The sequence below is a fragment of the Natrix helvetica genome (assembly GCF_964273705.1).
Source record: "Natrix helvetica genome assembly, chromosome: 6".
NCBI classification, from domain to species: domain Eukaryota; kingdom Metazoa; phylum Chordata; class Lepidosauria; order Squamata; family Natricidae; genus Natrix; species Natrix helvetica.
This window is the reverse complement of record NC_138553.1, coordinates 45,231,406-45,303,494: the sequence shown is the minus strand read 5'-3', so window position 1 is coordinate 45,303,494 and position 72,089 is coordinate 45,231,406.

The window sequence follows — 72,089 nt, the reverse complement described above, 5'->3', positions numbered from 1 at the left end:
CGAGTATGTATCCCTCTCCACCATCATGCCTGCTTTTGTTCATCAGAAGAGGCTGGACTGCCAATTTGGGGACAGTGGGAATGATGGTGGTGGCAATATTTCCATCAGTAAGGAACTTTGGTTTTATAAGAAAGCAAAAGAGTACTCCCAGGGCTGAGATGACCCCAGGGCATGTAACCTCTGTCACTGAGAGGAAAAAGCTGCCAGTATTTCCACTCCAGGGTATACCATTCTTATTGCTCAATTGGGACTGTGAATAAAGAAGGAGAATCCTCCAGGCTGAAGCTTTGGATGAGGCTATGAAATGAAAGCCAGGAACAGACATATATCTTGCTGCTTGGGAACAATATATGAGGAGCTGTGATTTAAAAGTTCACAAACTTTATTAAAGCATTGCTTCTCGGCAATCAGATTAATCTTCCAAGCCCTTTCAAGATATAAGATACATATGAAACTGTGGCAGGGAGCAAATTACCATGGAACAGAAAGTAAATACTGGATTCTCCAAAGATATAGAGAATCTGGTGAAGTTATTTTCTCACTCCCCTGAGTAAGGTTTTAAAAACAAAAAAAAAAAAAACCCAGACATTTTCAAGCATAAGCAGTCCAGAGAAGTCATAGTAGAATTCAAACTAAAACACTTAACTGGTTGATTGAATGCTGATCTGGCAGCAGCAATTTTAGGTTGATTCTCCTGCTCTTTCTCCAGCAGCCTGGATAAGCCTCAGTTGTGGGTATGCAGCAGCTCCTTATTGTGTAGTATCTATCCCCCTTTCTTTCCTTCTGACTTTCTGAAAAAAACTAGCTCTCTTTTCTGCCTGAGCTATAACTTTGTAAACCACCCAGAATCATTCTGAAAGTGAGGTGAGTAATACTTAAATTTAACAAAATGAACTTGTCTCAGAAACAGAAAGTAAGAGTCGACAGGAAGTTGATAGCTGGACAGCTGGACAGATGTGGGAGCTCGGAAGAGCCTCACATGAACCGTGTCTGACAAATCAACTCTGGGGATCCTTTTTTGGATCAGAACCCTCTTGAACGGAGGACAAAGAAGGACAGTGTCTCATCAGATTCAGAGGGAGGCAACAGGTCCCTTGTAGGTCAGAGATTTGCCCTAAGAATTGGAGTCAGGGTGGCAGCCCGCAATATGGCTGACAAGATGCTGACTTCCAGTCAAAGCAAATGAACAGGAGGATGAGGAAGAGATGAAATACTGGCAAGAAAATTTATATAACCCACAGCCATAAATCAAACCTGGAAAAGGCAAAGAAATCTTGAGAGGATAAATAATATTGATAGTCACATCAGGATTTTTTCAAAAAGAAAGAAAGAAAGAAAAGGAAATGGAGGGTTGAAACACCCCCCCCCCAAAGCTATTTGTTTGAAACAATTTCAGACAGAAAGGGAGAAACAAACCTACTCAAATATAAACTCTAAAGTTGGTTTTGGATTTGAAATAGAAACCAAATATTTTGAAGGATTTACTTTGTTTGAACTTTTTCCAACTAATATATCTTTTTTTTTTTTGGTAATAAAATTTTATTGGTTTTTCAAGATTTATAGGGAAAAGGGTAAATGGACAGGTATACAAATTTTGGCAGTTGCAAAATGTGTGAGGCCCCCCTCCCTCCATACCCATAGTATACATTTATATATAATGCATTAGTATATAATTGATTACAATCAGCATATTAGTTCTATTATTAAATTCAATCAAATTAAACATTACAGTATAAAATCCAAATATAATTCCATTTTCACTTTCGGTCAATTTATAATAATATGATTTTCTTGTTTATTTTTGTGATCTGAGTCTTCTTGCTATTGCCCCATCTCCCTCCACTGGCAGAGCTCTGGCCCCTCCCGTGTCCTGCGTGTCCGTTGTAGTGTCTGGTGGTTTCTCTAGGAGTGTTTTATTTTTTTCCATAAAGGCCTGCGCCTCTATGGGTGAATTAATTCTAATTCTTGTCTCCTCCCAGAATATCAGCATACCTTCAGGCATCAACCATCTAAACCACACCCCTTTCTGGTATAATTTATTCGCTAATTGCGAATAATTTTTTCTTTTTTCTCTAATCTTCTTAGGGATCTGCTTCAGAATGGTTATCTCCATATCATGATATGTCAATGCTTGCCCCCTTTGTACACCCAGAATTTCATCTCTTGTGCTTTTTCTAAGGAATTTAATGTGAACCTCCCTGGGTACATTGTGTGTTCTAGCATAAGCTGAGTTCACTCTATAAACCAGGTCTATATCCCACCCCATCTGTTGTTTTTCTTTGTGTGTGTAGTCAGCCAGAATGTTTGTCATGATGTCCCTTATATTTTCCCCATCTTCTTCTATAACATTTTGAAATCTAAGATAATAGGACATTCTCTCAAATTCCAATTTCATCTGTTGGATGTCAAGATCTTTGTTCCCTTTCTGCACAGCTTCCACCCCCCCCCCTCACCTCCTCCACCCCCCCTTCCACAAGATCCAGTCTCTGTGAGTTCTTATAAATTTGGGCTTGATTTTCTTTAATTTCATCTTTCATTTCCCTTAGCTGTTTCTTGATTTCCTCCTGGCCCTGTAAAATTTGTTGAAGCATTTGTTGAAAGTCCATCTCTATAGTCTTAGGTTGCATCAGTTCTGTTATCTTTGACTGTGTGGCTGGACTGGATGTTACAGATGTTGGAGCAGACGTGGCAAAGCCAGGTTTCCCAGGAGGTGGTCTTTTGGATGCCATCCTTTATAACATTAGAAGTTCAGTCCATATATAAGATAAACAGTTAGAAAAGAAGGGTAGCCAGGTGAGGTCCGGGAGCAGAAGAACCAGGCAGAAGAGAATCTCTCTAATAAGTCTGGCAATAGATGAAAGGTTTCCCCTAGAAAGTTCAAAAAATACCAATCCACAAGAGATTCCTCTGGGAGACACGGAGACAAAGACCGGAAGCCTGAATTTTAAAGGTGGAGTCAGGTTTCACAATTCATAAAGACAACGGAAGTGTGCCATCTTGCCCTGCCAGTTTTGGGCACAGAGGCATAACAAAGTTTTAAAAAAGTTCCAAAAGTCCACAAATCACAGTAGAAAGTAAAATTAAGTTGAAAAGAAAATCATCTCAGCCTGGGTGAGGCTTCATTCGTTGGCTCTCCCCCCTCCTCCTTCCCCGGGGGCTGAGAGCAAAATTATTCCTAGCCGCTTGTCCAAGGGGGGGGGGAAACCCCCCTCCCTCCAGCCGCGCCTCCAGAATACTCCGAAAGTTATTTTAAAGTTATTTTATAACTAATTCTTCGTGCAAAATAGGGCATGAAGAGAGAAGCAACCTCACCGCACCGCAGCTGCTTCCTTCAATTGCTTCATTCTCCAGACGGCTTTAGCGAGGCGCGAGGCGCAGAAACGCGAGGCGCCCTCCGAGCTAGCTCCCCGGTGCCTTGGGCGCACGAGAGACCTCCCGCCGGCCGCCGCCGCTGCAGGAGCTCCCCGCGATGCCGCCCCTCCGGCAGGACCCCTCTGTGGGGTGTCCTGTGCCCCCCAAGGAGTGGGGAAGCCCACCGGAGAGCCGGAGCGGGCAAAGAGCTGCCCGTCGCCGCTGCCGCCGGAACCGGAACTTCAACTAATATATCTTAAGCAACTCCAAAAAATCAAGAAAAAAAGCACTTCTTCTCACTGATAACTGATAATCTAACCTTGACGGTGCAGGAAGTTTTAATTAACCAACTGCCATAAATCAGAACTTGTAAAAGCAGGATGCAAAAGAGAAATGTATCTGAATCTGGCTCTTTGCAAGTTTGTTCCAATTGATATATTTTGAGCAGCTATTTGAGCAGCTATTCATCTGGAGGTGGAAGATGGCAAGGGAAAGAATAATAACAGACTCAGGAACTGGGAAATACGAAGGTTTTTTTCCCCCCTTTTCTTCCTTTTTTTCTCTCTGCAAAAGATTAAGGTGTCCCCAGCTTCTCTTCCGGTTTCATAGTAGTTGAATTAACTAAATTTAAGGTGGACAGGAACCTCGAAATAAGACTTATATAACTAACTGCAATTTTGGAACTGGATATTAAGGAAAAACAAAAGACCAAGATGACTCCCATTGCTCTTCCCTACAGCAGCTGAAGTAGATAAATTTAAGGTGGATCAGAACTCTGAAATAAGAACTATATAACTAATTGTAACTTTGGAACTGGACATAATGGAAAATGGGAATTTGAAGAACTATGTGAAATTATAAAAACTATGCATAAACATTAAAATCATTAAAATCAAGCCTAAATAGAATTCTGAACCCAGAGAAGCAGATATCTAAAGAAGAATTCAAAGAAAAAGGGGTAGAAATGGAGGGAAATAAAAAGCAGACAAAAACGTCATTGGTCTTGGCAGTGGTATATGGAAAACTGTAAAAGGGGGAAGTGTCCCAATAAAAGGGAATAAAAAACAGACAAAAGTGCTGTTGGAGGTTGTTAGTGGCATAAGTAAAATTGAAATAGGAGATTATACCCCAACAAAGAGAAATATAAAATATCCTTTTGATGGTGGCCTGGGGAAAATTGAAGAGAGTGTCAAAACAAAGAAAAGGGAGAAGACAGGAACAGAGAAGTGGGACAAAAGACTTACCAGGAAAAAATTAGACAACTAGAAACTGTTATATGGGAAAATATAAAGCTAAGACAAGGGTTTTATTCCTAAATATGACAATAAAATGGAGTTGCTAACTGGTTGAATATAATAATGGAAAGATAACTAAATAAAGGTTAAAATATATGGAATATGGATAAATATGAAAATGATATGGGGAGGTTGTAAAGCAGAGGTTTGTGATTCACTTTTATATATGATAATTAAACTGAGTTGCGAATTGATTGACTATGACAATAGAAGGACAACTAAGCATGGGTTAAATATATGAAACATGGACATATATAGAGCTTTTAAGATGATGAATAAAGTGAGATGTTTGCCACTTGTATTCTATATAATAGGTTAAGGGAATTTTAATGAACATTAAACAGCAAGGATTGCCATTTATAGACAATTAAGGGTAATCTAATCCAAGATATGGAAAAATGGAGAATGAAATATATTTACAATGGAAAACTTAAAGATTTAGAGATTTAAAGACAGAATCACAAATTGGGGGCATGTAAGGATGTATAATTATATAAAGATAATGATGAGAATAGCTGGGAATTGTAACCAGGTCTACATCTCGGCCAAAATTAGGCTGGGGTGTGATGGTGTTTAAAAGTACAATGACTATATATGTATACTTTTTTGTTCTATTTTTTTAAAAAAATGAGAATACATATTAGAATTAAATATGTATATTGTAAAGGAATTATAAATATCATCAACATAAAATGGAGCTTGCTCAGAAGCTGAAATACATCAGGTAAATGAGATGAAGAGTGGGAAGTAGAGGAGAGAGATAAGGGGAGAAGAGAGGCATAGGAGAGAGGGCAAGGGGGGAAAGAGGAGGAGAGAAACGAGGAGTGGAAAGGGGAGAGAGGAGGAGGAGAGAGGAAGCGGAAGTAGAGAAGGGAAGGATGACAAAGTAGGTAGGGAGGGGGAGGAGAGAGGGAGAATAAAGTGATGGATAAGGTACAAATATGGTGCATGGAAAGCAGAAGAGCCCATAATTGTTTTGGGGAGTTGATGGTAAGGTGAATTGATGTAAACATTTAATAATACAATATGATGTTGGCTATGTAATAGTATACATGTGATTATATGTTATGAAAATGAAAAAATAAAAAACTATTAAAAAAAGAACCAGAAAGTATAAAAAGATGGAGCTTATTTATACAAGTCTGATATAAACAGAGTAGCAGTCGTAATTTTCTCCTTCTATCTCTACACCTGCTCCTTCACTAAAGTAGCTTTTTTGCTCACAAAACAGTGAGTCTGCAAACACATTCCTTGTTCATAGGGCTTTACTCACAAAGGGGCTCAGGTTTTTCCCTTCACCAAAGAGCAGAAGTCAAAAGGAAAACCACTGGAGAACTTAACAGTCATCAGCATTCTAACTTGCATCCTATATCTATCCACAATGCATCTGCTAGTAAAACTGGGGTAAACATTTGTCTTTCACAATATAAATGGAAGCACCTAAGACAGTTTTGTCAGAATTGCCAAAGAGGATAAGAAGAGTTGGCCATTCCTTAATATTCTATATACTGGAAAGATCAATCTCATGATTTAACAGGTTAAAGGCTTTTCTACAATGAAGCATGGAACAAGCCAGACTCTCAATGGGCATTAATGGACACTGATCAGAATCTTATAGTCAATTCATTTATACAAAAAGCTCTAATTTACTTTTTTTTTAAAAAGTAGTTTGGCTGAGTTATCTTGGTCTCAGGTGCTGTGTCTCCTTATAGTACAAAAATTGACTGATTATTCATTTTTATTATTGTATGTTTTCACCTGCTATATGCAGATGGAGGATGGTTCTTTTTCACAGCAGGAAAGGGGCAAGTAACCTTAACCATAGTTGCAATAAATTTGAAATCTAGCCAGGTTTCTTCTAGAGATCCATATTAATAGCTTTGTACATTTGTTTTATTATTTTTCCCAATGTGAAGGCTTTGTTTTCTTTTGTACATGACTGCTCCAAATATTAACAAACTATGCATTGTATTCATTTTTTATTCTTCATTGTTGAAATTGCACTCCCTGAGAAACTACTTTATGACATATTATTCCATCCATTTTACATAAAGAAAATGAATAACTTTTTCCAAATAACAGAGCTGTCATATTTATGATTCCAAGTGGACATACACATATATATGCATTTATTGCTTTTTTATGATTTTGACAGACCTTACTTTGTATATTGTTAACTGTATACCAATTTTCTTACAAACAGTTTCGATTTATAGAATCATTTTTATCAGCATGTAAAAGTAGTTTTGAAATCTAAAATAAATCTGGATAAACATTTATACAGAATAAAGGGGGGGAAAGGTCACAAAGAAAGTGAAATGATAACATTGGTGGAAACTAATGGAAACTAATCAAGGAGAGAAGCAACTTAGAACTAAGGGAAAAAATCCTGACAGTTAGAACAATTAATCAGTGGAACAGCTTGCCTCCAGAGGTTGTGAATGCTCCAACACTGGAAGTTTTTAAGAAGATGTTGGATAACCATTTGTCTGAAGTGGTGTAGGGTTTCCTGCCTAAGCAGGGGGTTGGACTAGAAGAGCTCCAAGGTCCCTTCCAACTCTGTTATTCTATTCCAAAAACATCAAAAACCTTCACCATAAACATAACAAACTCTTAACAAAATGGTAAATAAGTATCAAAGTCTGGGGCCGTGATGACGAACCTATTGCATGAGTGCCACCGGTGGCATGATGAACCATATCTGCAGGCATGCGATCCATTGCCCTAGCTCAGCTCCAGCCTGCATGTGCATGCTAGTCAGCTGATTTTTGTCTGGCCCGCCCATGCTGCCCCTCCCCTCCCAGGAGTCTCAACGCGGCCCATTTTGGATGGCAGTTAGGGTACAGGGCTTGTGTGGAGGCTTTGTGAGGGCATTTTCAGCCTCCAGAGGGTTTGGGGGGCAGAGAGGCCATTTTCACCCTCCCCAGGCTCCAGGAAAGCCTCTGGACCCTGGGGAGGGCAAAAAACGTACCCACCAGAAGTCGGGAAATGGGCCATTTCCAGCCTCTGGAGGACCTCGGGGGGTGGAGGCTGTTTTTGCCCTCCCCAATCTCCAAAAAAGCTATGCATACATGCACGGGGCAGCACAGAAAGTGGTGGTCATGCATGCATGCACAGGGGGCATGGCCCAGGGGGGCATTAAATTATGGATGTAGGCTTTTGCCACCCGAGGGAAAAAAGATTCATCATCACTAGTCTAGGAATCATTTCTATGTTGGTAAAATGGTGATATTTGCCTGAAAATAGTTTATTCATGCTTGATAAAGGAGCTACAGATCAAGTTATTTACAATTGGGGGGGGTTATATATGAATATTTGAACCCTTGAGTCTGCCAAGGGAGAATGAAAGAATTCTACTTCAAAAGTGATAAGCTGCAGTGGTAGTTTTGTTATAACTACTTTGTAATAACTACTTTGCCAGAGGAAGATTTTGAATTGTAAGACTGTCAAACAAAACCCACATCATATGATAGCCAAAAATAGCTATCAGTTATATTGAATTATCAGAAAGAAAAGTGACCAAAAAAACCCATCCATAATACTTTTGTTAAAACCATCCAAAATGTCAAAACATGAACCGTTCTTTATGCTTGCACAAATATTCTTCGGGCTAGATTGTAAGCAAGCAAATAAAGTTAGCAAGAGGAGAGAGATAGTGTTTCAGACTGACAGACAGACAATAAATTCTGGCAAAACAAGAAGGATCCACTTCAAATGTTTGTAAGTCTTAAAAGAAATTCAGAAGGTTTTCTATAGATGTTATGCATACATACATACATACATACATACATACATACATACATACATACGCAGGTCTTGGTGTATTCGGGTTTTTTCCCGTGTAAGATTGAGAGTATCTTGGCGACGTTTCGATTAGGTCCCACTCGTCATCTTCAGGCTGGTGCCTTCGACTTCGTGCTTGTGTGAGCAAAGCGTGATCGGAGCTGCCATCTTTCTTTCTATTGGTGGGGGTGTGTGGAGTCCTGGCTTTGTTGCTGTAAGCGTGTTGGTTGGCTGTGTTGTTACATCTTGATTAGTTGATGGAATTGATGTATGCAGATTATTCGGCTGTTTCGTAACATCCTGTGTGGCTCAGGTACTAGCTGTGTGCCCATTAGTCTTTTGTGTTGTAACGGGCTGTATGATGACATCCTGAGCTCTACTGTAGTTATATTCTGAATCCTGTGCTGCAACATCCTGGGAGGTTGGCTGCATTGTAACATCCTGAGCCTTTGTGTTGTAACCTCTTGAGTTCTGTGATGTAATGTCCTGAGCAGATGGCTGTGATGTAACATCCTGGGCTTTGGTTTGGCTCCGAGTTTGAGGTCTGGCCATATGTTCATGGCGTGTGTCAGTTTGCTTTGTGTGGGGGTTGGTTTCCAACAGTGCTGACAGTGCATGCTGAAGCACCACAAGGATTTTGTACTAACCTTGGGCCGGTAGCAGGATGTCTGTTCTGTATTAATGGAGGGTGGGATCTTTAGCTAGGAAAGATGGGAATGTTTTGAACTGATGTCATGTTCTGGACCTCTATACTCAGAGCCAGTCTCTGATCAGCAAACTTACAGAGGGTGGGACTTTAGACTACTGTTGTTTAATGTCAGGTTGATTAATAATAAAGCCCCCCTTATTTCTGATCTTATTATGGAGGAGCAGATGGATCTGGTATGTATTAACAAGACCTGGCAGGAGCCTGAAAGGAGAAGTTTTCTTTTCTGAAATTGTGACTTGGCTTAGGGTATGACATAGCTGAGACTTCAGATCAGGGATGGGGGAATAAAACTTGTGATTTGCAAGTCCCTATTGGTTTCAGGGGCACTGCTCCCAAGTTACCAATTTTGAGATCCTGTTTTTGAAAACAGGGTTGTGAGATCAGTTGAGATTGTTGGTAATGTACCAGCTTCCCTGTTACAAAGCAATCTTCCTATCTGAACTTTGGACGGTTAGCTGTGGAGTTCCCCAACTTTATGGTCTTGAAAGACTTGAATTTGCCATCCCTTGAGTTGGCCTCAGAAGCGACTGGGGAGTTCATGGTCACTCTTGTGGCCGTGAACTGATCCCAGGTTAATCATGACCCAACTCAAACAGGTAGCCACACATTGGACGTGCCTTTCTTGTTGGACCAATGGCAAGATGATCTGAGGGAGGAGTTATCATTGTCCCTTTTGCCATGGTCAGTGTTGTGGTCCACTCGCAGCCTATGAAGCTGGCAGCAATGTTGGGGAGGAACATGGGCCAGTCTTGGAGTCTGGGGAAGGCTCAGACAAGGGCTCTGCGTCAGAGGCAGAGAGTGGGCCAAGGCCATCTGGTAGTTATTTGCTGCCTCCGGAGCCTTTGGAGTCTGACATCAGTGAGGCAGAAAAATAGTGGGAGCCTGTTCCCAGTGTGCGCATGCGCAAAACTGTCAGAAGGCAAGAACAATTAAGAAAACAGGGTGGACTCCGGAGTAAGGCTTGGAGATGATTGGCCCCTCCCATAAGACATAAAAGAGGAGTGAATGGGACATGAGCCTTTGTAGGAAGCAATTAGTTCATCTGGTTGGTTCAAGCTTTGAAAAGTTCTGTTTGTGCTAAGTTTGGCCTTGCTCTGCATTTGACAATTAGGTCTCTGGCAGCATTTCAAGGGAGATAAGGTGGGTGTTTATCAACATTCCCCTGAAAGACTGTGACAACTCGAGGAGACATCTGTCAGAATCTTCATAGACTGTTTGTGAAGCATTGCGGACTGGGAATGACCATAATTCACAGCCATATAAATAATACAATAATACAATAATACAATAGTAGAGTTGGAAGGGACCTTGGAGGTCTTCTAGTCCAACCCCCTGCCTAGGCAGGAAACGCCATACCGTTTCAGACAGATGGCTACATGTCTGAAATAAAGGAGGGTTTTTGGGACTAAGATTGTGATTTATACTTTCTCAGGAAGCCTAGGTCAGAACAGTTTGCTTCCTGCCCAAATTACAAATAAATCTCTATTAAGATGGAGCAGCTTCGCGCAGAGAATGCTCAGCTTAATCAAAAGTAGCTCTGCTGGCAGCCCAGGTGGCTCAGCTCCAAGTGCATGCTGTTCCACCTCCCTGGAGGAAATGCCCGGTGGCTGTGCTGGATAAGTTTAATGGCAACCAAGCCATGTTTCCTGCTTTTTTGGGACAATGCCAGCTGTTTGTCAGTCTGAGAGCTGTAAACTTCCCCACTGACCTGTAAAGTGGGGTTTATGATTAGCCTTCTCTCCAGCTCTGTGGCTCACTGGGCTATGCTCCTGCTGGTTCAGGCTAGCCCTTTGTTGGATGATTTTAGGGGATTTTATGACCACCTCAAACTGATGTATGAGGACCAATTAAGACACAGACTGCTACCCGATGTCTGAAGACTCTGAAGCAGGGCCGGCAATCTCTGCAGGAATATATCAGTGAGTTTGCTTGTCCAGGATTCAGCCTGGAATGAGGCTGCCCTCATGGATGTGTTCCAGGATGGGTTGTCAGAGGAATTGCAGGACGAGCTGCTCCAGGTCAATATTCCTCTGAATCTCAACATGCTGGTTCACTTTTGCTCAAGGATCGATGCTCAGCTGCAGAGACGGACCAGTTGCCATGCCTCCCAGGAGACCCAGATGGTCCCTGTCATGCACAAGACCCTGGCTCCACAGAAGGAACCCATGAAAATAGGTGCAGACAGACCCTGCCTGTCAGTGACTGAGAAAAACAGACAGCGCTCAGGGGGATTATGTGGGAAACCTGGGCACATGACTGCTTCTTGCCCCAAGAAGTGATGAGGCGAATCGGCTCCTGGGCCTGCCTGCCCCACAGCCACAGATAATCTTGTCAGGAAACAGCCTGAGGGGGTGTTCTAGAGGAGACCCTGTGTCGGCACACACTAACACCAAGTCATGCCCAGTGGACATGGGTCCCGGACCCCGCTGGCACTTGATCCTGGCAGCACAAGTATTCCTGCCCAGTAGTCCACAGGGGATTCCAGCACATGCTCTGGTGAAGCAATGGCCATTGCCTGGAATAGGGAGGTGACCAAGACCTTAGAAAAGTCATGATAACTGTGGCCCATCACTCTCAGCATTCTCTGTGGTTTGTGGAGAAGTTAGTGGAGCAGAAATGGATCAGGAGCACCACTGGAGGAAGACAAAGGATGAATCAAATTGAATAAGAGTTATATCCACTATTAAGGCCTACCTCATGGTGATACCAGTGGTAAAATATCAATATTTTCCACTCAAATTGCATCTGCAGAGACCTACCTGGCAGCCCTATTAAGTTCACTCAGCTCTCTTGGGTAAGAGAAGCTTGGAGGTCTACTCATTTGTTTAGTATGCTTTATGTAATTTGCTATATAAATATAGAGATAGATTATATAGAGATAGATATGTATAAAATGTACAGTTGTGTTTTGTGGAAACTGGGAGAACAAGACCACAGAGGTTTGCCTCATGTATCTGCTCCAATAGCTTTGATTAGAACAGTCATCCACAAATATATACCTCAAGAAGCAATTATAACACACTTCTGTGGTCACAGCCACCATCTGGATATGTTTTCTTCTTCAGGCAGTTTTTAAAGCATTTGAATGTTTTCCTTTTTTTCAAGGAATTTTTCTTTCTGAGCATACTTTTCAGTTCATCAGCTAACAACTGATAACAGGGTTATTCATAAATGATACATTTATGAAATCGACAATCCATATAAAATGAATGAAGGATTTCTGCACCAGCCTGAAAACTGAAGAAAAAGCTACTGCAATTTGCTTTGTCTATACTGACTTTATATAGGCATTGTTGAACTTGAGCTACTCCAGGCCCAGCTGCTTTCCAGCCTTGACCATATGTAGAGAACGTGTGCATGGAAAGATTATAGAGAACATTAATGATGCACTGCTTTTTCCCAACTTTTTTTTAGCTTCTGCAGATAAATTAATTTTATGTTTATATACTAATTTACTTTTTAAATAAATGTTTATTGTGTAGGCCATTTCACCTAACCTTAAGTTGAGAGTTTATCCTGATTCAGCAATGAGATCTTGGGTTTTATAAATGGATACAAATGCAAGCAGTTAATATACAAAGCAAAGGGTGGGGGAAGTGTGATTCAAGTAATAAAAAATTTCTTCTACCCATTTTATTTCTTTCCATTTATATACAGTTTATTTCTTCAACCACTTGCTGTTTAATTGGGTTCTTATGATCATTGGTTTAGGTTGGTTGTGGCCCATTAATATTTACAAGATGAGATGAGATTTTCAGCTTATGTAAGCTATCTATTTTCTACAAGATAAAAAATGATAATAGCCCATTCAGAACAACAAATCTTTCTTGTCGGTATTACATCAAGTTTATTACTGCCTATTTATCTCTATTCTTATTTCATTGTTGCTTATTGTGAAAACCATGTCAATTATGCTCCATAGAAAAGATAGCATTTTCCTATATCATCTCAGAAGACTAGACCTCTGGAAGAAAGAAAGAAAGAAAGAAAGAAAGAAAGAAAGAAAGAAAGAAAGAAAGAAAGAAAGAAAGAAAGAAAGAAAGAAAGAAAGAAAATATGGACTGCATGAATTTATAAATCTGTCTGAATGTTTAAGCTGTTAGCAGCAATACAGCATTGTTTCAAAGGAAACAGACTGTAATTAGATGAAAGAATATGAAAGTCAAGGTAAGAGGAAACATTTATTAGTCTTGTTAAAGATTAAAAACCGTTCTTTTTTGTTTTAATCATAGTAACCCATTTATGGAATTTCTTCCCAAGAAAGAAAATACTCATTAATACTTCATCCAAACCATTATTTACCCATGAAGCTAACAGACGGTGATTAAAATTTGTAGCAATTTGATAAGTTAATTTTATTATTGATCAGGAGTGTCAAATCCAGCCCATGGGGTGCTCAGATCTGGCCCACACACTGGAAACAGTGAAGGACCAGTCCGTGGTGCCTCTACCAGTGAAAACGGATCTCATGAGGGCTGTGTGCGGCCCTCCTGAGCTCTGTTTTCGCTGGGAGAGGGCTGCAGGAGGCCGTCCCAGCTGAAAACGGAGCTCAGGATGATGCGTCCCTCAATGAAATAGAGTTTGACACCCCTGTTATGGATACTAGGAGAGCTCTAATTTTACAACAAAAACTCCAATCTGAATCTCTCTCTCCCCACCCTCTCGCTCTCCTGTCTCTCTCTCCTTTGTTTCCCACCTCTGTGTGCAATGGAGTGACTGCTGGTGGCAATTTCTCTGTTGAAGAGACAGTTGCAATCTGAGTATTGTTATCAGAAGTATCTGCAAGGTGAAAGAAAAATGGCCGTGTTTTGATTGTGGTCACTATCTTGCTTTTAAAACAAAACAAAAGAAAAGAAAACAATATCTTATCCTGCAGCTGCCTCTTTGTTATTGTAAACAACCTGTCTGATTTCAGGCTCATGTTGACTGACCATAGTCAATTACATTTCTTTCTTTAACAACATTTATATGGAACTCTTCAGTCCTGACTATTTTAAAAATAAACATGTAGTTTCAATAGCAAAGCTGTATCAAGTAATTTCTGTTCAGGCTATACATTCAAGGTATATAAGAACAAACTATTAAAGGAACTAAAAGATATGTAGCGAACACTTGAGTAGGATAATTCCTCTAAATCATTGAGAGAGAGCTAGACAAATGTGTTTCACTAATTCACAAATTCTAATAATTTCAATAAATAATTATTTAATTATTTCAATTAATGTTTTAATTCATTTTATTCTTTTAAAATACAAATTTTGTAGTTTTATAAAAAAATAAGCCAAACAAATTTATAATAATTAAACTCAATAGGTGGTCTTTCTAATATAAAAAAAACAGCAACCACATTTCTGTTTAGGATAAAGAACTTTAGTTTTATTTTCCATGACTCTAAGGATTTTTTATCTATTGTCATTCCTACACAAGATGGTTGAAAATTAAATAAATGAACATTGAACAGTTCAAACTAGCCATGTCTTAATCCACACTAGGGTCACAGAGAACTTCTTATTAAATATATCCTTCCATCCAAAAGCAATGTGAAAAAAAACCTGTTTTATATTCCAAGTACATTTTGTTGGAAAAAAACTGTATGAATTAGAGGATAAACTCATTTGTGCATAAAGCAATCTTTGGGATATTTGTCATAAAGCCCAGCATAATGCTTCAGTAACCAGATTTGTTCTGCAAACAAAATTCCCAATTATTGTTTTGCAATGAAATTGTCCAAAAGATCTTCCAGTGTTTTGAGTTGTTTTATATAATTAAGAAAAATAAGGTACTTTGCGACTCCTTATTCTAACATATTAATCTTATCCATCGTTTGCACACAGTGACATATCTATAGAGATATATATGAGACCATCAAAGAGGGTATAAAACACAGAGCCCTATTGTTTGCTATCTAGATGCAAGGAGTTAATAACCGGAAAGCCTGAAGCAACAATTTTCTTGCAAGTTGACATGTGCATTCAATGTCTTAAATAATTTTCTCTCTCTTACTTTGCTCAGCAGGGCTGCAGCAAAAAAATGATACGCAATGAAAACTATTTTTTAAGTCTATTTTGTTTGGGGAGGGGAAGGCACTGATACATTCCACTTTAAATATAATACTTTGAGGAGTCCTTGGTGCTCTCTGAGCCTAGTTGTTTTCTTGCAGACATTTCATTATCCAAACTTGGTAACATCATCATTGCCAGTCAGAAAGCACCAAGAACCCCACATTTCAACCTGAGCTACAAATATTATCCTCTATTGGTACCATATTTTTACTTTTTCTTTCTCTATGTTAGGATGACTATGATATTGGTGCTATGCTGACTTTGAATTTTGAAAGACTGGATCCTTGGAAAATTGCATTGTAGAACAGTAGAGATCTCTTCAGTAAAGACCCCAAGAGAAATTGAATGGGGTGAAATTAAGTGGAAACAGACATCCAGGAAACTCTCCCAGCCATTGAATGCAGGTTCACCTCTTGGATATACTGCCAAAAAGCTTTGCCCAGTGGGTACCAGAAGGGAGAAGCAGGTGAGGCTGAAGAAACTCCCGGTAAGGGTGTTCTGCTTTGCCTTCTTGCATTTCTCCAGAAGTGGTTGGCCAAAGGTGAGGAGGAGAGATAGGATGTGCTGCTTGCTGGAAGATTTCATCCGAGAGAGCTGGATAAAGATGAGCAAACAAGACACCCTGGTCATGAACATACTTGCCTGCCTAATGGATTTCTACTGGCTTTTGCCCTTGAGGTAAATTACATGGTGCTTTGGCCAGTGATGTCAGAAGAAGTGAGCAGGCAGCTTTTCTGGAAAGTAGTTCTGCCCATCTACTCTCACTAGCACCCACTGCTAAATCTATCAGCCAGGGGTTTGCTTGACATTTGCCCATTGATCTTCTTGTCCCAGATGCACTGGTCAGGTGCTTTGGCCATCCAGTGCTGGAGGCAAAAGAAAATAAAATCAGCTGATATGAAAGTAAAACAAAATAAGATGACCAAGGGATTTTTAAATACAGTATGTAATAACATAAAGAACTCTATTTAAGTTAACTTTTTATCATGAGAATATCATTATGATCATGTCTTTATCTATGAAAGATTTAGAACATAATTTAATAGAATGTCATACTAATTATTTTGCATCCAATCATAAACTATCTCATTCTGCTATTGGCACCTCATATAAAAAAGTCAATGTCCGACAATAAACCTCCCTTGACTTTAACTGTACCTTGAGACTGTGTAGAAGACAATGTGGGAAAAGCATGCATAGCATGACTTCTGAAACTTTCCAATTCCTTTATGAGCAATGGCCGTAGGATTTTATGTAGTTTCATCTCTGTCATAAAGTAACATATTGTTTCTGTCTATGTGAATCTCCTCTCTAGGAATTAATCAGCCAATGCATCTGTGTGTGCATCTGGCTGAATGTCTGTTTTTGTTAGGGTCTGATTAGTACTTATATAACTGAGTTGCCTTCTGCATGTTTGCTTCTGCCCACCTTGTGTTGACTTTGTTGGTCCACATGACTGGAAAGAAGGAGAGAGTGGAGCAGTTGATAGCATTTCAAGCTGCTGCCCAGCAGCAACTATCATAAGGATGGACTGAGGGAATTGTTCTGAGCCAGCCTTAGCAGAAGCAATAAACAGACTCCTTGTTATGAAAAAACCCTCTTTATTTACTGCTTGTGAATTAATTGCATTCACCCATCCGAAAAGTCCAGGCAATAGTCCTTTAAGGATTTAAATGCAATAACAGACCTTATCAATTCCTTGGGATAATTGCAAGGCCATGAGCTCCCAGCCCAGGCTGGGAGTCCAGAAAGGCTGCAAATTAAGTTCTGGCAAGCAGTCTTTGTGGCATGAAACACAATGAGCAAAATCTTCAGAAATACAAACTGTTGTCTCCTACGACAACCACTCCCCTTACCTTCCATTTATTCCCCAGCCAGGGAGGGGCCATTCAGTGTCCACTTGTGCTTTGCTTCCCAAGTCGACACCTTGTCTTCCGTTGTTCACCTCTCCTAACTGCTCTATACATACATGCATCTGGAACAGGCCCCAGCTGTTCTTCCTCTTCATTCATATCAGCTTCCAAAGGCAGCTGCCTCTTTGGTGGCCTGGAAATGCCGTGGCTCTATCTCTGCATCCAACACAGAGCATCCATCCAGATTCCAGAACTGGCCCAGATTCCCCCCCCCCCCAAACTTCCTCATCATCCAAGTCTGGCACCAGCTCTGCTGGCAGCTGGCAGGCCATAACAGGAATCTGTTTCAAATGGGTTTTTTTCCTCCATAGATCCCATTTGGATCTGCCCATTTTTGAACTACATTTTTTTTTGCCTTCTTCGCTCACCACACACTTGATCATCTTCCATTCTGGTTTTAAAATTTGTTGATGGACAGACTTGTAGGAAGACAGATTTCCAATTGTAGTTACATACTTTCTTCCCAACTTTAGTTTAGTTTGGAAAAATAAAACTTGCATTCAAATGCAAAATTTGCCCTGGGTTTCTTTAGATTGAAAATGGAATGCTATGTTGGTATCAATTTAAGTTTGAGACATTATAAAGAATATCCCACTACTAAAATTATTATTGTTTTAAGGATATCATCACACTAATAATACTATTGTTGTTAGAAAATTTAGGCTCCTTAGTCCAATACCCTGATTACTCTCCTCCAATTACTATGTTCAAATAGCAGCAATAATCAAATGAAATAATTGTTAATAATGGCTGCCCAACTTGTCAGTGTTTTAGCCAAATTACTTGTTTTAGAAGGAATACTTAGTTCCCTATATTCATTCTGCAGCTTTGTGCAAATTTATCATGTTAATTTGGTTCATTGAAACTCTGATCAATGACTAATGATACTGAGGAAATTGAAGATATGGCTTTAGCATCCAAAGTATAGAAATAATTGATGTAATTAATCCAGGCCTAGCATAGAACAGCTTTTAAATCAATAGGATTTCATGTCTTTCAATCTTTCTTCTATAGGATTAAAACTTAAGAAAACATTATAGGGTCATTATTTTGTATAGCATTATTTTTTAATGAGACTTGCTGATTATGCTGTGCAATATTTCCTGCTTTGTCGCCTAACTAAATTTCATTGAAATAGCATTTCCTTTGAAGTAATATAACCTCTCTCTCTCCACCCCAGCTTAAAATTCTTGTATTTTTCAGAAGGAGCATCACATTTTGCCTTTGAATAGCATGTGAAGAGGCATATTGCAAAACATAAGCAGAGATTCAACGAAGGACAGGAAAAAATACATTTGATAGAACTTGATTACTATTTGAATAACATTTAAGATTATTGTTTCCCACATATGTAAAAAATGTTCCCTTTCTATTACATAAAATATCACAAGTAAATTGCAACTGTTAGAAACTGACAGCTGTACAATATTTGGGGAAGGAGGTCACACAAAGCACTGACATGTCACCTATGCACTTCTGACTGCCACCCTTGCATATTGGATTTCAGTAAATGATAAAGGATTGTTTTCTGAGGTATTGGTGTTATGGCCTCCAAACACCTCAGTAACATGTAGGTATCAAAGTAGCCCTCCAGACACCACAGAGCTAAAGTTCATAGCATTCCTTACCACTGGAAATAACTAGCACACAGGTTCTCCACCATTGGTCCAAAATCTAAAAGAAATATAAGCTGTTCACCTAAGTCCTTTAAAGGCACATACTATAAATTCATGATTTATAATTAAATTTCATAATTCAAATTAAACTTGATATTTCTGAGATTGTGGTACTATGTGGTACAAATAGCCATTTGTCTGAAACAGTATAGGGTTTCCTGCCTAGGCAGGGGGTTGGACCAGAAGACCTTCAAGGTCCCTTCCAACTCTGCTATTGTATTGTAAATATATGTAGGTCATTAGAGTTTAGCCATGACATGAAATAACAGAATGCAATCATAGCAATAAGTGCTAACTTCATAGTATCACGATCTCAAAGATATCAAGTTTAATCTAGATTATGAAACATTGTTGGCAGACATTAAAATCTCCAGGAATAAGGACAGCATAACTTTCCTAGCTAATTTATGCCATTTTGCCACCACTCTCACCAATAAGGTGACTCTGAGTGGCTTACAAACAGCGAAAAGATAAATATTTGTTAGTTGTGAAGTCATGTCCGACCCATCACAACCCCATGGACAACGTTCCTCCAGGCTTTCCTGTCCTCTACCATCCTCTGGAGTCCATCTAATCTCATGTCGACTGCTTCAGTGACTCCATCCAGCCACCTCATTCTCTGTCGTCCCCTTCTTCTTTTGCCCTCAATCTTTCCCAGCATTAGGCTCTTCAAGATAAATATAAAAACAATTAAAAAGTTAATAAGTACATACAAAACTAGAACCAAGGAGAGTGATGGCATGAGTATGAGATCTTCTTTCCCTGTGCAAGATTGTCTTGCTTTCTCCAAAGGGGTGTGTGTGTGTGTGTGTGTGTGTGTGTGTGTAAACTAAGCCTAATCTTTCCTGATTTTCTCTTCCATGAAACAAAAGGGTCCATGAATTGGGAGGGGTCATTAGTAGTGGATAACATTCAGTTATTGATATTTATTTAGAAAAATTGAAATTGGCAGCAGTGCATTTTTAATGTAGAAGAAATTTAATGTTGCTTCTGAAGTAATATATAATTTATAACTGTAAATTAATAGAAAGTTGTGACTGTGATGGAAAATTTTCAAGTATTATACAGTAAATAATGATCTATGCAATATAGCCTTTAGTAAAAGCTTTAGTGATAAAAATGTCACATAAACTAGTAAATAGTACTCAGAATTTATTAAATATAACTGTTTTATGTGGGTAAGACAACCTATATTATTTCAATTTGAGGTTCAATTGGTTCATTTGCTCTTATTAGTATTTTTTGCAGAATGTTAGTCTAGGAATGCCATTCTTACTAATTTCTCTTTTTTTAACTGAAAGGTTTCTACTACTGTAATTCTACCATTCCAAAAGTCCATGTATAGTGCTACACTTGTTTCATTGGAGAGTAATTAAGTAATTGTCATGTGAAAAAAATAACATTGAAAAAACGTTATTCAATATTCTTGAATAATAAGAGTAAGAATAAGAATAATAAGAATAATGTTTAAACTTCTGCAGTATTGACTAATGTGCTCATGTCAGAACGACTCTAAATGAATATGCATTTCATTTCAGAATACGGAAATAATGCCACAGGGAGAGCTCCATTTATGTCAAATGCCATTTTTGTTATTGTGAACAATGCAGAGTCTTTGCATGCTATGCTGAAATAGCAAGAACTGATATGTGAGTTTTGATTATTGGGGGGGGGGGGGAAGAATGTAGTGAAGTCAAAGGTCAATAAACCAAGTCAAAGTCCGGCTCATAGCAAGCAGAAAGTATTGAGACTCCAAGCCTTATCTGGAATCTCTATGACTAGAGTATCAAACTCACAGGATAAGTCTCTAAGTCATATTCTGTAGCTCACAGAAATCATCTGTGGGTTCTAAGGACTGGCACGGTGACAGCAGTCTAATGGCTTACCTGTCCTTACCTCAGCAGATCTTTTGGGAACAGTAATACCAGGTACTCTAAGCCAAGCAGTGCTGCTCCCCAGGAAACTCTGCTTGTTATTAAAAGTTCTGAGGTGACCCCAGGCTTTTCAGGCAGGGGCAATGGAGAGGGGAGGCTTGGCTAGAGAAAGGAAAATGTGGTGAGAGTGTTTGGTATTAGGGAGCAGTGAGAAGAAATCAAAAGATTAAGCTTTAGTTATCCCACCATGAGGGTATTCAGTGGTAGGTTCCGGCTTCTTCTTCTGCTCGTTTGCTCAGGGACGGGCTTCAGAAGCGTGAACTTTGGGAGGGCACATGCTTGATGTGTGCTACATGTGCATGCACAGTAGGTAAAAAAGCCAAGATACCGGTGCCTATGGTGCTGCCCATAGAACTGGTTCAGGGGCATGGCCAGCCGAGTTACTACCTTCTCGGCCAAATTGGGCCCAACCGGTAGGAACCCACCTCTGAGGGTATTTCTACTAAAGCAAAAACATCAAGCATGAAAGGAAATGAGATCACTCCACTGGTAAAATAATGGAAAGTGGGATTGGGGTGGCTATTATTGGGATGTCTTCCTAGACTATATCATTTAATTATCATTTAATATATATATATATATATATATTATAAAAAAGTTTTTTTGGTTTTTTCAAATATTTTGGGGAAAAGGGTACATAAATGTGGAGGAAATAGTTGACAGCTACATCATACGGAAGCTGGTACCTTCCCGGAGTCTTATATCTCTCTCTTATTTTTTATATATCAAAATATCATTATTACATACATATTAGCAGTTTAACTTCAAATTCTTTGACATTTTCAACCATACTTTATATCACTTCTAACCATTTCATTATATTAACAATTGCAATGTGTTTTTAAATCATTTCTGTGCTGTCTCTTCTCCCCTGTCTGTTGGCTGAGCCATGGCTCCTTCCCCCTTCCTGTGTTGTGCAGTGTCTCTTGTTTCATCTAGGAGGTTCTTATGTTTTTCCATGAAGGCTTCTGCCTCCATTACCCCCCTCCCAGAAAATCAACAAGCCTTCTGGGATTAGCCACCTAAACCAGATATTTTTTTCATATAGTTAAAAAGAAGAATTTCTTCCTCTTATCTCTTATTCTTTTTGGTATCTGTTTCACAATGGTTATTTCTTTGTCCTTATATCTTAAAGGTTTGCCCCTTTGAACTCCTAGAACATGAACTTCCCTTGGAACATTGTGTGTTCTAGCATATGCTGAATTGATTCTGTATATCAAATTCATATCCCACCCTAGCTGTTGCTTATCTCTTTTAATATAATCGGCTAGCATTGTTATCATAATCTCCCTTAAGTCTTCACCCTTCATTTCATAATTCTAAATTCCAACATTTTTTTTTTGGTAAAGCCTTCATTTCTTCTCCCACCCCCACAGCCCTCTCCTCCAGAGCCTCTATCTTCTGGCTATTTTGTAAAGTCTGTTGTTTATTCTCTCTGAGTTCTTCCCTTAAGTCAGCCAGCTGTTTTTTTATTTCATCCTGTCCTTTTAAGATTGACTGGAACATTTTTTGGAACATTTCTTGAGATTGCTGTTCCCACTCAGGGGCCCTTGGTTGTAAAAAGGAAGATAGCTGTGTTTGTTGTGGAACAGGACTTGAGTCAGAAGAAGATGGAGCCAATGCTGGTTTAGAGATAGGAGCCTTTTTCGCAGGCATTGTGAAGTTCAGAGAAAGTTTATAAGTCTGGACAGAAAAGATGGCATCTACATGAGGGCACTGTCGGACGGGGTCTAAAGGCACACAAAATACAGCGTGGGATATCAGCCTTCAATACAGCTCCCCTCTAGTTGTCGGAGGACAATCATTCAAAAAGTTCCCATTCATAGTTTATTAGGTCAGTTCACTTTCTTTCTTTTGCAATTGTTCAGGAAAGCCATTAGCCCATTGCTTGAAAGAAGTGAATATCAAAGAGTTTTTTCCCAGTTTTCTCTCTCTCCTGAGAGAGAGTGAGAAATCATTTAAAGCCGCTTTTCCGAGAGGGGGGGGAGAGAAAAAAAAACCCTCTCCAATCTCAACACTTTACCAAGATCAAAGAGTCTTAAGAGAGCTGCTAATCCTTGTTTACTCAATTGTTCAAAGGGGTTGGAAAAAGACCCCGGGGGAATCCCCAGCTCACCGCATTTCTGCTGTTGCCTTCACATGGAGCATTTTCTTCCGATCTCCTCAGGACGAAGGTGCACATGGCACCCCCCAAAAGCCTCCCGATGCCTAGGGCAAAGCTGGCAGCCCCCCTGTGGCTGCCGCCGCTCCAGGGGGCTCCAGCAAGGCACCCCCTCAGCAGGACGCCCCTACAAGGCTTCCTGTGCCCCCCTCCCGTGAGTCAGGGGGGGCCCACCAGGCCGTCGTCCACAGAACATGTCCGTCGTCCACAGAAACCGGAAGTAGAATGAATAATAAAACCAAATATTGATGTTTGTGATAGTGGAAAAAACCCACCTTCAATTAAATCACAAAAGTTAAATACACATAGTCCTTGACTTATGATCACAATTGAGTCCAAAATTTCTATTAAGTGAACATTTGTTAGATCAGTTTTGCACCATTTTATGACTTTCTTGCCATAGTTATTAAGTGAATTCCCATTAAGTTGTTAAGTTAGTAGCCCAGTTGTTAAGTGAATCTGGCATCCCCATTGACTCAGCTTGTCAGAAAGTGCAAAAAGTGCAAAAAGTGATCACATGTCCCCAGGATACTGCAACCATCATAAATATGAGCCAGTTGCCAAATGGCTGAATTTTGAACATGTGACCATGGGATTTAAAAATGGGTCTTAAATCACTTTCTCACTGCTGTTGTAAGTTTGAACATTCACTAAATGAACTGTTGTTACGTTGAGGACTACCTGTAGGTTTACACCACAGATACACTTATTTTGCTGTGAAGTTGTTATACATTCATCGCATTGTCAGCCATATGCTTAAACTGTATTTGGCATTTTAATCCACCCATCGAACCCTTCCCCAGGGCCAAGGATAGACAGATGTGGATGTTTGATAGCATTATAGATATTGTCGCAGGAGGAATGTTTTTCTAAGTAAAGCTGCCTTTTGCAATTGACTGATGGTGAATTTGTCAAACAAAATAGGCAAACAAAAATGCCAAATCCAGTCTGAACATCTGACTGTGCAACAAACCGAAATATATTAGAGCCTACTCTTTTGTATGTGAAAAATGTACTTGAAATTTCTTCTTTGCTGCATTTTTTTTCAATAGATGCTAAAATGTATCTAGTTCTAGGGAATATATTCAAATTTATTAGTCAGGAATAGCAATTTTAACCAATGGAGCAAGCAAAGTGACAATATATGATCCAGTGGAGCCTTGAGGATCCAACAAATTTTCTCCATATACTATCAACTGGGTGATAATGAAGAGATAATTATTCCAGTGATCCTAAGAGAACCATTAGGATAGCAATCTAAAGATAAATTTCTAATAAAGAAACTCCATCTCCATCCCGAGACTATTTCTTCCAATTACCACTGGAGAATAACATTACATGGGATTTTATAGGGGGAAACAGTTCAACCTCTGTTCAGTGAGAATCTTGTTTCTTATTTGATTTACATCATTTGCTTTTAATCACAGTTATATACTGAGATGTTGTATACTTTTTTGGTGCAACTGAACTGCTGATTGGAGTTGCGCTTAAACCAAATAAAAAAAATTAACTTGTAGGAATTAATAATAAAATTAACTATGCTGTTAATAATGCAAGTGAACAGTTGGATTATTATATAAACCTACTCCTGGTTAACACTGGAAACTTCTTCTCCTGGGACAGCTTGGAATCAGCATACTTAGCTCTCTGCAAATTGGTTATTATCTTGATAAGCAAGGGATTCCTCTCCCACCATACATTACCAATAGAGTGATAATGACATAGTGAGATGGTGGCTACCAAAGTAGGCAGCAGTGCTTTCACAACAGAAATACAGTTCCAAAACTTCCATACTGAGTGTTGAAGACTTCATTCCTGATGGCCATTAACCGTCAAGAACCTGGTAGAAGACAATTTTCGTCTGGAGACTGTTCTGAAAAGGGTGAGCTAGGGAATTAAATCTTCAAGATTTGCATTTCTCTATAGAAACACATGTTGTATTGCAGCCAATCATATGTTTAGATTTTTAAATTTAAATTGTAATGCCTATGGAATCTTCTCTGTATCTGGAATGCCATTTCTGTGTCAGAATTTTACAGATCTCTCTCTCTCTTTCTCTCTCTCCCTTCCTCCCCTCTCCTCCATTTTATCTATCTGATTACAATTGTATATACATAGACATATATGCATACTTTCAGGAACCAACTGCTGGATTCATCAACTTGTTGACAGAGATGTGAGGCTCAAAAGGCAAGATAAGCTCATAGGATGTTGTCATCTACTCTATTGGTTACCATTCACATGGGCATTATTCTCCATATTAATTTTGTCCTGGAAATTTTCTGTCAGTGACCTCAGAAATTAACTTCTTTTTTATGTAATTGAGCAATAATTTTGTCATGTTTTATCATACTTAGAGTTATGAAGTATGCTAATAAGATATGTCTCAATTCATATTGAAGATTGAAGAATCAAAGATGTCCTAATTAAATTCAGTAATACCAGAAGTGGTAATTCTTGGAAGGAATTTAATCCTGCCCAATTTTTAGTCAGATTCAATGGTCATAATGCAAAAAATATTAGTATTTTTGCTTGCTGTTAATATATTATGTGAATTAGCTAAAGCAGTAGGAGCAGATTGTCAAAGTAGGACACAAAATGATAGAGGTAATAAAAAACAAGAGAAAAGAACATTTATAATTTGCCTTCTTCCCCCTCCAAACCTGCAGGTTTGAAAAGCTGCTAATGTGAAAGCAGCCTGATAGTGAAAGCTTGGTACACATTTAACCATTGCAATAGTGAAAGACTTGTCCTAATGCAATTGGGAGAGACTGTCCTAATAATGTCATAGGAAAAGTAACAGGAACATCCCACCCACCCACTCTAGCTCACATGATTTCATCTGCTCGGAGTCTTGAGGACAGGCCTAAATGTCTACTGGTATTGGCAGGACCAACAGAGAAGTGAAACACAAGAGATACAAAAAGTTTAAAAGTATTTGAGAGTCTAGGAAAGTGAGTGAAACCCAAATCAACTTCAGCTTTGCTGCCATACCACTTCTAGGCTAGCCTTGTTTAGCAATACACTTTTGGAGAAACAACTAAGAAGTTGGCCACTAACCAATACAACAATTAGCAAATTGCTTGTGGTTTAGCAAATGCTCAGCAATTCCTACCCATTCACAGATATGATTGTGTCTTTGCCCATTTAGTTCTTGTTGGTTGAGATTTAAAAGTACCCCAAGCCAATCCTGAACTGGCACTCTAAAATTAATGGCTTGGATGAGCAGGCTGGTAATGCTTTAAATGGCTCATTGGGAAGATTCAATTGTCAGAGTTCCCCAAATCAAGATTTATAAGATAAAATGAGTATTCTCCATCATTCTTTGGGAATTTATTTTTGGGGATGCCACAATGGGCATGCTTGCTTCAAGCTTGACAAGCATAGCTCTTTATTGTAGTGTAATTTAAACTTCAACTCAGTGATTGTGCCTTGCCGGCAGTATTCAGCATTGAAGGGTTGCCCTGAGAGAACCTATCCACCTAGTAACAATATTGGCAAAATGCAGATAAATGCCAGCTGTTCTAACAGACTGGCAGACTTTGGTTCTTGGCCACAATGACATAGGGAGTAGTAGTTTATCAGAGTTGAAATAAGGTGCCCAGCTGGAGAACACTTGGCAGGCAGCAACATTGGCAAGGTGGCATTTGAAGAGCAGGTGGCACTGTGGGCACAGAGAAAGGCAGTTAGGAGAAGCTGGCAGAAAGAAGTTGGAAAAGAAGAAAGTTGCACCAGCCTATCAGAGTTGAAATAATATGACCCTGATAGAGAAGGATTGGGCAGGCTGATATTTGAGGAGCAGAAATTATAATTATAATATGCACTTACTTACTGGACTACTGCAGCCAATAGCCTTCTGAGTCACAGTGGCACTGTATACACAAAGAAAGGCAGACTAGAGGAGGAGGAGGATAGAAGGGACTGGCAAGTGGAGATAACTATGACTTCTTGTTCTAAGCAGTAGCAATAGCACTTAGACTTATATGCCACTTCACAGTGCTTTACAGAGTTTACAGAGTCAGCATATTGAGCCCAACAATCTGGGCCCTCATTTTACCAACCTTGGCAGGATGGAAGGTTGAGTCCACCTTGAGCCGGTACAACTCAAACTGCCAAATTTCTGGCAGACGGCAGTCAGCAGAAGTATCCTATGTGCTGCATTCTAACCACTGCGCTACCATGGCTCATAGTAAAGTAACTTTAGTCAAGCCATTCCCAAGCAAATGGGTTTGGCTTCAAAAGCAACATTCTTGACAAAATCCTAACCTAACTTTAGCAGATTTGTAGATATGAGAACCATTGCTCTAATCCTAGTAAAACACAGTAAATTGTTTACATCAGCAATTAAGAGGCATTCACAGTTCACACACCATATTCCACTTCTTGTTTATCAGCAATAATATATATTTGGGACTGACCAACCATTCACAGTGATAAGAATTTTATCCCTTCTCCAGAGAAAGAATACTCTTTCTTTGCTATCTTTGACATTTTAAAAAACAAATTGAGTATCGTTTAATGAACACAATCAGTCAGCAATTTAAACGGAGGTCCCAAAGCTGAAAACAATGTACAGTAATATAAGCAATTCAGATTCCAGGGAATAATAGATTATTGCAACATTGCTACTCTGTGGAATTCACTCCCCCTCCCCCTCTCTTTTGGCTACCCAACACTCTGAATAATCAATGGATGCAACCTCCATTCTTGTAATAGATAAGTGCAACTGAGGCTTACCTTCTTTGTTTGGATTCCAAATTCTAGTGAGGGATGCCTCAACTCTCCTTCAATCTGGGGTTGGTAGTGTTTGTAAATTGCTGCTGCAAAATAACTTTACTTGCCCTTGACAATTTCTGAGAGTGTGGTTTGAATAGTCTGCGTCTGTGGCCTTATTAAAATGGGGCTGCCGTGTTTCCCCGAAATAAGACAGGGTCTTATTTTCTTTTGACCCCCGAAATAAGCACTTGGCCTTATTTTCAGGGAGGTCTTATTATTTTTGAGGTTCAGGAGGCAGCGAGCATGGTCACCTCATGGCTGCTGCTGTGTTGCAATGATTAAGGGAAGGCCTTATTTTCGGGGAGGTCTTATTTTAGTGCGTGTGCTCAAAAGCTCGATTGGGCTTATTATCTGGGGAGGTCTTATTTTCAGGGAAACAGGGTAGTTTTTTCTCTTTTGCCTATCAACAGTCCTGTACTTTTCATGTAATCCTGACTATTTCATCTTCCTATTGCTTCAGAGACCTTCAGAGCCTCAGAGAAGCACTTACACAAATTCCATTTCAAATGAGGTCATTAATGTTAATATATACAAAACTTTCCCTGAAACATTGACTGCAGTTGTCTCCTAATTCCATCTTTCAGTCACTAAAGGTTAGTGCCTTTTCCATAAGGTAGCTCTCCATAAATCACTGGAAGGCTTCACAAGAAACATGTGGCTGAGGAAGACAGTGCAAGTGTTATAACAATGGTAGCCTCGTGAAGTGAGGCACTGTGGAGTGCCTCACTCATACCAATCACTTCAATCAAAGCCACTCATGGATTTCTAATCTAGCCACTTGAGCTCAGATACATGGAGTTTTACTAAATCATCAAATCCTTGAAAAGTCAGTGTAGTCAGTGTCCCATCACTTCCTGTTTTCTCAACAGCTGTAAGCTGATAATCAATCATGCTGTAATGTTGATTCGTGTTTTAAAAATAAGTGGTCTAAAGTGTTAGATAGGCATGAAGGCAACTGGTTACTTTGGACCTGTCACTCTGTCCCACCCCTAGGAAGGACAAACAATGGCAAACAATGCCCAAAACAATTGCCAAAAATGCAGAAACTGGTCCAGGGTGTCACTAGGAATCACTCGCATGCATAAAAACAAATAGTGCTAGATGCTACAGTTAGTATACTTGTCCCTCAAAAGCATCTCAAAACAATCAGATCAGGTGAGTTAGAAAACCAGCTGTAACAAATATTAAGGTCATTGTTTGCTACCATAGAATCATGGAAAGCTTCTCCAGCCTTGGAAACTACTTCTCTATAATATGGTTTACAGCATGCTTCAGCTCACATGTGGTATTGGGCCCATCTATCATTTTGGCATATAGAAGTGGCCATTGATGGCTTGTCTTCTGCATCCCAATATTTTGCTCACCAAAATCCTGAGGGAAATATGACCTCCACTTCTGCTGCTCCAAATCTCAAGCATGAAATACAAGGATGTGCATAGCTTTACTAGCAGCAATATCTTGCTTAATCACTCCCTGCTTACAGTGAACAAGGGGACCAACGTTGTTTGACTAAAGATAGTGCAAGAGAACATAGTACACTCAGGAGCAATTATCTCCATTAGATGAGAAATACTTTTATCAGCTTATGCCAGCATCCCTCCTAACCTTTGTTAAGGGGATTTCTCACATTATGCTTTCCTCTTTTTATTTAAAGTACAAGGCTCAGGATGAATAGAAGAACATTGGTCCTTGTTGAGGCATAACTCAGAAGGGAATGGTTTGTTTGTTTTTTGTTTACTATGGAATATATAAAGTACCCAACCCAACCCAAATCAAACATGAACTACAGCAGAATGGACTACATTACCAACCAGAGCCAATACACGGGAGAAAAGGCAGGTCTATAAATGACTAATAGGGTTGGGGCCAGCCAAATCTTAGGGGAGAAATTGCTATGATATCACCTCATTATGTTACCCCCTTCTGTCAATTGCTCTTTCTTTATCATTGATATGATCTTCCCAATGGAAAGCTCTTCTTTCCTATAAACAGACAAATAGCAGAAAACAGACCAATGTTTTTTTTAATTTGTTGTAGGATATGAATGCAAAGACTTAGAGGAGAGAGAAATAAAAAGAATTGAATAAAGTAAATAGAAGGCAGAAGTAGTGTCACACAGAGGCAAATCATATATTATGTGATAAACAAATAGGGTTTTAGTAATAAATGGAAGAGATAAGAGAGCAGTGATAAAATGTCAGTATTAAAATCCATGCTTTAGGGCATAGTGAATAGCTCAACAAGCCTATTTCTGAGACATCAATTGAAAGAATAATAAAACATATAAATACAAATCTCGGGGAAAGAATTGAAATCACTGGGAAATTTTATAACTATTTTATGGATACCTCCTTATCCTTACATGCTAAAATTATTTTAAAATGTCTTAAAAGGAAATACTATCCCAGATTACTAGAAACAATCTTGAATAGTTCTTCTTTTGACTATAATCCCCCTTAAGACCATTTGTAGTAATTAAGAATCTCACTAGCATTCTTGCAAGGAAAATAAGATGTATATCTTCATATTGCATATCTTCAGACTAATCTTGGCAAATAGCAAATCCTATTGGGAGAGCATTTAATTGCATGAAAGATGAAATATCCTCTAGTCTGATACCATTGGATGATGATACTAAAGGCTTTGATGTGCTGGTATGGAGCTATTGAAAGAATTAGTGACAGCTCATCAGATGTTGAAGGAATTTATCCATGTATTACATTAATTATATATCCATAATTAAAATTATGGATATACAAAAAGGGGTTCCAATGCAAACAGAGCCACGCAGCGGGATATCATCTTTACTGTTTAGGTTTGCAATTGAACCCTTGGTAAACAAAATTTGGTTGAGTTATAATATCCAGGAAATTAAGCAGTATAAAATTGTCTTATTTGCTGATAACATGCTTCCTAACTCCCCTTACTAAAACAGAAAAAAGTATGTAAATTATGTTTTATATATAAGTGATTATTGGTTCTCATTTGGGTCTTTAGATATGTTTTCAAATAATCTGTTCAATAACAAAAAAAATACAGATCTTTATCATTGATGACTCATAGAATGTGTATATACAGAATATACTATTTATATATGTGTGCAAAAATTCTTAAAGCTATCAATAAGACTTTTAAGATTAAATAAATATCTAAAGATATTAACAGATTGAGAGAATAAGCTTAATAATTCAGTTAAAATTATGGCTATCATTGTAATGAACACTCTCCCAAAACTCATATATCAATAATATAATTACATAATATAATATCAATACTTGAGAAAATGGTGTTAGTGATCTTTATAAACAAGGATAAGGATAAACAACAAACAATAATTGGTTTAAATATTTTGATGTGGCCTAAAAAGGAATCTATTCAGTTATCCCCATTCTCATTACACTAATCAGTAAAAAAAAAAAAACCACTATTCATTGTTCAATAATTCTAATTTATTTTTAGTTTTGCTGGAAAAGGTACTAGTAATTACAATGAATACAACAAAAATTCAGCAGTTTACTTGGAAGTAAACTTATTATGCAGACTATCTTGGTTTAATTTCTTGCCCTGTTTTTAATGGATTATTATTATCTTTCATTCTAATACCATAGTATAAAAAGCATGCATTTTGATCAAAATAATTATTACTTAATATGATTGAGAAAGAGATTGATATAAATTCTTCTGCATCCTGAGCTATTAGATAGCTTACTATAAGAGGATAATTTATTGATGGCATACATTAAATAGCATCAAATACAAGTCATTTGATGCAGAAAAGCAAATGCTTAAAAACCAAAGAAGAGTCATAAACATTCTCATAAAGCACATATATGAGAATTGTAAAGGAGTATATATAGAGACATAAATTGATAGTGTTATGCTACTTCCCGGAGAATTAAAATGACCAAATCTCTTGTAGGATGAGCAATCTCAGTAATGTAGTTCAGCATAACTCCTACAGTACAATCAACTTTATATAAGGACAATGGCAGATTTATTTAATTGTTACAAGATGCTACAATAAGAGGAGGATTTGGTCTGCCTAACTGGGTATTATTCTATCAGGCAACAAGCTTAATATAGGTCAAGGAGTGGATAACATTAAGAAATTCTAGATTACTGACTGTAGAAGGACATGATTTGTTTTTGGGATTGCACGCTTTCTTATGGTGCAAGGGGTATTACAGAAGACACTATATATGGGAGGCTTTGCTTTTAAATTGGGAGAAGATTAAAAGGCAACATTACTTAAAAATTCCAGTCTGGTTATCAACTATTGAAGCATTTTCATATCAAATAATATATTAAAAGGAACAAACAGTTAGATATGGTGAAATATTGAATGCAGAGGGCGAACTTAAATCTATGCAAGAATTGGAACAGGAAGGAATAAAGATGAACTGGTTTTCATATGTGCAAATTCAGTCTAGACACGATAAAGATCTTAAAACAGAAGGTTTCCATGATAAAATGACTGAGTTGGATAAAATTTGACAGGCACTGATGAAAAGGTAATTAAAAAACTATATGGATATTTGTTAGAGGTTAAGCTAGAAGAAGAACAAGTTAAAGAACCTATGATAGCTTGGGGGAAAAACTTTGGACATGGGATTGAATTAGAGAAGTGGCAGAAATTGTGGTCTCAAAATTATAAAACGACAATGTCAACAGCATATAAAGAAAATTTGTATAAGATGTTTTACAGGTGGCATCTACCCCTGACGAGAATAGCAAGAATGTTCAATAACAAATCAGAAAAGTGTTGGAAATGTCATCAGATACCGGGTTCCTCCGGGGAGAGGGGGTGGTCTAGAAATTTAATAAATTATTAATTATTATTATTATTCATATTACCATATGTGGTGGACTTGCATAGAAGCTAAAAGATATTGGACTATAATCCACACTTGGTTGGAGAAAATGATTCAAAAACACATAGACTTTAAACCAGAGTTCTTTTTATTGGGAATCGTACCAGAAACATACAATAGACAACTGAAATATTTGATTGTAAATGTGCTAACAGCAGCTATAATTGCATCTGCTAAAAATTGGAGAAATGAGAAAATACCCATGCAGGAGGAAGTTATTCATAACTTAATGGAATATGCTGAAATGAGTAAATTGACATTTGAAATTAGAGAACAAGAGGATAAACAATTTTATAGAATGATTTATACCACTGATTTATTTTATCAGTGGTTAGAAAAAAAACATGGAAACGAAAACTACCAGAAAATGTTGTTAATATAAGAATAATTGAATGACATAGAATATAACAAAAATATTTTACTACTGGAGATATTTGAGATTATGTAATGAACTGCTATGGTGTAAATGATACAAATACTTAATATATCTCGTGGAAAATGAAGAATAATGATGATAGTCAAATAAATGAGGTATAATAATAGTAATGTATATAAATATATTTGATTTGATAATATGTGATTTTATATGAATTGTAAGTGATGACTATGGAAGGGATGCACAGAAACCCTGTAACCAATCGACACACTGTTTGTAATGGAAGATGGTTTTATGTTTTTTGTTTCTTTAAAAAAAAGAATTTTTTTTTGCTGGCTCATGGAAGTTTAAAGTTCTCACTTGGCCTCTTGCAAGTAATCGCCTTTCTAATATTTTTGCTCTTACTATATTTAATGTTGAGAAAGGGCTGTATTTTAATCCAAAATTTTAACATGTGAAAGCTTAAAATAAGAAAAGCCAAATACAACAGTGAGGGGCTCTCTTCGTATCACTTGGGCCTTAGTCAGCAGTTGCTTAATAGCAATAATAGCGCTTAGACTTATATCCACTTCATAGTGCTTTACAGCCCTCTCCAAGTGGTTTACAGAGTCAGCATATTGACCCCAACAATCTGGGTCCTCATTTTACCGACTTTGGAAGGATGAAAGACTGAGTCAATCTTGAGCTAAGTCAGGATCGAACCAATGGCAGTTGGCAGAGTTAGCCTGCAATACTGCTTCCCAACCTCTGCGTCATCACAGCTCAGTATGCTTAAGCCATTGCAATTGCTTTATACGTTGGAGCTTAAATAGTTATGAATACATTTTGATTTGACTGGATTATATCACTATTTTAAGAGTTTTTATGATCACCAGTAGTTTCAGGGTACACTTCAAGGAGCTGTTACCTTTTAAAGCCTACATGTTATCTTTAAAAATTTACATGTCCCACAGTCCTGACTTTCTGCAAGACTACTTTATACTTTCAATAGTGTCTACCCATACAATAACGGACAGCTCTCTCTCTAGAGGCTTGCTCAGAGAGAATTACCTGTAGGAATCCCCTATATGGAGTTTTTTTCCCCCAGGAAGGCTATTACAACTCCTGCAGGCCTTGGTATTTGGGATATTGCAATGTTTTTCCCTATGGGTTTTATGTTGTGGTATTTCACACACACACACACACACACACAAACACACACACACACATTGTTTTGATTTTATTTTTGCTTTCTTACGATCCAACCTGATTTACAAAAGTTGGATACATATGCTGCTTATTGTCATTAGCAACTAAAATAGCTCATAAACTCAGTAAATTAATTAATTAATGACATTAAGCCCAAACATTGTAATTAATGAATTGCGGCAGAATCAGAGTTAAGTCAAATTATTTGTATTCAATATATCAGCATAATATTTTACCCACCATCCCCTACTCTATCTTTTCTTCTGCTGTGGCTTCAAAACTTGTTTAGACAACATGTTCACATTGTTAGAAAACATGAATGTACACTAGATTCATCAAGATGTTTTTGGCTGAAAAACAGGCCCCAACAAAGTAAATGAGAAAAATGAACAATCATTCAGGCATCAGACTTTCCTCCCGTCTCTCATTGTGTGTTTAAAAAAAAACCTCTTGATTGATAGAATGCTATACAAACAGTTTCTAACTCCTGTTTTTAAAAGAGTTACCTTCATTATTTTCTTCAATCAAGAACAACTGAGCATCTTTTCTTCTTAAAGAAAAATTAACCAAAAGCAAATCCTTTGAGCTCTTGTGTTAAAACTTCATTCTAAGTAATTTTGAAAGAGAGTGCAAGGGCTGTAAATTTGAGCATAGTGCTTAAGACATAATAAAATAGTTAAAAATCAATAGCCAGTCATTGTTATTCCAAACTTGTTTCTGTAAATAGACAGCTGTTAAGCCCTTTTAAACAAAATTGTAATCCACAGTGATTGTCAGTTCATTGATGAAGGTTTATTTATATTTTCTTTTTCTATACTTTTGTTAAGATATAAGCAAAATTAAACTATGTGGCTTGATCCTTTATGTTTGCAAAGTACGACATCAGATTTATGCCATACAAGTGTGTTGCTTCGAAATACACATATAAACATTACTCAAACACCCAATGTTCTAATTACAACATTGCATTCCACTGATTGCCAGTTTGTTTCCAGTGCGATTCAAGGTTGCTTGTTACTCTTTAATCCACAGACTTGGCATACTTCAGGTTCTTTCCATTAAATAATACCATTTATTGGAACATCAGAAGTGTATCTTCTCTGTCCAAGCACTTGCCATCTGGAATGAGGTTGTCTCTGAGATACAGATGATTCCCACCCTACTGGTGTTTCGAAGACCACTGAAGACCTTTTGAGTCAAATGGATACAGGTAGTCCTCAAAGTATGACTATAATTGAGCCCAATTTTTTTGTTGCTAAGTGAGACATTTGTTAAGTGAATTTTGCCTCATTTTATGACATTTCTTGCCATATTTGTTAAGTGAATCACCACAGTTGGTCCACTGCAGTTAAGTGAATCTGGCTTCCCCATTGACTTTGCTTGTCAGAAGGTCACAAAAAAGTTATCACATGACCCCAGGACACTGCAGCCGTCATAAATAGGAGTCAGTTGCCAAGCATCTGAATTTTGATCACATGGCCATGGAAATGCTGCAACAGTCATAAGTGTGAAAATGGTCATGTCATTTTTTTCAGTGCTGTTGTAACTTTGTACGGTCACTAAATGAACTAAGTCGAGAACGATCTCTTTATGTTTGGGCACCTTTGTTCCTTTTTTTTCTTTATAGTTGTACCATAAAGAAATAAACCATTATGGTTATTTTTCTGCATTTTTACAAAAGCACTTTGGGAACTATCTATAGGAGTCAGGTGATATGCAAATTGTAATTAATAAATAGTGTTGAAAACAGTATTTTAAATATCTATTTAAGGTTTATGCTCAAAGCCTACTCATACATAAATTTTAATGAAGTTTATTTCCAAGAAAAGATGGGTTGAATTTACATGGCAAGACATTATGTTAACAAAATCAAAGCTACACGGTTCAGGCAATGAATATACTCAAATTGTAATTCTATGTTCTATATGAAAGTGGCTTTCTTTCCTGACCAAAATATTTTCACAAATTGAATTATATTGTGAATTGGACTTCTTTCTTCCTTGCTTCAGGAATTTACTTTTCAATGATACAGCAATGCTGTCTGTATATATGCAATAGTGTGTGTGTGCGTGTGTGTGTGCACACGTGCACGCATGCACATATGTGGGTTGAATAAAAAGTAATGCTACCAGCTCCATAACTAGTTTAAATAGGATCTTAACAACTGAAATATGAAAATAAACATTGAAAAGAGCTCTTTAGTTACCTGTATTTTATGTAGTGAATCAGCACCATTAACTGCACACTTCTACCATCATGGACAAGCTCTTAAAAACCATCAGGGAAGAATTCCATAATTTGTACCTTTTGCCAGGTTCTTATAGTCCTTTCTACTTCATTTAACTCAAACAGATGCCCATGAAAGTGGGAACTGATACTGGATCTGGATTGTGCAGCATGTTGGATAAGATAGTGAGATCCAACTTTGCAATGGTCTCTTGAGTAACACTAACCTATACCAACACAACTTCCTTTTCATGCCTCTGAACTCTGCTTAATCATATTTTTTTCAATCTTTTCAGTATTGCAATATTGTGTTTTAAGTTATTAGTGATACAGGTCAAGGAATCCCACCATGTGCATTCTAAACAAACAAATGAACCTATAATCATGAGTTTATCTAGTGAGCTTCAGGTTTTCAGTTTTTTTTTTTTTTTTTTGCAGATGCAGTTGTATAATAATATTTCATGGACTGATGCTTCATTTCTGTGTGATCATGATAAGGCAATTTTTTTGTCATGATGCTCTGAAGAAATTCCTCACTTTCATTCTTGTAGCATGAAGACAATTGCTGACAAATTTCATTTTTTGAAGCTTTCATCTCTGCCATCAACATGCAAGGAACCTGTCTTCCACCAAACCTGCTGATATTAAAGGACATCAATACTGCGACCCACATTTTTGCTTAAGCACACTGTCAAGTACTTACTGCAAGCTTCTATTTCATAAACAATAACATTACAACCTTTTCTCACAGAAGCTTCCTGCCAATGGAAGTGGTGCTGAAGAATCCATCAGAGCCTCTAGTAGTATGTCAGTACTGCCATCTGTTGGCAACACATTAATATTTCAATTCCCTTTAAATCAGTGTTTCTCAACCTTGGCGACTTTAAGTCCCGTGGACTTCAACTCCCAGGACTTAAAGTCACCAAGGTTCAGAAATATAAAAGAGTGGTTTAAGTGGTTTAAAAAATTGATTTAAATGATCTTGCAAAACCAAGTCATACAGAAGCCCTTAACTACGAGTTTCTTTTTTTAATCTTTACTCCCACAATCCTGTCATCTTGACTGATGTCACTATTTGGTGTTTCAAGAACCAAAATAAGCAAAAGGAGGTGGCAGTGTGTTGCTCTTTTTCTCACAGTATCTCACAAGGCCTTATTATATCTCCATTAACAATTATTTGTGCTTATTGTGAAGTGTAAATCAATCTTACCAATTTTATAAAGTTCCCTCTAAAGTTCATATTTTTCAAAACTTTGAACAAGGAAGCCCAGTTCAAATTGTCAAAGGCCTTTTCTGCATCTAAGAAATCAAAAGCAAAACAAGAAACAAGAGCAGTAAATTGGTCTTTTGTGCATGAAACACCAAGGGAACTTAAAACAATAATACTATTTTGAGATATAAAAGAGAAGCACATACAAAACAAAACGCTAAGATGCTCATTAAAGAAAAAATTTCAAAGTAAGTATTTTGTGAGCTTGATCACTAAAACAAATTGGCAGAAGCATATACCGTAAGCCTGAGATTTTTCCCTTTCCTTTAATCCTCTTCTGCGTTTGGTTACACTGAATAGTTACAGCTTTTAATTAGTAGCCCTGTTTGCCAAATAGCATTGAGGTGGTAATGTATTACATGCATGTCATTTGCCTTGTCTGTGGCTCTATAGAAGTAGAAAGACAGCAATGTACATATATCAGATTAAAAACAAGACTGTTATTTTTTCTTCTTCGATCCTCTTGTGTTCCTTTTATTTTTTCCTAGGTTCACGTGACTTCTATCCAATTTCTGTTTCAACTTGCACATCTTTTCTTTTTGAAATTTAAGAACATCCACATTTTTTTAAAAAAAAAGATGAATTTGCAAATGCATCCTTCCTAATACAAATTTGGAAACAGATGCATATTTTTTAAAAACTGCTATATGGGAGAAATATGCAAATTAAAGTCTAACTTCATTCTAGTTTTGTATCAGTTCAACAAACGCAGATTATGAATAGATTAAATATTTCATATTTTTATATACAATTCTCTAAACTCCATATATGTAGAGTCACTTTGATATAAAGGTTAAGACATCAGTCTAGAAACCGGGAGACTATCAGTTCTAATCTCACCTTAGGCACACAGCCGGCTGAGTGACTTTGGCCCAGTCATTTTTTCTCAGCCCTAAGAAGGAGACAATGTTAAACCACTTCTGAAAAACCTTGCCAGAACTGCAGAGATGTTCAGGCAGTGTCTGAAAACTGGACACAATTGAACAGAAGAAAAAAAAACATAAATTCAATATAACTGCTATCTGAACAGACACACATTGAACTCTGCTAATAGTCATTTAGGTTTAGTTACCAAAAAAGGAGCTAAAAAGAATCCATACATCCTAATTGTGAAATAATAGTTGCCATCTGCTTTAGACAGACGCAATTCCAGCTGAGTTTTCTTGATGGATCACTTTTACAATTTCTCCATTTAAAAATGTTCTGATTAACCTCATCTCCCACATCAATGATAAACCAATCCAGATGGAGGTCAGCTCCATTCAATTCAATGCATCTTCTTTATGGCTATTTTTAAACCAGAAGTAGCCATAGGAAATGGCAGGTCGGAATAATATAATGAGCAGGTTTCTTTTTTCTTAGCTATATTGGCTTTAAATCGATTACCATAAGACCTTTTTCTCAGAAAAAAATGTGTGTTTTAATCAGTACTTCACTGTCTCTTGCGCCTCTCTGTTCATTGCAAGCTGCTTTTGACCTTTTAAGATCTCAACAGAAATGTGTATCTACAAGCCTAATTTGGTTTTGGTTTCAGTCATCCCTGCATAAAAATGCATACATTTCTCAGTAGCAACTGAAAATAAGTTAAATTGTTGAGCTGATCTAGAGAGCTGCAGAACACTAATAACTAAGTTCTGTGTGAACTTTGTCAGCTTCCCAGTTTCCAGAGGGCTAATTCCACTGTGTTGTTTCCAAGAGACAGAGATTAATTGGACACTTTTATCCAAGCATTAGTGATTAGGAAAGCATTTCTCTCATCCATATCTTCCATCCTGGGCTCTATTCATTCAATAAAAAGATGTGCCCCAAACCAATGTGTTCATTTTTCAATATAGTATTATGTGACAACAGGTTACTGCTTTTGTAAAGCTATTACTCTTACTGTCAACATGACTGCTCTGATGGGCTGTCTCATTAGAAAGGGATGCATTTGAAGTGAATAAAAAACCTAGTTTCAACAATAAATTGACCCCAAGCAAATATGTGTGATCTTTCTTGCATCGGAGACATATTAAACTAACAGTAAGGAAGCTCCCAGTATGTAACTATGCTGCATGTTGTAAGGAATATACAGACACAATTCAAAGAAACAGGCTCTGGGAATGTTTAAAGAATTACTGGTATCATGGTCAGCATATATCATTTCAATATAAATGCCAAAAGATTGTTTTGAGAAATCTAAAAATAAAAACTAAACAAGTAATTGATAAAAGGTAATTTTAACCTTGCATTTCCCACAAAAACATGTTGAAAGGATAGTTTCTGTGATAATATATGTGAGACAGAGGAATAATTCTATTATTCTGTTTTAGGCTATTGCTCTTAATTAGGTCTCATTTATTTATATGCTGAAAAAATATGTTTTAAATATTGCAGCCAAATAATGATTAATTTGTGTAAGAGTTGAAGCCTGATGGAGATAGCCTTACATTTGTTAAATTGTTGGTTGCTTTCCAGAACAGTAAAAGTTACAGAAACAAATGCCCAAATCATGCATGGACAATTTGATTATTCTTCTGAGAAGAATTTGTGTTCTATACAATAGTTTTGTATTATTAACTGGATGACTTTATATTACAAAATTATTGCTATCATATACTGCTTGAAAATTGAAAATGACAGCTAGACTGTAAAGAGGGGATTTTTAAAATGTATTTATTAAAGTTGGCTTTGAAAGAGAGAATGTGTGGGAAAAACAGAGCCTAAGGTAGAATTAGGACTAGAATTAGGACTCTCCTAGATTCTAACTTAGTACATGTAGTAATATCAGAGAAAGTCCTTGTGATAGGAGAAAAGAAATGCTGCCTAGGAAATAATTAAATAACAGAAGGCATATCAGTAGCCTCCAGCTACTTCTCAGGCTGTGAAGGAGATGGTAGAAGATATCTAGTTTCAGACTTGCAATATTCTATAATGTAGCCCTTCAATAAACTAGAATTGGCTCATCTGGTCATGTTTCCCGTCTGTTCTATCTGGGAAGGTTGATATCAGTCTTGCAAGTCTGAAAGGACAAATCTCCCACCATCTCCTTTACATTCTGAAAAGGTAGGGAGGATCGCTCTGAACCTCTTTCTCTATTATACAGCTACAGTTATGTCCTCTTTTATCTGACTGTTCCTAGGCAGCATTTCTTGGCCCTGTCTCTCAAGGTCTTTCTCACATACCATTACAATACGTATTACCTTCACATCAAATTTGTTTTCAAGTATTACAGTAGAAACTATTCAAAATAATAATTTATCTATTTAATATGTTTTACATAAGGAATTCAAGGTTCATACAAAATATGTTCTATAATCATTTTTATTCTTAAACCAATTCCCTTATGAGATAAATTAGGCTGTCCTAAAGTAATCAGTAAGTTCTGTAACTGAATGAAGGCTTGAATATGGGTGCCTAGCAATTCATTGTGGGTTCTGGTTCTTTATATATAGAGAAAGGAATAATTATTTTAATCTCTTTCTTTCTAATCTTGTTAATAGCAGTGCAATATTCATTCATAAGGCTCCACAAAGTTTTCTTTCTTTCAGTATTGTGGTGATTATTTTCACAATAGTGGTAAGAACATCTTGTCATTTTCATTTGACTTTCTAACTCCACTCATCAAAGGGGGAAATCTATTATTCTTGCTGATGTTTTAAAACTAATGTAAATCATTTACTACACATGCCTATAGAACACACAAACATGCACAAACATGTAGTTATGTTCCTTTTAGGATCTTTGGCCTGCCACACTTTCTATTATTTTCCTATGCTGTTTCATTAGTGTAGTAGTTGGGAGGGGGGAATAGAAAGGAGTAGGTTTGTGGAATGTATTGTTGTCATTCTTTTCTAGAAGCTCAAAGTCATCTTTTATCTCTGCACCTCGACATCTGACCGGAAGCAGAGGGGTGTAGATGCCAGCCTGGAAGAAGATTATTGGAACACGTGATGGGATTATGGGTGTGGGGATAAGATCATGAACTTTCAACTGGGTGGAATTCCAGGAAGAAAATCAGAGTTGGAATTCCACAGACGTGCTAACATGCCTGTATGATTAAATTGGAACTTTAAGGATGATTCTGCCTTGGTGTCTGATTGATTTCATGCATGGTATTTAGACTGCTGACATTATTCCAACTCTCCCTTTACAATAATTCACTAGCACCCCCCTCGCACGGGGTGGTGGTGGTGAAGGGGTGCTGAATTCCCAACGCTGACCGGGACAGCGTAAAATATCAGCGAACAATTATGAGTAAGCTTTTGGAGATAAGAAGCTGAGATGAGACACTTCTCCACTAATCTTCAAAGGCAAAGGAATTCCTGCTTCAAGATTTACTGCATCTGGCAAGAGGCACAGCCTGAGGGGGATGGAACGGAGGGGGCTGGAAAGACTTTCTCTACACCCGACTAGAGGATGGCCAGAAGATGAAATAATGAGATCCCAGCCAGCCTCACACAATCATCTCTGATGGGCTTCCCGGACCATTTCGGACAACTAAACGTGAATGTATGCTCCCCCTCCTTCCCCCCAGCTTGGAAGCAAGGCTTGGGAAAAAACCTGGAGTGGAAGTTTTGACTCCTTCCAGACAGCGATAAATGAAATGACTTATTACCCTGCAACTGAGCTGAAGACAGATTCCCTATCAAAATGGGAATTTCAACCCAGACAGCAAGAAGGGATTTGGCCAGCATCTTTCAGTTGCCAGCCACCAGAAATTGGGCAGCTTGACCTCCCCACTGGTTCCAGTCTCCCCTGCAATGCCCCGAAAGTTTCTTACCCCACCTTCCTACAGAGAAGCAATCTCCAAAATGAAAGAAGGGATTACCAAAGAGAGGGCTGCAATATGGATGGCGGGCCAATGTGCACTTGCAATGCCCCAAAAGGTTCTTACCCCACCTTCCTACAGAGAAGCAATCTCCACAAGGGAAGAAGGGATTACCAAAGGGAAGGCTGCAAGATGGATGGCGGGACAATGTGCACCTGCAATGCCCCAACAGGTTCTTACCCCACCTTCCTACAGAGAAGCAATCTCCACAATGGAAGAATGGTTTACCAAGGGGGAAGCTGCAAGATGGAGAGCAGTCCAATGTGATGAAGCGGTTCCTAAGTTTAGAGATGAAACTAGGTTCCTTCCTTTGTGGGGGCCAATAAAATGCCACCATTGCTGTCAACTTGGCCACAGAGCGTCAGAGTGCTTGGCTCCAACCCCAATGCCACAAACATGTGCACCAACCGCCACAGCAGTAAGAAGGCCCCAGATGCCACCAGAAAAGAATCATCTGGGCCACCAACCTCTGGAAGAGGATCCCCAACTTAAGGTGATGAAGTGTCCTATCAAGTGGGAGGTCTTGGAGGAGGAAAAGGGCAACCAATCTCCGGAGGAGGATCCCCAACTTAAGGTGACGAAGAGTCCTACCAAGGGGGAGGCCTCGGAGGAGGAAAGTGGCCAGCCATGGATGATTGAATCCAAGAGCCCAGAACCTGCAGCACCTGCAGCAGAGAGCCCTAACCGGCCATGGGAAGAGGTCACAATGGACTTCATCGTGGAACTCCCAGACAGCAAGAGGATCATTTCAGACTGTGGAGTCCAGTTCACAGCCAAGTTCTGGAGAAGGTCCTGAGATCCATTGGGTCCACACAAGAACTGAGCTTAGAGGTTCATCCCAGCATGAACTGCACAGCAGAGAGAGCCAATGCAGTGGTGGAACAATACATCCGGTGTTTTGTGGACTATCAGCAAGACAACTGGTTGGACTTGCTACCCTTCGCCGAAGTGGCGTACAACGATGCGGTCCACAGCAGCACAGGATTAACGGGGTTCTAGATTACAAGTGGCATGGAATTTGTTGCCATGCCTGAATTGCCTAGAGAACCTTCTTCCTCCATGTCTTTGAATGGATGGATGGACACGCTAAAGACAGGATGGGAGAATACGAAGAAGGCTCTAGCAGTTGCGGCAGTAGCCTACAAGAAGCAAGCTGAGAAACATCGCTCGCTCCAAAACCCCTTCTGTGTGGGGGACAAAGTTTTTGTATCTACCAAATACATAAATACATAATACTAAGAATACCTAGCAAGGAATTTGGTCCAAAATTTCTAGGTACATTCCCAATAGTGAAAATAGTTAACCCAGTTACAGTTCGACTTAGTCTACCCAGAAGTCTAGGGAAAATTGACCCAGAATTTCATTGTAGCTTGTTGAAACCAGTAATTGGGTCTAACATAAGAGCATCCACCCAAGCTCACTCTCCTCCTGTGGTGATATAAGGGGAAACACAATCTGAGGTGGAAAAAATCGTAGATTTCAGGCTGAATAGCGGTCACTTACAGTACTTAGTGCATTGGAAGGGTTAACCTTTATCTGAAGCTACTTGGGCGAAAAGTTGGAGCCTAAAAGTGGAGAAGTTAGTAAAACAATTCCATGAGAAGTTTCCCAATAGGCCTGGGGAGGAAGAGGTGGTTAAATTTTATTATGTTAACTTTTATGTTATTCTCTTTTCAGGAAATGTTTTTCTTCTGAGGAGAGGCTGCCTGTCAGTTATATTCCTTTTAGGATCTTTGGCCTGCCTGTAGTTATGTTTCTTTTAGGATCTTTGGCCTGCCACACTTTCTATTATTTTCCTATGCTGTTTCATTAGTGTAGTAGTTGGGAGGGGGGAATAGAAAGGAGTAGGTTTGTGGAATGTATTGTTGTCATTCTTTTCTAGAAGCTCAAGGTCATCTTTGACTCTGCACCTCGACACCTGACCGGAAGCAGAGGGGTGTAGATGCCAGCGTGGAAGAAGATTATTGGAACATGTGATGGGATTATGGGTGTGGGGATAAGATCATGAACTTTCAACTGGGTGAAATACCAGGAAGAAAATCAGAGTTGGAATTCCACAGACGTGCTAACATGCCTGTATGATTAAATTGGAACTTTAAGGATGATTCTGCCTTGGTCTCTGATTGATTTCATGCATGGTATTTAGAACGCTGACATATAAAGTTACTCCTGGATCTGTCAGTATTCTATATTTTTCAGAAATCTTATTTTGCATGTCCTAATATTGAAGAATGGTGGATAGTTAGCGTTTTCTATCTAATTGTAGTGATGAATGATAATTAGAGCAATCTAGAGTTCAGTGTGGATATATTGATGTGTATGTGAATATACAGTTGCTGAACAATTTCTAATATATATGGTATAAATGTATCATGTTTTCATAAAAAATTGAAAATGTTTTGGCAGAAATTCATAATACCTTGTTTTTCCCAAAATAAGACCTCCCCGGATAATAAGCCCTCCCCGAAAATATTACCAAGCGCTTATTTCGGGGGTCAAAAGAAAATAAGACCCTGACATGGTACCCAAATTATTTTTAAATCTTATACTTTTTTTTACTCTACACTGTTTAATTTGATAGAAGAATCATTGTTGTTTGCTTTGATTATTATTGTCAATCTTTGAAACAATTGTAATAACAGTATTGAGCTTTAGAGGTTTGTTGTAGTTCTGCAGATCCGCTGTGCTTTGTAAAAATGTAGTTTGAAACTAGAAATGGGCCCTGTTTATTTAAACTGACTATATTATCCTAATATCAAATTAAAATGTTTTTCCCTATGGAAAAATATTAACTTATTTCATTTCAAGTAATATGTCTTAGAAAAGGCCAGTTTTTGTCACACAAAATGATCTAAATAATGTTTTGCAATCATCTGAAATGCTCCATAGAAAGTAAGACATTGCTGGCTAAACAAGTCTCTGAAAGATGCAACCAAATGCCTCCAGCTTCTCAATGTAATTAGTATTTTTTTTCTTTTCCCACAAGGCACTATATTGTTAAAATATTGGGGATGGGACCAGAAAGAAATGAATTTAAATACAGCTAAGTTGTATTCTTTTTATCTGTCTATATATACATTTTATAATAAAGGCATCATTCATTACTGTGAGCTCCAAACTTAATTCCCCCCCTCCAATACTTTGTCAAAAAGTCTGGTTTTCACCTCCCATGGCAATCCATCAGGTAGGCAGTGATTTGTCAGTATGATAACAAGCTAGTCTACCAAAAGGAGCATCTCCATTGAGGAGAGTTGACAGAAAGTCTCTTCAGGGAGCTCATCATATGGGATAGGACACTCATCTGACCTCTCACTGATCTCACTGGATGGATAAACTCATTTTAAAGGATCCCTGAACACTTTAAGGCATTGCTATAGTCAATTTTTATTATCATTATTATTTATTAAGAAAATCTATATGGCTGCCCAACTACTTGGGACTCCAAGTAGTTTATGGAATAAATATAAATATTTGTTTGTATAAATACGATGTAGAAACCCACAATGTAGAAAAGATGTGGAGACTCTAGAAAGAGTGCCGAGAAGAGCAACAAAGATGATTAGGGACTGGAGGCTAAAACATATGAAGAACGGTTGCAGGAACTGGGTATGTCCAATTTAATGAAAAGAAGGACTAGGGGAGACATGATAGCAGTGTTCCAATATCTTAGGGGTTGCCACAAAGAAGAGGGAGTCAAACTGTTCTCCAAAGTATCTGAGGGTAGAACAAGAAGCAATGGGTAGAAACTAATCAAGGAGAGAAGCAACTTAGAACTGAGGAGAAATTTCCTGACAGTTAGAACCATTAATCAGTGGAACAGCTTGCCTCCAGAAGTTGTGAATGCCCCAACACTGGAAGTCTTTAAGAAGATGTTGGATAGCCATTTGTCTGAAACGGTATAGGGTTTCCTGCCTAGGCAGGGGGTTGGACTAGAAGACCTCCAAGGTCCCTTCCAACTCTGCTATTGTATTATATTGTATTGTAATTTACGGCCATGCAATTTGAGACCTATTTATATATAACCCTAAATTCAAAACCCAGTACACCATTACCCCACTAGTGACAACAATTAGACAAACCACTTGATGTGCCCTGTATCATCCTGAGGTTTGCCCACTGACCCCAACCCATGTAGGGTTTTAGAGATGACATCCAGGACCTTGAATTAGATTGGAAGCACATTGGCAACCAAACAGGTGACATGTGTGCAAATCTAGACTTGCACAAAACCATTGGGGCTGTCATATTTTGAATCAATTGAAATTTCTGGATATTTTTCAAGGGCTACCCCATGTAAAGCACATTATAATAGTCAAGACTGTAACTGACACACAACCTGCAGTTGTGCAAAATCCTTCCTGGCCACAAATGCCAACTGCAGCTAAAGCAGGAATTGGAAGTCCAAGAGAATCTGTAGGTTATGCATCAGGTATACCTGATGCCATGCAACTCCATCCAAGACCAAATATGACAGTTCTTTATGGGCCAAAGAATCCCAAACCCAGGGCCATTCTGCTTCTCAGAACTAGTTTCAGCCCACTGCTCCCCATCCATTCCTTAACAGCCTCCTGACATTGTGTGGGGAGAGGTAACAGCATACAGTAGCTTAACTGAGGCTGAGATATACAGCTGAGTATCATCAGCAAATTGATGAAATTTCACCCAATAGTGACATAGATCTCACTCAGCAGCTTCATGTAGATCAGTGGCCCCAACCTCTTGGGCACCAGGAACCAGTTACACAAAGAGAGGTTTTTCCACAGACCAGAGGGGGTGTGATTAATTTGCTGCCTGCATTCCCTGGATGGGGCTTCACTTGTTTGTGCAGCCTGGTTTCTGGCATTCTTTTTTTTTTTTTTTGATATTTTTTTAAATTTTCAAAACAAACAGGACACAAATAATCTTCCTTCTTTACATACTGTAGAAAGTGTATCAGTTGGTTACAGAAAGCTTTTGTGCATCTCTTCCACAGTCATCAAGCATAATTCATATTAACTCAAGTATTTTAACTCAGATATTTATACATGTTACCATCATCATACCTCCATTTTCATTTGACTATAATTGTTTAAATGTCCTTCATCATAAAATATACCAAGATTTAATACATAACCACATACTGGCATTTCATTTACTATTTCTAAAATCCTCCAATAACACTGAATCCTTATGTCCTATTCTAGCTAAACATCCATAATATTTAGTAACAAAATTTTCTAATCCTCCTTTCCAAATCACTGTTTAGAATTTACATCCAATTTCCTTATGTTGTACCCATGCATATATATATATATATATATATATATATATATATATATATATATATATATATATATATATATATATATATATATATATATATATATATATATATATATATATACATGTTGTTATCGTTAACCCTCCTTTATTTGACTATATCCTGTATCGTAACATTTTCCCCCTAATAATCCAGACTTAACTGAATCTAACCTAGTTCTTTTTTATTAAACTTTATATATAATCCAAAAGGATTTCTAATCTTCCTTTCATGAGTACCATTCAATATCCATATCCAATTACTACTTATCATAACACTACACAATGTATACATTATCATTATCAATTATTTATTTAACTATATCTATTGTCACTAAATTTCACTAAGTTTAACTAGTTTTAAATTGTACACTTCCATCTATCAACCTGTATCTTTCCAGTAGCAAAACAGTCTCATGTCTTCTGCCATTTGTGGTGTCAGTCCTCTAATCATCTCCTTAATCAAATTTGTATGGACTCCTCTTAGCAACTCCTTACTTATAAAATATCTCATGCAATTTCAAAGCCCTTCTTCTTTTTCCTTAATCAGCTTATCTTTAATTGTCAGTAGTGTTATCAATAATGTTGCTAATAAAATTTCTCTCTTTAAATCCATAAATTCTTTTGTTTTTTCTTCTTCTGTGTCTTGCCATCTGGGGTAGAGTTCCCCTCCATTTAATTCCTCTTTCAGTATTCCACTCTTTCCATTTCCAGAAACAAACCAATCACCATAAATATCAGCAGATTTAATTTCTTTATAGTCATTTTCCTCTTCGGTTTTTAGGATTCTAACCTCCACTTTTTCCACTTGATAAACATCTCCAGCTTCTTCATCATATTTCACTATTAGATGCTCTAAGTCTTCCAAGTTCTTTTCCGTCCTCTCAAATGTGTTTGATAATTTCTGAATTTCTAAGAATATCTTTTGCAGGCTTAAAGTGTCTTTCTGCTGTTGAGTTGTGCCATTATCTCTGGCTAACAAACACTGCTGCTCTGGCTTGGAAGGTTTTTACAAGATTAAGCATAGATTCACAATAAAGTTTTATTTTCACTTTTCTCTGGTTAAAGATATACTTCAAAGGGACATATGCATGCTTTTCTTCTTATCACTCTCTATAAACAAGCAGTGAGACCTTGGAGTGCCAAGCCAGGATAATCAGTAAGAAAAGTAAAAGTGTTCCGTTTGCAATGCACAAACCTCCAGCCGCCGAGTAGCAATGTTATTGTTGCAATTTTCTTTGTTTCTTTTTGTATATTTTTTGTATTTCAAGTTAAAAAATGGTCCAATTCTTGAATGAATTAGAAAAACACCCACAGTAATGAAAGAGGAAAATTTTAGTTCATAGGTTACAAAGAATAATAAAAGAAAAAAATAGAAGAAGAAAACTTAATTCATTCATTTTAAAAGGCTTGCATAAATTCCATCCATGAACATAGAATTTAAAAAGTAAGATAATCCACTGTCCAAAACTGTTCCAAACTTAATTCCGCCGCTTATTTCTTCTGTTCTCAAATTTAAATTAATTTTAATTTTTTTATAGGCAGTTTCTTTTAAAATGGTAAAAATTCCTCACCAGCTGGAAACGCTATCCTTCCATTTTGGATCCACCCTGACTTCATCAGCCTTGGCTGGATTTTTTGTTGCTGGCTTGAAGAACTTCTCTTGCATCGATCAGGGACTTTGCGATGTCCCTGAGATCAGCAAGATGTATTCTTCCTGTTCACCGTCTCTGCGGGACAGTTTAGGTCCGATTGGACCACCAAGCAGCAAAAGTATCAGCATGTCCGTATCATTGCAACATTGGATCCTCCCCCATTCCTGGTTTCTGGCATTCTGAGGCCTTTCTACAGATGGGGGTTGGGGGGCCCTGATGTACATTGTGAAATGATAATATCTGACAGGTTATTTACACTGAAACATACAAAGTTTTGATTCATTCAATGTTTGTGTGTGTGCCTTTAGGCACATGCTATTTTCAACACAGGTGCTATTTATATATCACCTATCTTTTTTTAATAACATGAAACATAATATCTCTTTCATTTCCATTAGTGAAACATTGTAAATTGAAATAGCATTACTGAATACCATAATTAGAAAATTAAGCATTTGAATATCATCAAATGTCTACCTAAGGAATAGTGTAAATGTGTGGAACAGTCTTTCATAGAAAAAAAAATTTCAGCTCACAATTTTAGCAAGTTATTGAGGAACACAGACATTCTAAGGAATTAGGCATATTGAATTAAAAAAAACAGATTTGTTGTTGTGTTGGTGATGGCAATTGCGTGTTCTATTTTAGTTGTAAAACCCCAGATACATTTTTTTTTTAAAAATACTTCAGTCCATTTAATCTGATCTTCAGTTAACAATACAGATACTTTTTGTTTTTTTCCATCAGCACTAAAGATAGAAACTGAAAGAAAGAATATTTGATATTGAATTTTGTACTTATTCATCTTCCTAGGATTTTAAATTGTCAAGATTCTTTGCTGTTGGATAAAATTAGATTGTCAAGATTCTTTGCTGTTGGATAAAATTTATATCATCATGAACCGTGAAACATGATTCCCACTCTCTACCTCTTGGGGAGGGTATAGCAATTTACATGTAAAATGCCTGTTACAAATGTAATAACAACGAGACTGTCATCCATAAAGGTTTGCTGTACTGTTCTCTTTTGAATCTCCAAATCAAATAAAAGCCTGTGATAGAATAGGAGACAGGTATTTACTTTGAATCTCATGCAGAAAGTTTTATGTCATTCAAGACTTTTCTGCACTGTACATTTTTACAATATGGAAAGGATGACTTCAAATTTCCTTACACATCTTTGAAGCACACAAGTTTTCATAATTATAAACATTCTCAAAGTCAATTAGAGATCTACTATCATATGCATGGAAATTAATTCCTTTTGATTTCTGAGAAGGCATAAAAGTTGTATATGTCATCGTTGTTTCCATTAATAAACAAAGAATTCACTTTCTTTTCTCTTTTTCCCTCTTCTTTAATTAAAACATAGCTTAACAATGACAAAAATTGTTTCTATAATTTACACCAATTGCTTATTATCTATTTCCTTTCTGTACATCTTTTTTTCCCAAGTGAAATACACTTTGTCAGTGTAGATTGTAATATTTCTTTTTCTTAGGGCCAGTAATACAATTTCATAAATGTTAAGAGTTTGAAAATAAATTGCAACATCTCTTTTTCTGATATTTCTTTGATTTGTAAAGCAGTTTCCATTGAATCAGATTTTAGAACATTCAAACATTCATTTTGATTCTGGAAGAAATCAGAGATTTGTCCCAAAGTGAGAAGAGCAGGTAAGGATGGGAATGAAGTTTGCATGGCTCAGCCTTGATTTCTTCACAGTAGCTAAAAAGGTAGGACATATTATGATGATTATGATTTTATATCATCAAATCATTGTCAACTCCTAGCAACCACATAGCTAAATGTTCTTTATGATAATCTGTCCTTAACTTGGTCCTTCAGCTCCAATTCAATGTTGCACTCATCATTTCTGTAACTGAGTGCATCCACTTTTCAGATGGCCATTCTCCTCTTTTTCCTAACAACTTTTCCAGCATTCTAGCCTTCGCCAGATGTTTGCACAATGTGTCTGAAGTAAGATAACTTGAGGCTGGTCCTTTGTGCCTAGAGTAAGAACTCTGGGTTGATTTCTTCAATGATCCATTTGTTTGTTTTCTTTGTTGTCAATAATATTTTCCAGAATCTTCTCCAATACCCAAGTTCAAAAGTGTCTGTTCTCTCAGCAGGCATTTCTTTCCCATCAGCTCCATCCTAGCCCCTCCCCAATATTGTGTGAATGCTCCCTGAAGCACTCAGGGAATGGATATGTCATTTTGGATGCAGAAATATCTTATGTGATGGAAATATATTACTGAATTCAATACATTGTCAGTATTATGTCTAGCGCAGCTTCATAAAAAATGAATGAACACATGATGGTATAATAATTGTAGTTAACATGTAAATTCATTTTTTTAATCAAATAAGCATAATTTTACTTCAAAAATATATTCCATCCAAAGATCACTAATAATATATAGCTAATAATTAGAAATTTGATTTATAATTTATTCATTTTCTTTTCTTTTATTTAATAAGCAATGTTCTATTTTGTTCCCCACAGAAAAATGGTTTCAATCTTGCATTCACTCTATTTATAACTTTTTAAGAGATGAAAACACACAATATGCTACAAAGGGATTAGCTTAATACAATAATTCTATTAATGTTATAAACTATCTTTAGCTACATTATTGACATACAATACTCACCAACCTTTTTTTGAGAAATTACACCAGTTTCACACATACAGATTTACATATGTGTATCACATGTTCATATTGCATTTTTAAAAAAAAAACAAACAGAAAATATGATATGAGGGGCATGGAATCCAGCATAAAAATGTCAAAGCTGTCCCCACCCCAACAAAACACCCCAGCCTTTAATTAAAGATTGTGATCTAGAAAAATGAATAGCAAAATATTGTATGTACCAATATAATAAATTATCTCTACTTTAACTTTCAAGGAATGTTGCTTGTGTCCAACACTGACTTAAAAGTTCAACACTATTTCTAATGCTGCCCCTAATGCATCATGGACAGTTTCAAGAATGAAAAATGCATACTGATTTTCACATGTTTTAGGTAACTTTTTAGGTCACAGTCTTATCTGCCACCTTCAATTCTACATATAAAAACACTAGTAAAATTGAAAGGATTTGATTTGAGCTAAACTGCCCTGAGGCAAGCATCCTAACTTGTTTGTCAATAGAATTTGACTGACATGTTGACTGAATAAATTGTTCAGCACTGCAACTTCCTAGACTATGGATGACAGAAAAAAAAACTACTCTTTGTATTATCCTATATTTATACACTCTAAGGGCAGTTAAAATTCCTTCCTGGCATCCTCAAAATGCCTCCAAGTTTATATTCCTTAAATGTGACAACAGAGCATTGGTCACTGCCAATTTATTTATTATTTTCTCTCCATAAATAATAATAGTGCTCATTTGCCTAGTTCCCTTTGTCCACAATGTGGAAAAATTGGCCTTAAAATTCCAAGCATTTACATCATTTCCATACCTCTAAAAGCCCTTGGGAGAAATGTATGGGGGGGGGGGAAATTGTCCAATTTATTTATAGTACTTATGGTGGAAGGTAGTCTGGATTCCTAGGAAATGGGGGTATATTCCAGAGGAACATGGGACAGCGAAATTTAGATGGTTTTTTTGGGGGGGGGGAGGAAGGAGGTCAAGAGAGTTCTTTCCTAGAATTCTCAGAGTATACCTTTAATGATGTATGTAACAGATTAACAAGATTTTAGATTAACACGATTTTTGTCTATAGGTGTGGAAGAATAAATAAAACTGTTCAGAAGAATCTCAGCATGTCTTTCTTGATTTCTTTGGACTCTGACAGTACCTGATCCATCACAGAGTTTTACACACAATATTCTTCTATTGAACCTTAATAACAGATTGTTGGATCAATACAACCGAATATATGAAATAGTCATATATTTCATTTAATATTTCATTTAGATACATCTATCAGTTTTCATTTATTTATTTGAATCCTGCCTTTACTATTTTTTTTTTACAAATAACTCAAGATGATGAACATATCCAACATACTGTCCTTCCTCTATTTTCCCCACAACAAGAACCATGTGAGGTGAGTTGGGCTGAGAGAGAATAAGAGGCCCAAGGTCACCCAGCTGGCTTTCACGGCTACAGGGCTAGAACTCAGTCTCCTGATTTCTTGCCTGGTGTCTTATTTCACTCATGTATAAATGTTTGTTCATCAGTTTGATTTTTGTTGTCATGTTCGGGTGAGAAAATTTTCTACCGTATGTGACAAAACAGGACACTACCTCCCAGTTCAGGAAGCAATGGAATTGGATGATAGGGAGATATAGATGGAAGGAGAGTAGAATCAAATTTAAAAATATACTTCAGGCCAGAGTGGTTATAGAATCAAATGAATCTTATTACCTTGTTTACGATACAGAGAAGTTCATAAAATTCTAAATCAGAATGTGTTTAATGGGGGCAACAAGAGAAATAGATCCAATTGCATCTCTCAGATGGGAGGGGAGAGGAGAAGAAGAAGAAAGCCAAAACATCCTGTATGAAAATTAGACCTGTGGTGGAGCAATGGTTAGAATGCAATATTGCAGGCAAACTGCCAGAAGTTTGATTCTGACCGGCTCAAGGTGACTCTGCCTTCCATCCTTCTAAAATGAGGATCCAGCTTGTTGAGGGCATATGCTGATTCTGTAAACCACTTAGAGAGGGCTGTAAAGTACTATGAAGCGGTATATAAGTTTAAGTGCTATTGCTATATATTTTCATGATTATATCCTTTTTTCACTTTCTTTTCTATTTGCATACTGTGCACATTCTTCTGCAAACATTTCTTAGAATTCCTAGCAATATTTTTTTTAATATTCCTTGAATCTTTTCTGTAAGTTTCATTATAACATTCTGAAAAATGTTTCCACTGTCGCTCTTCCTCCTTCCAGACTGATGACTTGGAGATTTATTTGGGTTTGCAACTATTGCATAAAGAACCAGTCACAAATGTGTGTAAGAATGCCTTTACACAAGTTCATTTTGTGCACCAATTTACCCTTTTCTCAATAGGAGGCCTTGGATACCCTGGTCACTGTATGATTGCACTACTGCAATGTGCTCTCCATGGAGCTGCTCTTGAAGACTATCTGGAAGCTACAACTGGTTCCAAATCTAGTAGTTTGAAGGTTTTCTAAATGTGAGTTTATGTTTTCGTAAGACTTCCATGGAAAGCAATCAATAACAATGATGTGCAATAAGCTATTTAGAATGTCTGTATACCTTACTGCTGATGCACAGAAGAGATGATATAGAGTTCCCCTCATTTTAATTTTATTAGTGAAGTTGAACGCATTCACTTCTTTCTTGTTCTTGCTGCCTCCTCCAATACTGATCAATAGCCAGAAAATCCTGCTGGACATTGCTAGAAGAAGTATTCACAGATTAATGGATTGCTCAAATTGACTGGAACATTTTAACATGTCAACAAAAGTTAAACCTATCCAGATTGAATCTGAGTGGGGAAAACAAAACATAGCCATCAGTAGTGGTTTTCTTCCTTTTACATTCTTTCCTTATGCTCAAATTCTAATTGTATATAAATATCTACCATAAGCCTGATTATGTTTATAATCTTAGTTTACTGTCAATCAATCACATTAATACATAAATTATTGGTACAAATTTACAATATCCCAGGATCCAATCTGGGTCAGTCACTGGGACCAGAGGTTTAGTCTTCCGAGTTTTCAAACTTATGCTGAAGCCCAAATTCATGAAACTTCTCTCTAGCAGAATGTGTGCTTTGGGCTAGTCTATATGTACATAGATACTTACAACATCGCTTATCTAGATATGGGTCTTTTCTCCTTTTGAAAAAAAACTGGAAAATATTCGAGAAGACACATCAAAGTCACAAGTGCCTCCTCTTGCAGCTCAACGATAATGTACAATAGTTGAGGATACTATGAAGGATGATCATTTCTTTTTCAGCATGTGATTTGGATGCTGTGATTTGGAAGAGTGAATCAGCTAACCAAGACACAAAAAGTTATCATATATGGCATAGATACAAGAATGGAAAGTAAAAGTTGATAGAATTTTGTTGTCAAGAAACAATATAAGTCTATATGGAAGCCCTTAAGCAAATGTAAAACAACCCCTTTGGCTCTCAAAAAAACCCTACCCTCTCTAGAATGTAACATGCAAGTATTAAAATGAAGCAAAAATCTAAAACATAAATTAATATTATAAGCTAAATAAAGTGGTCTGACATATTAGGGAAAATGGATTACAGAATGGCAGAAGTGAAAGAGTTAGAAAGATAGCTGACTAATCAGAGAGTTCATTTGTTATAGAATTAATTTATATGGATGGATTAATTTATAAGCATGGATGACTCATTGCAAATCAAATTGGAATTCTGAGTCCATTCAATAAACCTGATTCATTTAATATAAATTATTATATTGTGTCAATTAAGTTTGGATTTTGAAATCAGTTGAGAAAATACCATGCACAGAGGCATCTGAAGTTTATGAATAAAACTAGAAGCATAAACAATTCAGCTAATCAAGCTGGCTTTCTGATTTGGAGATTCAGTGGATTTATCTTGCATAGTGAACCTCTGAACAGATACTTGGATTGGCCACTATATTGCAGTGTTTTTGCGATCCCTCCCACATTCCAGATGTTTCGAATTTGTATAATATCAGGGACCCCATTCCTGGTGCTTTAGCATTCCCATAAGTTGTCTTCTAAGAAATTTCCTCTAAGTGTCATATGCATCTTGACTTTTGTACATCTGAAAGAAGCTGATTTTCATCCCACTACATTGGGAAGAAGGCAGGGGTGAAATCCTCCTGGTTCAGCCTGGTTCGGTTGAACCAGTAGGGAAGATTGTCGTTGGTTCTGTAAACAGGTAGTTTAAAAAAAGCTTCCGAAGATCATGTGGCTCAGCTGTGAGCCGTGCGATCGTTGGAAGCTTTTTTTCTGCTTTTTAAAGCATTTTTTTCCTGCCGGTTGGGGCAAATAGGCAGGGGGGAAATACTTTAAAAAGTGGGGGGGGGGAAGCTTCCGATGATCATGTGGATCAGCTGTGAGCTGCGCGATCATCGGAAATTTTTTTTCACTTCTTGAAGCATTTTTTTCCTGCCTATTCTCACCAAGCCACACCCACAGAATCGGTGGCAAAAAAAAAAAGATTTCACCACTGGAAGAAGGAATAAGAGCTGCTACCAACACAATGGTCAGATTTTTTTTAAAAAATGAGTCTACAGCAAAACAGAAAAAAGTCTGAAAAAACATTTCAAACAAGATACTAGCATAGTTTTCACAAAAAAGAGAGGGAGGGAAGACATTCAGACCTGAAAGATTCTGTTTCCATAATTTTATAAGAAAAGTAATATTGACGGCATGACTTTGGTTTCCTGGTCTTGTCTATCGGTATCTTGAAGGCTGACATATACTCTGTTTTTTGTCTACTAAATAGTGATAGGTTTATAACCTTTTTCCTCTGCTTCAGCTACACCTTCAGCCCATTTTTCTTCAAGGTTTTTCAAACAGCTGTTTCTTCCCCATTTTGTTTATTAAAACAGATTGGTTCATGATATCTGAAAAAGCTGGTGCATAACCCTGTTTCCAAACAATATTGTCAGAATATGTTATTCAGTACACGTTGGAAATTTGCAATAACCATATAATTCTCATGGCTAATAAGTTTTTTTTAAAAAAAACACATTCATTTGTTATATAATGGCTGTTTAAAATGGGTTTACTGATTATTATCTAGCTGATATCATAAAGACTCTTAGAATCAAGCCATTCCTAAGGAAATTTTGTTATTCTTCCCTTTGCAATGGAACATCCCTCTGTAAATATTCATTTATCAAATGCTCTTCCAGTTACTTCAATGATTCAGATGGTTCCTTTGAAGAAATAGAATTGTACTGTCATATCCCATTCCCAGGTCTGGTATCTTATAATAACACAGAATAATACAATAAGAAATACAATAATTATTTCCTTCATAAATGCTGCCAAAAGTGTTCCTTAGGTGAATGCTCCACGAATCCTATTCCTTTAGTACACATTCAGTCTTTCTCTATTTTTTCTATCCAATTTTATTTCCTCTTACTTTCTTTTTCTATTCCTTTTTCATGCCATCATTCTCTTTCTCACCCTCTCTCCATATTATCAGCTCTAGAAAGGTGCCTATCATCTCTTTCAGATAAATTGTAGTATTTTTTCCCACATTCACTATATTTCTTATTATTCCCAGGTAGGCTTCATAGGAAGCCAATAATTTCTGGATGATGCTAAAATATGAACTTAATTAACTATCTTCTTATCTTAATAAACATAAGCATATTCAGTTTATTAATACTTCTTTGAACTATTTAGGCATGTAAACATTATGAGCTAAATGATGGGAGGGAAATGAATGAATATGAGAATATGACTTTTAAAATAGTAATCATTTAAAGGAGTAAAACTCCCCTAAATAGGAATAGGAGTATACAGAATACAAACATACATTCTTTTTATCAAATGTTTGAACTGCATATATTTTATATCTTACTAGAAAATTTGAGAGAAGTATATCTCCATTTAAAAGACAGGAGAAAAATAAGGAATACAATTTGAGAGGGTTATGAAGTAAAAGTATACCTGGAAATCATTCTCTGAATAATTCATGCAGTGGATTTTATTAAATGAAATTAATCTTACTGTCACACTGAGATAGAAAATATTAAAGAGCATATTCCTCTTCTGTAATAGTTGAAAAACAACTCTTCAGGGTTCAGGTTTATAGACATGTGCTCAGAATGCAGGTCTTCTAACCTCCCTGAAAATATCTCTTAAAGCCATAAATGTACGATAGAAACAAAAAAAAATATTTCTCTCTGTGTGTATGTGTGCATGTGCATATGTATAAAGAGATGTGGATGTGTGGATGGTTGGTTGGATGGATGGATAGCTAGATGGAATAGACAGATGTGATAGAAATAGATATGGATGTATGCATACGCACACACAGAAACTCTATAAACCTGTGTGTGAAAAGGCATGCTCCAAGGACCATGCATACAACAGAATGTTAAAGGGTCCTCTCTATGTTCATTATTCTGGTTACTAGCTATTCACTTTACAGTTTTTGCCCTTTTATCGAGCTGTAATGATTCCTAGGAGAATAGTGCCAGCACTCTTCTTGTCATGTTACAACCTTCCAATCGTAACAGCTCCTTAATTGCTGCACTCCTCAGAATTTTGTCTGCAGAAATTTTCATATGGCATATTATGAAAATGCCTATAAAAACTATCATCCTTGGTGGATTAGACACAAGGTGTGGAGAGAAGTTTTTTTTTTAATATATAATTTTCATTTTCTTCAAATGTTGGTAGACTGTTGGAAAAGTAAGATCATTATATGTGAATTCAAAATGTAAAAGTAATCCATCAAGGAATCCTACATGTTTCAGAATCATCACTAAATCCAGTAGCATACAGCTGAAAATTTTTCTCATTTCACAAATTGGACTCAAAAATGCCTACACCTGACAAAATGTCATGCAAAAAAGGATATATTTTGTCATGTTGTGTTCTAAACAGAAAGCATTGGAGAAAGTGTCATTCAGTAATCATACTTTCAGATGCTTGCACATACAAGAACATAAATTTGGGATAATGGAATAAGAGATGAACAAAAAAATTGGCAATTCTTATAAGGATGAAAAAAAAGCAATCTAGTCTTAAGTTTTAAAGAATTATGCAAGTGCTTAGAATATTTAAAAGACTGTTTTGAAAGCATTGGGGTGTGAAAATCCAAGTAATTGTTTATTTTGATACAATGCCTTATTTAATAACTGCTAGGAAGCTTGACAGGATTTTCAGTGCAGTCCTGTCTACTCCTATTTCCCCATCCCAGAGCAACTCTTAAGCTATATGAGCTAATATTATTTATTTCAAAGATTTATATTCTCCCTTTCAGAAAGTGCCTAAAACAACTAATAATCCATCAAACAATAACCATAAAATATATCGCAGGACCATAGAACCATACAGCAATGTAAAATATACTAGACTACAACTAATAGTATAGGCATATATTTTAGATCACTATTCTATGCATATTTCTTCCTTTAGAACTGATTTATCTCTTAAGGAAATGGAATGGAAAGAAAGACTGCTTCACCCAGATCTATGATTACAAAGAATATTCTACAAGTGTCGACTGAACTTGAGTAGAAGTTCTCTCAGATTTTGCCTCTCCAAATGCAATGTTTCTAACTTGGAGACATTGAGAATCTGCAGAGAATAATATTCCTTTATGGTATAAATCTACCTGATTGCAGTTCTCACATCTTTAGGTCAGTAATTTTAAAAAATCAGCTATTACTTGAAATTTTAGAGGAATGATCAAATTTCATTCTTAATATGGAGTTATTAGAAATATTGGGGGGGGGGGAATAAATATAAAGAAATATATGTTGTAGCCATGGGGATGATCTTGGATAAACTATTTAGAGACTGATGTTTCAACATGGGCAAAAATATGCTTTTAACACAGGAAAAATAAAGTGTTAGGAAGAGACTCAGCTTGACTCCTGCCACTGGGGTATTAGACAGAAGAAAGAGAAAATGCAAGATTATGTCACAATAGTTTATCTCAATAAAATATATTTCTAATCTTCTTATGAAGTCTGCTTTGTGACACTTGTTCTACAGTTCACCATCTTCTTTTCTTTTATCTCCTCTTTTATCTTTACAAGTCTTTAATCCATTCTTTGCTAATTTAGATTTGGTTAACTTATTGTCTAATTCCTCAAACATTTACTGAAATAAATCTAGTGTAATTTCTGTCACTACAGGCCGCTCTAACCATTCTCTGTGCTGTTTTTGTTTCTTTTCTAGTGATTGCCATAGCAATATAGTAATCCAAAAGTGAAAGTGTCTCAATTGCAAGGGAAAAAGAAAAAGCTCCTCTCCCTCCAATGTTTCTTTTTAAATATATTTTATCTTCCTGTGCCTCTAATATATTTGTCTCAAATGGCACTCTGTAGTTACAATCAGCATCACAGTCTGGCTCATACTACCCTTATCTTTTGTTTGGTAAAACCCACCAATTTTCTGCACTCTTTAATAATAAATAGTACTAAACTTTACTAATAATTTAATAGTAGACATATGTTTCTGCAAATATCTGGTTTGTTTATTTTAATTCCAGTTTGTTAAAAAGCACTTTCACCAAAATAATGTTTTAAAATAATTATCCCATTTATCTGTTTTAAACTTTCTTGCATCCACTCATGGATGTAAGCTTTTTGTCAAATTTTTAAAAATCTTTAACTCGCCCCAACTTTTTTTTAAACCCAGAAAAATATTGATGCATCAACTGGAATTCTCATAGCCCATAGCTTTAAAAAATCCCTCTTTAGGTATCATTTAATTGCATCCATGTTTAAGAAAGTGTTTAAGAAAATGAGACCTGTGCAAACCTTGCACCCATATAAGCTGCAGTATGGCTGTGAGCTTGAATGAAATCTCTTGACTCCCAGCCACTCATCTCATGAGCTGACCACAAAAATCCCAGTTCCTGCTATTTACTTGTGAGGAGCAGTCATCTGGAATGCTTCCAGGTGAGGATTTGTGGCAGACTATATGTCCTTGAAGATGTAGAGACAGCAGTATGATAGAGATCAGAGGCCAGATGCTGAATTCTGGTTAGCGCAGTCTTTCTAGATAAAAGAGAGATTGTGAGATTGCCTTCCTATGGCTAAGTACATTTTTGTAGGTCTTTGCTTCCTATAGTTAATAATAGCATTCCATTGTGTCTGCAAATGATTGGGGTTGGAAGCACAGGTTATAATTTTCAGCTATCTGTAATAATGTCAAGGATTCTTTTCTGGTGTTATTTTTTAGGGACAACCACCAGCCCCTGTCTCAAATGCCTTACAAGCTACCTTAGCTTTTTAATTCTGACACATGAAAGACTATCAGAGATAATGAGTTGGGAATATAGCCAATGACTTGACAATAATTCCTGGAGTTGTCTAACAAGCAGAACTGCCACTCTGCGGCTCTGTAAGAAGTGTTAGGTTGAAGACAATTTGAACAATACATGGCGTTTCACCCACCTTTTCAGAAATGAGAAATCTATAGGAGTTTGATAGTAGCAGGTAGTTTGCTAACGGAAAAAGTTGATTGGAAAGAGTTATGTAAGGACTTTTGTATCATCCATCTAACAAAATATAGAGAAGGATAGCACATTGTTGCTGTCCTAGTAATTAGTTTTACAGGAATGTGAATCCCTATATACCATAAACTATAAATATGAGAGAAACCAAGGTGATGAAAACATCCCTTCTTTTCACTGCCTGAGTATATATGCAAAAGGAAATCAGATTGGAAGTTTAATTTTATTTTAGCTCAGTTGATAAGTCAGTATCCATCATTATGTGTAAGAATCTCAAAGCAAGTCAGGTCACATACAGCACAACCTCATCATTTAGTTTCAGCTGCCTATTGAAAGGATTAAAAAGGAAAAAGGAATGATAGTTCAGATTTAGAAAACAACTGCAGCCATTTCTATAAATAGGTTGTTTTGGGGGGAAAGAAATAATATGCATTGAAGAAGGGAATGGCTTCTGAATACTTCATCTCATCTACCCCTTTTTCTCTACTGTACAAGTCTCTTGTAGCTTGACTGCATTTGTTCTAGAGGTGGAAGTAATGACTGGAAGAATACTCAGGAGAAAAAGAATATTCTTAAAAAACCCACTCACATTGAAAATTAAAAGAGGGTATAATATTTTCAGGATAGAAAATAATAATAATAATAATAATAATAATAATAATAATAATAATAATAATAATAATAATAATAATAATAATAATAATAATAATAATAATAATAATAATAAATATTATTATTATTATTATTTATTTATTTATTTATTTATTTATTTATTTCTTAGCCGCACCCTCTCCCGAAGGACTCGGGGCGGCGTACAATGAAACATATGAAATAAATATGGACAAAACAAACATATAACAGAGACATATACCGAGACATACACAAGGAGGAGGTCGGCTGATAAATAAAACAATTAAAATACAGTATTTAAAAACCCCTAGATAATTAAATATAATTAAAATACCCAGTAAAAACCCGTCAGGAGCGAAATAAAACTGGAAAAATGAAGATTTGGGTGAAGTAAGATAAAGGTCCCCTCGTGCTAGTTGTTCCCGATTCCAGGGAGTGATGCGGATCTCCGTTTCAAAGCAAAAAAGCCAGCGCTGTCCGAAGACGTCTCCGTGGTCATATGGCCAGCATGACTAAACGTCGAAGGTGCATAAAATACTGTTATCTTCCCACTAAAGGTGGTTCCTATTTTTCAACTTGTATTTTTTACGTGCTTTCGAACTGCTAGGTTGGCAGAAGCTGGAACAAGTAATGGGAGCTCACTTCATTACACGACACTAGGGATTCGAACTGCCAAACTGCTGATCTTTCTAATCGACAAGCTCAGTATCTTAGCCACTGAGCTACTGCATCCCTTTTGGGTGAAGTCGATTTTTTTTAAATCAAAAATTTCCAATATAGAGCTTGTCTTGCTTCAGAAATATATTAAAATTACAGAATGGTTTTTGACAATATGAGAAATCATAAGAGCGTGCAATATATTAAGTCAGAGTTTTGGTTACTATAGCTCAGTGATATGTTTCCTAGAGCCAATAAATTTAAAAAATAATTATTATTATTATTAAGTGTATGGAGTCTGAATTCAGGGTCATTTAGAATACTTTTCCCTTTACAGAAGGAAAGTTGATAGCTTTATCTCACCCTTTAATTTGTATCATGCACCGTATATAGCATCGTGGTAACCCTATTAAAACAAAAGGGAATCATTCAGCTTGTGGAATTTAAAGGGAAAAGTAACTTGTTTAACGCAACACAGCAGTAATAAGGGAATAGGAGAAGGATTAGATTCAGTGTATTATACGGATATCTCAGCTCAGGTTAACTGTGGTCATCCTCCTAGCACTGTAACTATCATTGGTAACCAACAGATTTGGTATGAGGCAGTTTGTCTCAGACTGTGTGAGAACTTACTGTTAGCCTGGCTCACAAAAACACTCTAGTAAAATCTTCTAAAAATAAAGCTGAACTACCTTTATGACTTAAATGTCATGTTAGATTTTTGTTATATTAAAATTATAACTTCCACAGCAACTACTATTCCTTCAATCTACACTATTATCTATGTTATAAAAAGTTAAGTCGGACTTTCTAAAATAGCTCAGATCTGAACCTGACTATAATGTTTATTTGGTTATGAATTAGTGACCTGTTTTGACCCAGGCTTCCTAAGAAAGCAAAAGCAAAGTCTTAGTCCCAACAAAACCTCTTTTATTTACACGTGAATTCCTTTCATTCACAGTTGGCAAGGTTTATCAAACAGTCTTTCAAAGGAAATGCTTATCTAAATGCACCTTATCCCGTTAGGAGCGCTGCCAGATAATTAGTGTCCAAACACAGAGCAAAGCAAAACTTGGGACAGAGTTTCTCACAGACAGAACTTTCCAGACCGATAAACAAATTGTTTCCTCCAAAAGCCTACTCCCCGTTCATTCCACTTTTGCTTCCTATGGGAGGGGCCAATCACCTCCTAGGTGTGGTTTTACTCTTGAGTTGACCCTGCTTCCTTAGTTATTCTTGTCTTCTGGCAGCTCTGTGCATGGGCACACTGGGAATAGGCTCCAGCTGTTCCTCTGTCTCGCTCCCTCTCTGCCTCCAACACAAAGCTCTCATCTGAATTTTCCTCAGCACTCAGGACTGGCCCCTGTTCCTCCCCAACCTCCTCACTGTCCAACTCTGCTACCAGCTCCGCAGGCTGGCTGCGGATCACAACATGACCTACATAAAAACAGAGGGGTTTTCCAATATACGGTTGTACTAAGTTAACTTGAAATTATCTTTCTTTCATATGATTTCAACTTGTTTGAAGATCTTTATCACCTTTACTGCTCCCTTTTCACTTGTGCATGATGGAAAATAGAATCAAGGAGCAGATAGGTGAGAATGAATCCAGGACGGTAAGCCTCCAACAGAGCTGTAATGCAACTAAGAAAGTGAGAACTCACATGCTGCTGATTACTAGACCCTCAGTAAGACAACCAAATTACTAGGTTTTAGTGATCTAGATTATCTGGCTACCTATAATACGTATGGTATTTTTCAACCTTGGCAACTTTCAGGTATGTGAACTTCAATTCCCCAGCCAGACATTTTGAGAATTGGCCCACGCATCTGAAATCTGTCAAGATTGAGATACATGTTGTAATATATCTAATACCTTCACTTTTTAATTTTATCATAAGAAGATAGGCTGGCAGAGAGAAGAGACTAGTAACAACATCAAATTCCGTCCCCAGAGAAATCAACTGGTATCAGTGTGCTCAGAATGTTTTGTAGCCAATGGTGTTTTTGAGTTACTCAAAAGTTACAGTTACAGCCATTTCTGTATCAAAAACTAAACAATATGCAACAAAGTAGATTGGATGAAGCTTTTGATAGATGTTTGTAAAATTACTGAAGCAAGTGAAGTCTAGGCCAGTTCAAAGGAGTAAGATCTGGCAACAAAAAAAGAAGAAAAATAAAATCCTAAAGAAGGGGTACATGAAAGTAAATCAGATAGAGAAAAAGAGAGTGAGACATACATGCATTTCTCTAGCCCAGTACTACCTACATAGAACAATAAGTTCTTGGACAAACATTTATGTAAATGTTTATGCCATATGTTATGTAAATGTAAAGATGTTATGTAAATAATCAGCTGCAAGTTTCTCTGTTACTGATTGCCTCACTCTAATTCATAGGAAAGCAGTTTGAATGGAAATGAAGAAATCTGTATTAAACACAGACAAGTTAAGAATGGGAAAATATGGTTTCAAGAATGTGTGATAGGTACGGATATGTATTTGTATGATTAGTAATTATATATAAGAAAGAATCAACAGAGAGGTAATCTGACTGACTACACACACCTATGTAATGTATATAAAATGTAATTGTTGTAAGATCTAATCACTATATGGAAATGTTTATGCCAGAAATGTTGCACTATGTCCAATGTTTTTAATGTTTATCTAATACAAAACTTTTAATTAAAAAAGAAATCTGTACTGTATTTATCAGCCTTCTATAGGAAATTGTTTCTTCTTAATAAATCTTACTAAAGACGTTGCAATGATTATGTCAGAAAACCTTGCCTAAAATTTTGTGATTTAGGCAGATGTCAAAAGGCCTGACAGATTTACATTTAGATATTCAGTTCAGTTAAAATTGAGTCCTCCTATGGATAACTAATATTAACAGAGGGGAGTAGTGTATTCATAGAGATGTTTTGCTCTCATTATCACAGCTGATGTGTTCTATATTATATTGATTTGAGGAAACCACAGTGGCAGCCCACTTGCTATGAAAAAAATAGGAATTTGCTTGTTTTCTGGTATCTGAAAAACCTCAGTTAACATTTTTGAGTGCATTAAAAAGTTGTCCCTATGTTTTACAAAGGAACAAAACTAAACAGGAACTGTTCAACCTTTAAAAAGAGCATGGACCTTTTTATAGTATTCAGAATCTCTTCCAGGGTCTTCAATATTTTTAAAAAAGAAAGCAACCAGGGCAGCTGGAAATGCCTATCCTATGGGCAGAAGATGACTGCATTGTTGGGAAAGGAAAGATGCTCTAAGATTGTTTAAAACTAAATCCACCAGTCTCCAAACTAGAGCATTTTACTCTAATAGAATAACTCATAGAGATCATCTCATAGAGATGAGAAAATATATTTATCACCAACTCAGACTTACACTTCTTCCATTTAAACTGTGTTGTCAAAAAAAAAAAGATAGTAGCATGAATATAATGTCCTGCCAATGTTGTTTTCATCAAATTTAGCTTCTAACCAATTGCAAATTTGGATTGGCCCTCCTATTGAAAAGGAAAATCAAGAGTCTGGTAGCACCTTTTCCGACAAATCTCTATTATCAGATTTGCATGAGAAAAGTTACAGTACTTCCTAACAATAATAATAGCAACAAATTGTAGTAATTATGCTAGGCATGAGTAAGAGTCATTGTTCAACAACTTGCTAAAGACCCATCACGTCACACACTGCTGCCCTGGGTTCCTATTTCCAGTATTTCAGTGAATGCAAGACTGCTACCATAGTAATAGCTTACAGTACATTCCAGAAGTTTTTGTTTTACTGTAGCTGTTGTGAGCCATTGCAAAATGGAAAATGCTCTTCTTTTCTTTTAAGCAAATGTACATATGTCCACCCGGGGCCATCACAATATGATCTTGAAAACTGAAAATATTCCCTGTGCTTGATAATTCATTAAAATATTTGTTTTATTACCAACTGCAAATCCTTATCTTCTCCTTTTCTTCAAGTCATGTTGCTGATTCTGAATAAGTTATACGATAGAAAAGATGAATGAAGGGGTGGAAATAATTCAACAGGTAAACTGAATGTTTAGCCCAATTAGAAAATAAGTATATACATTAATGTATGTCTATTAAAGACAATATTACTATTTTTTTCAGCAAGTAAAAATAAGGAATATAAAAAAGATTTTTAGTGATAATTAATCATTTTGTTAAATCCACTTTCTTATTTTAATATACACATTCTAGATTTAATTTCCTTTTTCAGCTGTGTGTAAAATTAAAGTACAGTAATATAACAACCACAATATACTCAGTCAACTAATACCACAAAGTCATGTCCTGGGCATATGAGATTATGTTATAATAAGTTATTTCTGGAGTTCAAATTCAATTTTGTTTTTAAAATATTACCTTATATGGAATAGGTAGAAGATTGGGAAACATAAATACATAAACATAAATAATTCACAATATGAAATTCAAGAATGGGGGATAATATTTTTCCAGTCTTGACAAACAACCCTAAGACAAATTAATAACCTAATGTAGTAATGTATGCTGCTGAACATATATTTCAAAAACATATTCATATCTCCCAATGCAGATGTCCTTGTGTGAAAAAAAAAAAACCCTTTCACCCTATGGCTCGATTTGGAAGGTGGGGGAGGGATAATATTTTAATTGACATATCCTTGGATTGAGAAGGCTCTTTGTTTTAGTGAAAGCTTTCAACAGTGTAACAGGAAGGGGAATAATTTTTATTTTCTTCTTAAAGTACGTAGTACTAGAGATAGTTCAGAAGAAGGAAATCCGCAAGAATTGTCTATCTTCCATTTCATGGTCAGTTACCTTTGCAGGATTAAACACAGTCAATCAGAGAATGTATAATGCTAGTTAAAACCATTTCAAACAGATATATAAATAATAATAATAATGTGAAAAGATAGAGATGAAAGAGTTTACTGTGAGAATTTCTTCATTGATACTTACTCATTTTTTCTCATTTTCCAAAAAAGGAGCAAAGGCCTATATCATAATGCCCAGAATTATTTTAATATTTAATAAGTTTGTATTTTGATTGAAAATATACCTCTATGAAAAGTATACCCTTCCCTTACACCTTGATAAGAACAAGTGTGTGCAATTTGAGGGATTGCTTTCTGGCATCTAACTGTGTATATCTTATGAGCATTAGCACTGATATATACAGTGTCTTCTCTGAAAAGCAAATTTTATTATTGGAATAATTCAGATGCCTATCATTAAAAGAATAAGCTTATGCATTTAAGAAATAAATATATGTCATATATTTATAAATGTTATAATGTTGAATTGATTGTTTTCTTTGACAGATCATAAAGAAAGGATTTCTAACTAGCATTGTTATTGGCTAAAGATAGATATTTTGACATACCTGGAATACATTAAATTATTGATGACTAATGTAACACTTGGCATAACTCACATACAGTTTGCTTGAATGAATTTAGAGATTTGTTCTCTACTGAATGATTGCATCTATGTTAAGGTCACTTTAAAATCAATGCTTATTAATTTATTAGTATTAGTATTATTATTATTTTATGGAAAAAGTAAATACATTTGTAAGACGCTATTAGAACTAGCAGCTTATTATGATAAGGCATTATTAGTAATTATCCAAACAGCAGGTGTACCATTTCATATTCTCTTTGAAAGAAATAAATGGTAGATCCAAAGGAGAAGAAAGAAAGAAAAATCAATCTGAAAGATATTTAGAGTGCTTTTTCATAAGGGTGGCTATTGTAGCTGTATTTTTTTTTTTTACATTTTACCTCAGATGTGAATTATTGTATCCTTTTAGCTAGTATATAATGATCATTATACTTTGTGATGCCTTTGAAATAAATTTCATAATAACGTGTAAGGTTGATATATAGAGGTGCTAATAAGGCCCCGAAGGGAATGAGCATTTGTAGTAATAAGTGTTAGGTTTCATTTTTCTTTTCCTTTGGTTATTGTGGGCATGTTGACTGCAGTAGCTATAACGGAGTCATTTTATGTGTCTTTTTCAGGATCATACAGTCTTACTTTCTCACCAACTTTGATATCATTAGGAATTGTGCATTTATAAAATATCTTAACTAATGATTGGGTCTGCAATAGGGCAGATGAAGTTTTCCATTTCATTTTCTCCCTTATTCAGATATTTTAAATCTCACATTTTCTATCTGTTTTAGAAGTTATGTGTGGAGGGAGGGAGGAAGGAAGGAAGGAAGGTAAGAAATAATTCTCAAGAATGTCTTAATGTAAACTTGTTCAATCCCAGAGACAACAGTTGGAAGAGGTCCTATAGAGTCCATTACAATATCAAATTAATTGGATTAATTTTGGACAACCAGATAATATTAATTAAAAATACTCACTTGGAAAGCAGGATACAGAGTTCTTCATCATACAAATCACACAAGCCAAGGAAAGGGGATGGGGTAAGAATGCACTCTTTTTTAAAATATGTTTTTCACTTTTTGCTGCATGGATTATCTGCACAAAGGACCAGTTTAACAATGAGACGAAATAATAGATACAGGTCAGCCTAAATCTGTCTTCACTTACCTATTTGTTTATCTATTTACCTATCTATACAATTTACTTTCTGCCTGACACTCGATGACTGAGGAATTCATAACTACTACTGGAGGAGTCTAGCATAATCCAACATGGTTTACAAAAGAACAAAGAATAATTTTAACGAATATTAGAGAAAACTGTTAAAAATTTCTAAAATAAAATAAAAATGTAAAACAAATGTTATTTGTAAAAGAAAAGTTATGTTATCTTTAAACTGAATTGAAACAGAAGCTCCTAAACTGCCTGAGGTCTTTGTTTGGTGGCAGCTTTAGCAGGAGTGAATGTGATATTTTTCTTCCCATCTCTTTCTTTATAATTTCTGGAAAACATCCAAAAGATCTATGAAATTAAAATTAAAATGTAATACATTCATATAATTGTCTTTATTTGCTACTATTGTTAATATCTCTCTGAACATTAGAAAAGTATCTTTGCTAATCTTATATTATTGTCTCTATTGGACTGCAATTCCATATGGCCAACTTTGCCTCATTCATGCCCACATTCAGTTAGTCAACCAACTTTTCCAGACTGCAATAACATATCATGTTTAACACAATTATTTGTGCTGCTTTTTTTCTGAGGCAATATGAGAGAATTCAACATATAAATACAGTCTAAGAACTGCTTAAAATTAATGTGTGTGTTTCATTTTAAAGGAAATGTTGTAAATATCATGTTTCTCATGCACCTAACATAGTGAGGACCCTCTGCAGATCATCATGCATGATGGCTTGTCCTTTTGGTGTGAAAGGAGGCAGCCTATAGACACAATAAATACTATTGTTTATGGTGCATGGTGTTAGTATCTGCAATTAGGATGAGTTAGTGTCTTATTAGTTGAGAAGAATGTAGAAGTGATGAGATAGTCATAATACACTCATCCTATAGGATTGATGCTGAAGATAGTCCAGTGGTTCAAATCCTAGAACTGCATGGCAGGGTGAGCTACCATCACTTATCTTAGCTTCTGTTTACCTAGCAGTTCACAAGCATGTTACCTAACCAAGTAGATAAATAAGTACCACTTTGGTACGGGGGGGGGGGGGAGAGTTGCTGTTCTGTGCAGGCAGGCAGATTCCTGCCTGCTCTGAACTTTCCTGGTTGTGACACCCATTAGCAAAGTAGCGCACGTACATGACCTACAACAGAGCTGCTAAATTAGTAGCCAAACTACTACTCTGTAATAGCATTATGGTCTCCTGGCTAATGTAATAGTGCCATATGCTAATCCTCATCATCATCATCCTCATCCTCATCATCATCATCATCATCCTCCTCCTCCTCATCATCATATACTGCATTCCAATTGTAAAGGTCCATATCACAGGCTGTCAGGGGAATTCTGGGAGTTGAAGTCCACATATCATAAAGTTGCCAAGAAGCTGCCAAACACAAGCCCACTATGATTTATAATTAATTTTCTTTTTATTTCTTTGTAACACTTTGCATGGTATTTAACAAGTGGCCTTCCCCAGTTTAGGGCTGTCTGCATTCTTTTCGGTAGAAACTCAGTGATTACTGTAGTTGTTCATGCCAATAAAAAGTACTTCATTACATCTAACTCCAAACACTGGTTCCTTATTTAAGTGGGCATTTTTCCCATAACAGTTCAAATGCCACAAAATGCAGCTTAGTAGAAAAGATATACATTTAATTACTGAGAATGACACAACCCCTAAGATGTTCAGGGAGAAAATATGTAAAGGCAGACATAAGAATTCCAATAGGATTAATTGCTATGATAACTCTCATTTCTTCATTTTAAAGGCAACTGCTTCATGAAACTCACACATAATATATTTCTATTGCTAAATATATACTTGAGACTTTAAAGGCTTGATAACAGTTTGGAGATAATTTGTTATGTGTATGATAATATAAAGTAAACCACTTCCATATCCTGTTCCAAACCGTATTCCAGCCTAAAATACTTCAATATTTATAACTAAACAATCACTTTTTAAATAGTGGCCTCAGTGAAAATCAGACTGTATTATTTAAACACCAATAAAGGCACATTTTTAAAAAAATCACCAAATATTAAATTTGCATATACAAAGTCATACAGTTAAATATATAATATATATATAACATTTGGAGGCATATAAATATGTCAAAATATTGAGCATGGATATTCAGGATTGGCAAGTACAGAAAACCAATGGGTATTTCCAGCATAGGAAATAATGATTTTAAATAATATGAATGAATGAAGTTCTGAAAGTGTGAATCTTATTTATTGATGCATAAGAATCAAAGTCATCGAGGCAGGAAGTAGCCAACAGGTTTTTTAAAAAGCCAATACTTATGAGGAAATAATCATACATCACAAATATTTTAGGTGTCATCAATTGTGAAATTAAAATCTAATAAAACAATCCATTGTATGCCTTCCAGACATCAAAAATTAAACAGTTAAAAATTAAACCAAAATCACAGGTGGCAAATTTGGTACCTCCCCAGTTGGTAGCAAAGCATCCATCTCTGATTTCTGAGGGGGAGCCTGACCTCGCAGGAATAACGGAGACCTGGTTGGGCCACGAGGGTGGCTTGCCCCTCGTGGAAATGTGCCCACCAGGCTACCGTGTATTCCACCAGCCACGGGCCCAGGGGAGGGGTGGTGGGGTAGCGGTGATCATACGGGAGAGTCTGGAACCGAGAGAACTCACTGTGCCACAGACATCCGGGTGTGAATCTCTGA